General features: G+C 37.9%; 5 protein-coding genes across 5 annotated transcripts; 3 read left to right on the forward strand and 2 right to left on the reverse strand.

The window, feature by feature from the left end:
• The first annotated feature begins 4,329 nt into the window (after positions 1–4,329).
• LOC132118418 (tubulin alpha-1A chain) lies at positions 4,330–7,092 on the forward strand. Its single transcript, XM_059528248.1, has 4 exons — positions 4,330–4,484; positions 5,481–5,703; positions 5,787–5,935; positions 6,021–7,092. Exons 1-4 carry the CDS (start codon positions 4,482–4,484, stop codon positions 6,999–7,001), a joined length of 1,356 nt encoding a protein of 451 aa, XP_059384231.1. The 5' UTR covers positions 4,330–4,481; the 3' UTR covers positions 7,002–7,092.
• A 1,649-nt stretch (positions 7,093–8,741) lies between these two features.
• LOC132118419 (tubulin alpha-1C chain) lies at positions 8,742–12,825 on the forward strand. Its single transcript, XM_059528250.1, has 4 exons — positions 8,742–8,881; positions 11,129–11,351; positions 11,444–11,592; positions 11,704–12,825. The coding sequence occupies exons 1-4, from the start codon at positions 8,879–8,881 to the stop codon at positions 12,676–12,678; spliced, it is 1,350 nt and encodes a 449-aa protein (XP_059384233.1). The 5' UTR covers positions 8,742–8,878; the 3' UTR covers positions 12,679–12,825.
• Positions 12,826–14,646: 1,821 nt separating this feature from the next.
• Positions 14,647–34,491, reverse strand: LOC132118420 (junctophilin-2-like). Its single transcript, XM_059528251.1, has 6 exons — positions 33,766–34,491; positions 30,693–31,512; positions 21,591–21,709; positions 19,352–20,313; positions 18,054–18,150; positions 14,647–15,045 (listed from the first exon to the last, which is right to left on the reverse strand). Exons 1-5 carry the CDS (start codon positions 34,142–34,144, stop codon positions 18,070–18,072), a joined length of 2,361 nt encoding a protein of 786 aa, XP_059384234.1. The 5' UTR covers positions 34,145–34,491; the 3' UTR covers positions 14,647–15,045; positions 18,054–18,069.
• A 1,659-nt stretch (positions 34,492–36,150) lies between these two features.
• LOC132118421 (ganglioside-induced differentiation-associated protein 1-like 1) lies at positions 36,151–45,072 on the forward strand. The gene is made up of 6 exons (XM_059528252.1): positions 36,151–36,385; positions 39,546–39,738; positions 42,716–42,889; positions 43,454–43,548; positions 43,697–43,811; positions 44,652–45,072. Exons 1-6 carry the CDS (start codon positions 36,206–36,208, stop codon positions 44,993–44,995), a joined length of 1,101 nt encoding a protein of 366 aa, XP_059384235.1. The 5' UTR covers positions 36,151–36,205; the 3' UTR covers positions 44,996–45,072.
• A 10,181-nt stretch (positions 45,073–55,253) lies between these two features.
• LOC132118422 (nuclear receptor subfamily 1 group D member 1-like) lies at positions 55,254–70,316 on the reverse strand. The gene is made up of 8 exons (XM_059528253.1): positions 69,763–70,316; positions 63,273–63,554; positions 63,040–63,128; positions 62,798–62,942; positions 59,038–59,612; positions 57,673–57,858; positions 57,138–57,348; positions 55,254–56,592 (listed from the first exon to the last, which is right to left on the reverse strand). The coding sequence occupies exons 1-8, from the start codon at positions 69,776–69,778 to the stop codon at positions 56,396–56,398; spliced, it is 1,701 nt and encodes a 566-aa protein (XP_059384236.1). The 5' UTR covers positions 69,779–70,316; the 3' UTR covers positions 55,254–56,395.
• Positions 70,317–72,089: the final 1,773 nt, after the last annotated feature.

Below are 72,089 nucleotides of genomic sequence, written 5' to 3' on the forward strand. Positions count from 1 at the left end.
TGTGAATGGTAAAACCCGCCTACTTTGATTTGATTGGCCAGCTCAATCACTGTGACATTGACAAGCACTGTAGTCCACTGAGCAGACTGACAGTAATGTAACTTTTAAACCTTATTGTCATCATAAAAATAGAGCACTGTGTAGTGCAGCGGATCAGTGCTACAGTTTCAAATATGGGGGTTGACAGATTTGCCATTTTTTATTATTAGGGGGGACTTTTGTCATTATCAAAGCTCGTGCAGCCAGAAACCGCGACAACCGTAACCCTCGTCAGCTAGCGAATCGCTCTCGCGGTAGTCTATGGCATAGCCTAGCTTCAAGTCAGACGCTGATTGATCTGTGCAAATCGAACACAACTGTATGCGCTCTGCAGGCGGTCCTTCTCCTCCAATGAATTATCCATTAACGGTTTAAATAGACTAAATAAGTTCGTTAAGAAAATGAACTTATTTATTCAAAGCGCCGGGCCAAGGAGGAGGGGCCCGTGCCTAAATGTCACTTCAGAAGCGCTTCTGCACCGACTTTGCAGAGTAAATTAAGCATTATAAATGCTGAATGATAAAAAAAACTATAGGAAACACTTATGTATTTCCTAAAAACTGCATTCATTTAAACTTTCATTTCTCTCCAATTTACTTAACCTGTAATCAATGATTATATGAAAATGTCATGAGGTTTTCTGTAGTTTACTGATATATTGAAATTATATGATAGAATTGAGTATGATGATACACAGTAGTGCCATCCTCTAGGCTACTGAACAGCATAGCCTCTGACTCTGACCAAACAGAATTACATGAAGCTCGGTCATTAGCTGAGGTCAAATCTGTGACTAATAATTAATAATTGTAGCTGGTTTGAGACACCAGCACAAATCAGCTAAGATCAGGTTTTTGTCATCAGCATAAAGCACACTTTTAGGTTAGGCCTACTTGACTTCTTTTTTTTTTTACAGTGTTGAGTTTGTGAACACTGCGCTTTAAAGTATACACAATATCTGAATGGAGACTATCACACATGCTATCAGACTGTGCCTGATAGCTCCTCCCACCATCCTCCTTGCTATCTCTCTCCTGCCTCTGTGTCCTAGATTTTGTTGAAATGATGTCATCATGTTTGTCACGTGGACGACTTGACTCTTTTTTCCTGCTCTGTCAGTGTGAGTGAGCTGTTCACATCTGTAACCAGGTTTCTACATGTGTGTTGACTGCACATTCCTAATTGCAGGGTCTGAGCACAATGATTGGATTGAGATTCCTACTTACTTCCCCAAGTCAGCTATCTCTGGAATTTTTAGGCAGTTTCAGACTCCTGTTTCCTTAGCTTACATGTTTAAATAAATATGACAGTATAACCCTTAACTAATAAAACCAGACTTTCAAATAATCACATATTGTTTATCCAATCACAAGTGTGCTTATTTACAAGTTGGCAAAAATCGCAAATGATTCAGCATTCTATCTGAAGTGTCTGTTGGGAATACTGTTGGGAATTTTCACAGCTGCTGTATGAGAATAGGATGGGAGGGACGGGTCTGTGTGCAGTTGCCAGTGGTGAGCAAACTTTAAACATAAACCACACAACCTTTTTGGTATTCTGCCACTGAGTGTACTTAATGTCAGTCTGTAACCCATATTAAATGAGTAATGGACTTTTTACATGAACTATATGCTTGCAGTACTTTACAAATATATATAGCATTGCTCATTAAAAAAAAAATATATATAATATTTTAATATTTAAAATAACAAGTATTGCTCCTTTTTATTATTATTATTTATTTTATTTCTATTTATCTGTCTAATGCATTTATTTAAACTTTATTGTTCAGATGTCAAAATGTCTCCAGTGTAAATAGTAGATAACATCTGGACGTAGTTAAGGCTGAAGGGAAGTTCTGAATCTAAATGATAAAATAATCCTATCATGTCCTTTAGTCTTTACATATCACTTTGCATATCAGTATTTGTTATATCTTGTTCTCTTCCTGTTGTAACCACTTTGGCCCTGCAGGATAGCTGAAGTCTGTTTTAGGCCTGCGCCACTGACAATATTGATTTTGGGGCCTTGTCTTAATGGGTTGTGGACTGCAGTGAGCAGAATCAGAGATTATGCTGAAAAAGCTACAGGGATGTAATCTGTTTTAGAGCAGTTGATTGATCTGGCTTTAAGACTTGCATACAAAATTGCAAAGGGCTAAAGATGCAAGGATGTTCATTGCTCACACACACACACACACACACACACACATATATATATACAGAAAAGTTAATCAAATATATGCATAACATTATATATTATGAATATAAATTGTTTATATAATGTAAGACTACAGTGAATTCCTAAGTTATATGTAAGCGTTATTATTCTAAACATGTCCAAGGAGCTATATGAGACCTGTATGATTATTGTATTCACTGCTGAACTGTTGTTAGCAACCAGACTATAAACATTAAAATGAAAGCTCCTGCATGAAAACCAGGTAAGGGAAGAGAAATAGAGAGAAGAAGGGGAAAGGACATTTAGGAATGAACTGGTTTTAACCAAACTGTAACAGGCTAAAGTAAGATTTTTACTTTCATATATATATATATATATATATATATATATATATTATGAAAAATGACTATTTATTGCAGCAGATTCAAAGCAGAGTAACCTTGACAGAGTACAAACATTATGTTTCGAGACAATCCTCACCTTTCAAAGGCCTATGACTTTGAGTAGCTCTAAAAAATATTGATGGAAAACAATCTTTTTGGGCTGACATAAAATTTCTAGAGGAAATGTACCTTTATCCTTATAATATTGCGGGGATTTTTTGTTTATACTGACAGGACTCTCGGTTTCATTGTCTCCTGCGATTTATCACATAGATAAATAGATAGATAGATAGATAGATAGATAGATAGATAGATAGATAGATAGATAGATGGATGGATGGATGGATGGATGGATGGATGGATGGATGGATGGATGGATGGATGGATGGATGGATGGATGGATGGATGGATAGATAGATAGATAGATAGATGGATAGATAGATAGATAGATAGATAGATAGATAGATAGATAGATAGATAGATAGATAGATAGATAGATAGATAGATAGATAGATAGATAGATAGATAGATAGATGCTCTGTTGATGATGACAGAATCAGAATGTAGAATTGGGGTAACTATAGGGCCAGATGGAAGAGATGGTGTTAAAAAGGATGGTCCTTCCCCACACTCCCTGCTGGGCCAGCTGCATCCTCCCCCTGAGTGCTGCTATTCAGACTCGGGGTCATGTGATCTATACATATTGGTCATTAATGTAGGCTTGTGTATTATCTCCAGGATACTAGTCACTATCTAAGCATCTCCATTATTCATCTCTTAGCAACGGCTGGAGCCTGGGAATGGGGGGTTGGGTGCCTTAGTCCCTGGCCTATATTCCCCCGATGTCTATGCAGGGTCATTTCACCCCATACATTTATGACACAACATTTTAAGCATTTCAGTAATCATTGAATTCATATTCATATGCATTTTAGTGAAGAATAGGGAAAAGATGCCAATTAATGGCTGCTGATTGTCATAAGCTATTATTTCTTGAGTTATAGAGTATATTGTACAACATCATCTATAACCGAGTCTTAGAATAACATCTGTCACCTCAGAAGATCTTGTAGGCCTATGATAGTAATTTCATCCCAGTAGCTCATTTGAAATTGGTTTTAGTGCAACTTGGTTAAACTATATATACCTTTTTTAGTTTTTTTTAGCACAAAAGTAATAGTTGAAAGAAAGGGAAAAGAAAATGTGACAGCTAACTCCAAAATGTACCTCAGGCAAAGCTCTTAAAAGGGGCAGAAGGTATCAAAGAGAACAGATGGAGAGTAGGTTGATCAAGTTACACAAAGATGCTAGTACATAAAGGTTCAAATGTTATACAATAAAAAAAAACATTTAAAAAAACTTGATTTATATTACTTGATATATATGGTTATATCAATGCAACCAATTTTGAGTCATAAATTCATAAAAGCATAAAAGAATATTGATGGAGAACAACCAAACATAGCCTACATCAAATTACATTTTTCCCCTTTCTCCTTTCTAGCAGCTGACTAAAGTAACATTCTTAAGATTTGATAGTTGATTATGATCAAATTATTTGATTCCGAAACAATTAAGTCTAGAAATAAAATGTTTTTCAGTATGATTCAGTGTTTCAGATCTATTGGGTGAGGTTCTGGGAGGTGTCTAACTAAATTAATGTTCTTGACAACCAATACAAATTCGTCTAGCCCTCCGAACTGGGCAGATTTCATCGCGTCTGACCAATCAAAAGAAACGTAGTCAACACTCATATATAAAGTGAGGTCAGTCCGTTATAACGTTATTCTTCTTACATCGACCCCCTTAGTTGTCGAACTGTAAGATCTCTCCGTCAAGAATCTTTTTGCACCGGGCCAAGCAACATTAACAGGAACAATGGTGAGCACGACTTCAAATAACGTTACTTAATATTGATTATTTATAGTAAAAAAATGTATTCGGCTTATTGCCTGCCTTTTAATGTATCTAACGTTAATTGCGTATTTAAACAATGTTTGTGGTAGGTCTATATAAAAATACCTTTATGGAAAACACACCTTTTAAAGAAATGATTTAATAATAATAATAAAAAACCCACTCAAAAACGCTTTGGTTTTGTAAATGATGTGTCTAGAATCCTTTTTTATTTTTCTTCATTTATTTTAAATTAATTTATGTATTTAAATGTATGTACATTCATAATATAGTCATGGATGTGTTAATACACTAAGAAAGCATATGGGAAAATAAGAGGATTTGGAAATATGGAGCACGCTAGAACGAGACAACAAAGAGAATGTAGCCGCATAAATAATCTGGGTGTAGCCGGCTCCATGCTGTCCAGTACGGTGTCATATTGATTCAATGGACCAAAAGAGAGAGAGAGAGAGAGAGAGAGAGAGAGAGAGAGAGAGAGAGAGAGAGAGAGAGAGATGCAGCGCCTGCCAAAAGGATTTGGACATTTATTTTTAAAATCTTTTTTTTTTATCAAAAGTAGACTACTATTAAGAATATTTTAAAGAGCAGTTTATTCGAGGGACGACAGCTGCGATTAAATTTATTTGTAGAAATCGTATCGCATTTCAGGGCTGTTGGTGAAGCTGTTAAATATTCATGATGATTTAGGCAGCATCACTGATGCAGCTGATGGACATTATCGGTAAACCAGCAGTTGATGGTGTTATATGATCACTTCCTCTGACATGATATCTCACTAGGATAATTGATATACAAGATACAAGAAACAAGATATACAGGCTGTTAGTGTAGCCTTAGAATTTCCAATGTTGGGTGAAATACAGTTTGACATGCTAAAGCTTTACAAGTGAGTGACATTTATATAGTGCAGTGATATTTGTTTAGTCTGACTTTCAACTTTTGCCATTTGCTTTACAGCGTGAGTGCATCTCTATCCACGTTGGCCAAGCTGGAGTCCAGATCGGCAATGCCTGCTGGGAACTCTATTGTCTTGAGCATGGCATCCAGCCGGATGGACAGATGCCCAGCGACAAGACCATTGGAGGAGGTGATGACTCCTTCAACACCTTCTTCAGTGAGACCGGAGCTGGAAAGCACGTCCCCAGGGCTGTGTTTGTAGACCTGGAGCCCACTGTCATCGGTAAGAGGATGGGACTTGATTTAAGTGATGATGATTGTGTATGTCATAGTGCTCCGGTCACTAAACATTGAACATCTTTCCAGATGAGGTGCGCACTGGTACATACCGTCAGCTGTTCCACCCTGAGCAGCTCATCACTGGAAAGGAAGATGCTGCCAATAACTACGCCCGTGGTCACTACACTATTGGAAAGGAAATCATAGACCTGGTGCTGGACAGGATTCGCAAACTGGTAGGTAGTTATAAATAAATACATACATAAAATGATTTATATATTATGTTGGGTCAGTTTCCAAACTATTTTTTTTTATTTTCAGGCTGACCAGTGCACAGGTCTCCAGGGTTTCTTGGTGTTCCACAGCTTTGGTGGTGGAACCGGTTCAGGCTTTACCTCTCTGCTGATGGAGCGTCTCTCTGTGGACTATGGCAAGAAGTCCAAGTTGGAGTTCTCCATCTACCCCGCTCCTCAGGTCTCCACCGCTGTGGTAGAGCCTTACAACTCCATCCTGACCACCCACACCACCCTAGAGCACTCTGACTGCGCCTTCATGGTAGACAATGAGGCCATTTACGATATCTGCCGTAGGAATCTTGACATTGAGCGTCCTACTTACACCAACCTTAACAGGCTCATTGGCCAGATTGTGTCCTCCATCACAGCCTCCCTCAGGTTTGATGGTGCCCTCAATGTCGATCTTACAGAATTCCAGACTAACTTGGTGCCATATCCTCGTATCCACTTCCCATTGGCTACCTATGCCCCAGTGATCTCCGCAGAAAAGGCTTACCATGAGCAGCTCTCTGTGTCTGAAATCACTAATGCTTGCTTCGAGCCAGCCAATCAGATGGTGAAATGTGACCCACGTCACGGCAAGTACATGGCTTGCTGTCTGCTGTACCGTGGTGACGTGGTGCCCAAAGATGTGAATGCTGCAATTGCCACCATCAAGACCAAGCGCACAATCCAGTTTGTGGACTGGTGTCCAACTGGTTTCAAGGTTGGCATCAACTACCAGCCTCCCACTGTGGTTCCAGGTGGTGATCTGGCTAAAGTGCAGAGGGCCGTGTGCATGCTGAGCAACACCACAGCTATTGCTGAGGCCTGGGCTCGTCTCGATCATAAGTTCGATCTGATGTACGCCAAGCGTGCTTTTGTGCACTGGTATGTGGGTGAGGGTATGGAGGAGGGTGAGTTCTCAGAGGCCAGAGAGGACATGGCTGCCCTTGAGAAAGATTACGAGGAGGTCGGTGTTGATTCTGTTGAGGGTGAGGGAGAAGAGGAGGGTGAGGAGTATTAAATAACAGAATGAAGAGCAACATGCAAGAAACATGACATGGAAAATTCAAGCAGTGAAAAATAAACCTTACCACCAATGAAAAAGATGTTACAATTCTGATTCTTATTCTGGACAACTGAAATAAAGCTCCTTTTCAAAGAAATTAATGTCTTCTGTTAAATTTTTTGTATATTTAAGTAGGCTATAACAGGTATAAGCAATGATAGTGTTTTTAAAGGGTTAGTTCACCCAGATAGCAAATTTGAGAGAGCTCTCAGTCCGTTCATTGAAGCTGTGTACACGGTATACTGTCCATGTCCAGAAAGGTAAGAAAAACATCATCAAAGTAGTCCATGTGACATCAGAGGGTCGGTTAGAATTTTTTGAAGCATCGAAAATACATTTTGGTCCAAAAATAGCAAAAACGGCTCGGCTCGGTGTTCATCTTCAGTTCTCTCTTCACAGTAGTTCAGTCAGTGTACTGTTTGAGTGCATGCATTACTCCGGGATATTGGTTTGTTTGAACTCAGAGGGAGTGTCAGCCACATTAAAAAAGTTAACAGCTTAAGTCATTTGTGGATTAATGCATATTAGAGATGCGAACCGTTTAAAACGATTCAGTTCGATTTGGTGAACTGAATGATTCGTTCGCGAACCGGATATCCAGACTGCTTTGATTTAATAAAGTCGTCGTTTTTGCTATTTTTGGACCAAAATGTATTTTCGATGCTCCAAAAAATTCTAACTGACCCTCTGATGTCACATGGACTACTTTGATGATGTTTTTCTTACCTTTCTGGACATGGACAGTATACCGTACACAAAGCTTCAATGGAGGGACTGAGAGCTCTCGGACTAAATCTAAAATATCTTAAACTGTGTTCCAAAGATAAAAGGAGGTCTTACGGGTTTGAAACAACATGAGGGTAAGTTATTAATTACATAAATTTGCTATCTGGGTGAACTAACCCTTTAAGATAAGTAGTAGAACACTTGACATATAATTATTAAAGTTTCTAAAACTAAAAAGTGGAAATGCTCAAGTTCAACCATCTTTCAACAAAACACTTTTGTTGCACACCAATACTGAGGAAAATGTACATACTTATGCTAGAAGGAATACATCAGGGTCTATGAATGACACAGTAATGACTGTACAAGTAAAAAGCTGTTTCATTAGCATTAACAAATTTTATTATGATTATTTTTATTATTTATGATCCAGTTTAAAAAATTTAGATTTTTCTACCAAGCAACATTTTCATAAGAACAATTCAGTCTAAGTTTTGGCCAGCGCAGATATACCATTACATTTCATAAATTGAGATAAACTTGTATTTATGTCTTACCCCTAAATGGCAGGTAATTATAAGCAAAGAATGAACAATATGTACATTGTAAATTACTTAATTAGGAGGCTAACACGAAATAAATGTATTTAAATAGAACAACAGCCATTTCTATGCCCATAATTAAGTACAGTGCAACACGCCCAATTTATACAAAAACATCAAAGACAAAACGGGTTAATTTTCTTCTATTTTAATAAATGTTAATTTTTCATGTGACTAACATCCATTATTGCTCAAGTTCGTCACGCCTCGTACAGCATTTTCCTGTCACAGACGTTATTGTTCAAAGATTAGAATCAGCCAATGGGGTGCCACTGACCCTCAGACTAACCAATGGGGATGTGACAGGAATCGAAACGTCACCTCGCGCGCGCTCCGCCTTGGTGACGGTTGACAGAAAAGTATAAATGTTCCCACCCGCCTTTTTTTCAGGCATTATATTCTCACCAGACTCATAAAAGTCCACTTGTGAGAGCGGTCATAACAGAAATCCTACGATTTCCATATCCTCATTTTCTTTTTTCTTTTTTTACAAAAGGTTTGAAAATGGTGAGTATACAATTTTTATTTAACTTATAAAGTGGTGTCATTATCCTTAAAGATTGGATGTTTTACATCGTCTGTGATAACGGTTTTTCACAGCATTTAAAATTAAGGTGATGTACTATAATCCTGTGAATTTAAACATTGAGCTGACGAAGTTATTTTTGGTAACGTTAGGTATTTGAACTTACGAATTATTAACGGTTAAATATTGTTTTATTTTATTTATTTATTTTATTAAACGTTAATACTTTTTGGGGGGTAAGGTTTTACAGAGTAAATGTCAAGAAAAAAATAAAAACGTGTATTTTATAAAAATGTAAAGTCTAAGAGACGTTGCGTAATTTGACGCACCATTCATATAAAGTAAAAACCTGCCGTTTATTTCCCTGGTATAAAATGACCGGTATTAAAAAAATAAATAAAAATTAATACAAATCTGATTACCAAGATTGTGAGGAGAATATGCTGAAGTGTGTAGTAAAATATCTTCCTTTGTTCTGATGACTATTCGAAGTCACTTCTCTAAAGCAGTGTTCTAAATTTAAAGGCATAGGAAGAGAGACAGGAGGACCACGTGCGTTCTGGTGAAACATGATGAATACCAGTGCTCTTGTGTCAAGAGGTTTAAAGCTTAGTAAGTTCCTCATAATAAGCTTAAGTGGTTAATGAGCATAACCAGCCTAAACCCGAGAAGTGTTTTACTCATTTCGGATTTGTCTGAGTTAAAATTTTGTAATGATATACTAGGCTTGGATACTCTTACTTACTAAAATGAATGTCATCACTTAATGTTATTTTACAATGTACATGAGTAGTTTTAGATTTTTGTAGTTCTTTTATGTTTGGAAAGTTGATGTCATTTTTAAGAAATGTAGTTTCATTGTAATGAAACAATAAAGCCCCCCCTTTTTTAGTTGGAAACGGTGAGACAAAGGCAGATCTGTTTCGTCAGCTGTTTGTGTGGTCAGGAATTTGTGCAATAATAGCAGTTTCTGATCTGCAGTGTTGGTCATCCTACTTTAAAAAAAGTAATTAGTTACAGTTACAAATTACTTCTCCCAAAATGTAATTGAGTTAGTTACTCAGTTACCACATTGTAAAAGTAATTAGTTACTCAGCAAAGTAACTGTGACATTATTTTTTTATGTTCTATAACGCTATTACGTCCTTTAACATCTTTAATATATAAGATGTTTATATTAACTGATTGAAGAATAAAAACACTATGTATTTTAAAAAATGCTGTATTTATTTGAATTCAATAGATTGCAGTCTGCCATATGACATGCATAGAAATAAAAACATATAAAAAATAAATATTGGAAATAAAATTCAAGTGCAAAATTAAGACAAACAAATTTAAACTTGGGTTAAAAGAAACAAAGGGAAACCTGGCCATTAGTGAAAATCTCTGTAACTGTATATTAGGCCTAAGTTACTGCACAATAAACAGAACACTATCCAACTCTTAAATATTCAGTACAGTAGCATGTTAGCATGTGTTGATGCGAGGTGGTTCATAAGATTTGAGTTGCTTGAGGCAGACGTGGATAAAGTCTTTTTTGCATGTTACAGAAACATTCTTGCCTTTAATTTCAATTAAGCAGAAGTAGTGCCAGTACTTCCAGTTCGAGAACGCCATTATCGCTGACGCTGTCTTGTGTTTAGTGGTTGTGGGAGCGTGCAGTAATGATGTCCGATTCGCGAACGAATCATTCGATTTAACCGGGTTTTCTCAGTGAATCGGTTGAACCAGTTCACCAAATTGGATTTGCAACGGCGTCATCATCCCCACTCCTGCACTCTCAAGGCAGCTGATGTGTAGCCAAAAGCATGACACCTCGCGCTTTATTCAACCAAATTGTAGTAACGCGACACTTTACATTCTCAGTAAAGATAACGGCGTTGCAAAGATGGGAAAAGTAATTAATTAGATTACTCCGTTACTGAAAATTAAACTCCGTTAGTAACGGCATTATACTTAAACGCCATTACTCCCAACACTGCTGAGCTGCAGTAGAGGCATATTTCATCAGTGCTTCTTGAATGCATAAATAATAATAAAAATGTGTGTTTCACAAACTTTATATTAACATGCCCATAAAAAAAATAATTTTTTTGGATTTATGAAAGTGTTTATTTTGTGAGCATGGATGATTGAATGGCTAAATCATTATTTGCAGTTATAGAATGTTCACCTAAGGTGCGTTATGTCTTCAAATCTTATAAATCACTCTTGTCTCTTCACAGCGTGAGTGTATCTCTATCCACGTTGGTCAAGCTGGAGTCCAGATCGGCAATGCCTGCTGGGAACTCTATTGTCTTGAGCACGGCATCCAGCCGGATGGGCAGATGCCCAGCGACAAGACCATTGGAGGAGGTGATGACTCCTTCAACACCTTCTTCAGTGAGACCGGAGCTGGAAAGCACGTCCCCAGGGCTGTGTTTGTAGACCTTGAGCCCACTGTAATTGGTAAGAGAATGGGATTTAATTTTAGTTATGATAATCATGTATTTCAAAGTGCTCTGTTCTCTAAACGTTTTTTTAATGACCCATCTGTGTAGATGAGGTGCGCACTGGTACATACCGTCAGCTGTTCCACCCTGAGCAGCTCATCACTGGAAAGGAAGATGCTGCCAATAACTACGCCCGTGGTCACTACACTATTGGCAAAGAACTCATTGACCTTGTTTTGGACAGAATTCGCAAACTGGTTAGTCATTAATTTAATTACAACTCCTTTAGTGTTAAGTAGCGTTAAATTATGACTAATTAAAACATAAAAAAACTTGATTGCCTTTTTAACATGAATCATGTCTTTCAGGCTGACCAGTGCACAGGTCTCCAGGGTTTCCTGGTGTTCCACAGCTTTGGTGGTGGAACCGGTTCTGGCTTCACCTCTCTGCTGATGGAGCGTCTCTCTGTGGACTATGGCAAGAAGTCCAAGTTGGAGTTCTCCATCTACCCCGCTCCTCAGGTTTCCACCGCTGTGGTAGAGCCTTACAACGCCATCCTGACCACCCACACCACCCTAGAGCACTCTGACTGTGCCTTCATGGTAGACAATGAGGCCATTTACGATATCTGCCGTAGGAATCTTGACATTGAGCGTCCTACTTACACCAACCTCAACAGGCTGATCAGTCAGATTGTGTCCTCCATCACAGCCTCCCTCAGGTTTGATGGTGCCCTCAATGTCGATCTTACAGAATTCCAGACTAACTTGGTGCCATATCCTCGTATCCACTTCCCATTGGCTACCTATGCCCCAGTGATCTCCGCAGAAAAGGCTTACCATGAGCAGCTCTCTGTGTCTGAAATCACTAATGCTTGCTTCGAGCCAGCCAATCAGATGGTGAAATGTGACCCACGTCACGGCAAGTACATGGCTTGCTGTCTGCTGTACCGTGGTGACGTGGTGCCCAAAGATGTGAATGCTGCAATTGCCACCATCAAGACCAAGCGCACAATCCAGTTTGTGGACTGGTGTCCAACTGGTTTCAAGGTTGGCATCAACTACCAGCCTCCCACTGTGGTTCCAGGTGGTGATCTGGCTAAAGTGCAGAGGGCCGTGTGCATGCTGAGCAACACCACAGCTATTGCTGAGGCCTGGGCTCGTCTCGATCATAAGTTCGATCTGATGTACGCCAAGCGTGCTTTTGTGCACTGGTATGTGGGTGAGGGTATGGAGGAGGGTGAGTTCTCAGAGGCCAGAGAGGACATGGCTGCCCTGGAGAAAGATTACGAGGAGGTTGGGGCTGAGAGTGTGGAAGGAGAAGATGAGGGTGAAGAATATTAGAAATGCTGTTCACTTCCACTGCCTTTTCATTTTCCTGTCTATTGTCATTTTTGTGTGTTTCTTTTCCTCGCTTTCCAGTTGTCATCTGGTTAAAAGGTCAATCTTATATTCTATGCTCTTGAAAGAAATAAAATGTCGTGATATTTACATGTTCTCTTGTTTTCCGTCTTTTAATACAAATGAAGGCAGTAATTTAATTATTTAGGTTTATTAGTTTTTAATGCAGATTTGAACATGAATCCTTGGAGATCCACATGGATTTTAGAATTATTCCGTGTAAATATAGGTTGCTTTACCTGTTAATTAGATCAAGTTTTAATTGGAGTTCTTTCAGAATTTCCTCAAACTCTTGCACTGCAGTGATATTTTGAATGTGAGCTCTCTGTGTTGAATGCAGAGGGCAGTATTGCTTTACAAATGGCTGTTCTAGTCTCAGTGGTGCTCGATCTGGCTGATGTGGAACACTGCAGCAGGGCGATTAAATGTTAATTGATATCTTTCTTGTAGGCTTTCTGTTTGCCTAAGCTAATGTATAAGTGTTGATGAATTGCCACTTTATCTGAGTGAAATATTCTTCCCATGTTTCAGAGTAAATGGTGTTAGAAAAGGCCTATGTACCACCCTAATCTAAAATTGGGCCTGGCATTCAGACCTTGTCAGGAGAATATGTCAAGCTGTTGGACAGGTGGAGTTTAAATATATATTCTTTGTTCCCCCTTAGTCTGCCTCTTCTTAGACAAGAGAATATACAGTGCAAATAGACATTTAGTGGTTCTGGGCTGTAAATTGAAGTTTAAACCGCAGATAAAGGTGAATGTGTAATGCATGTTTTAACACTAAAAGTAAAGAGAATGACAGTTGTGCAGTTGAAAACATTTATTAAAATTGTGTGGTGCATTTTCTTTTATTGTAATGACTCCATTCATGATTTTGAGTGCTGAAACACAAGAAACTTAACAGTCATGTGAAAAGAGGGAAATTTGCAGGAAAATCTGAAGTAATGCAATGCATCAACCATGCTGAATGCTATGTGTTTATTAGCTAAATGTAACACATTTGAAAGTCATATCGCTGATACTAATAGATGAAGAACATGTTTAAACATTTAATGTTGCAAAGTAGTGAAAATAGCACTTGCATGTCTAGTGATTTCAAAGCCATAAGAAACTAGTGGCTAATATCTGCTTTTTAGGTGAAATAGGACTTGTAAACACCTAATCAGAATCAACTTAATTTGTTATTCTAGATAAAATGTTAAAACCCCTTTGTTTATTCAATAAATAACATTTTGGACAGTTAACAATATTTTCTATAAGACCTTTTCAAATTTGAGGTAATAGACTACTGTATGAGGGTTAAATTAGCTAAAACCATGAATTGCTTTGATAAAGTTAATAAATTAGAAGTTTACAAAAACATTCTAATGTGCACACATGCATAAAATTATGGGACATGTACATTTGCACAATCTAGTTTGAACATTCTCAAATCTCTTGCATACTGTTTTATGTCTAGTACAGGCAGAAAAATGCTGAAGAACCCTCACAAATTCACAGTACAACAGTTAGTAAGCCACAACATACTTTTCTTTTTCCATTCAAAAATAGTGGTATGTTTAGATTCGTTTAAAAACTCTCACACTAATTTGTGGAGACCATCTCTATAGGGATGCTTCAGCTTAAAAAAATCAAGCATGTTACATCTTCATAGACCTCATTTTCTAATTTCAAGTTTTTGTTGCAAGTATTCCACTATATTGTAGAACTTCCGTTATGGAAAATACTATAAGTTTTTTTTAGCAACTACATATTTTAATTGTTCATCCATGTTGCTATTTGTCATGCAGGCGAGACTTTAAGACATTTTGCATACAGCATCTGAGATTATGAAGCATGACACTACCTGGTGCAATGGTGGATTTTATGTTTGTTCTAGCCATTGAAAAGAAAAAAAAACTGTACGGACCCATTTCATAATGTCATAACTATTTGTTTATTCTCCAAAGATGAATGTTACACGCCAAGTGACATGTTCTGCTCTATAGGATATGTGACGTGATTGTGAATGTACATAACAATTAGCCCTTATAGATGATTCAGTTTCACCTGCATTAGACTTTAGCAGAACTGTTAAATGCAGCATATCTTCCACAAACAAAGCAAATGTGCACAAATGCTTTATAATGTTCAGGTACTGAGACACACTGATCATTTGGGAGCACTCGGTCCAATTACAGATGGTAACCAACTTTAGAGTAGCTCAGGAGGGCTGGTCTGAAACTGGATAATGCAACAACAGAGCCGTTAATGGAGTGCAGTGCATCCTCACAGCTCCCCACGGTAGTTTATTTCACCTGGATGGTTTTGGCTAGAAAACGATGTGTGAAATAATACCCACAGTGATTTTACAAGGAAAAAAGTAAGTATTAAGTTGCACATAAAGGGTTAGTTCACCCAGCAATGAAAATTAGCTTGTGTTTTACTCTCCCTCGAGTCATCCTATGACTTTCTTCTTTCAGACAAATGCAATCTGAGTTATATTAAAAACTGTCATGGATACTTCTAAGCTCTATCACTGTAGTGAGCGGGTGTTTCTGTTCAACAGTCCAAAACATGTTAAATAAGGTGTGCGCATCCATAATAAAATGTGCCTCATACGGCTCTGGGGCATGAACAGGGGCATGTCTAGAGCATTTTCAGTGGGGGGGGGGGGGGTCATGCTGGGGCACTGCCTCCAAATGAGGTGGCCGCCAGTGACCAAAAAAATGCTAAAATCTACAGTATATTACGTAAATCCTATTGATTTTATTATGTTTTTTTATTTGAATAAAGTTACTTGTAAACAAATGCAGTAATAAAGCACATTTTTGATTAATTTAGTTTTTTGTCATCCCTGTATATATCCATTAAGTTAAATTTGAGAATAAATTATTTTTTTATTTGAGGAAACTCCCTATATCTTTACTTCTTTTCATGGCTTGGCACTGCTCTCTTCCCTGCCTTCAAAAGAAACACTTATGTGTGTCTGTTATTATCAATCTCAAATAAAAAATTTCAAATTGTGAATGAAATCTACAGAATGGATCCATGTCATTTCACGTGTAAATGACTAAGTTAGGCCTGACAATTTAACTGACTAACATATCTAACTGACTTACTCTCATGCATTAACAAGTAACGTGTCACCAGACAATTATTATTATTATTATTATGGAACATTCTGTGCATATTGTCATTTGCTGCAATCTTGCTATGTGGTCACTGTCACAAAATAAACTGATACAAAATATGCAAATCACTATGACAGTGTTTATTGTTTGATAGCGCCCAGCGTATTTTACTTTTATTGTGTTTTATTAAACGTTGACTGAACATTCGATTAAAATCAACCACCACCAACGCGAGCAGAGCCTGACGGGGTAAAAACATTGATCTGAGAAAACCATACAAACATATTAAACCATACATAAAGGTTTCCTACCAGCTCTTTGTTTGGTGTCTTGTGATGTGTCGTTCTTGAACGATTCTTCACAGTAACAGTAATGTCAGTAACAAAAACACAGTAACAGAAATGTCAGAAATAGCGCATGGATCTGTCACGTGATTAAGGAATGATTTGAACCCGAAGACTTGTCAGACAAGAGGTGAGTTAATTACAGACTGAAGACCCAGGTAAAGAATTAATGAATCTTTTCTGTATCTTTATAGCATTTTAGTTTTGTATTGTTTGTAGTATGATCAACGTTTGCGTAAGTACTAGATGTGTTGGGGAAGTAACACGTAACATTTTAATTACATTTTGCTAAAATGAACGAAATGACTTGAAAAAAGATTCGTTCTTTTGCTGAACGCGACTCAAAAGTCAGAGTCGGTATGATGATCCGAGTTTCCCATCACTAGTGTCTCGACTTCCCACACTTCATAAAGTAGAAGTCCACGTCTGCGACGAGCGTTGTTTCTCTGACGTTGCTGCACTTCACGAACTTCAATAGAGACTATAAACTGATTGGCCATAAAATGAACCAATCACAAGACATCTTATAGGGGGGGCACCTGGGGTGGCCAGTCGAATTTCCTGGCCACCACGTAGACCCGCCCCTGGGCATGAATAAAGGCCTCCTGTAGCGAATCCATTCGTTTTTGTAAGAAAAATATCCATATTTCAAACATAATAAACACTTTTCTCTCACTTCTGCTGACTGTCGTATGCAGAAGCATTCCCGCAGATAATGATAATAATTAATAATTTGTTACATTTATATAGCAATTTTCTGGGTACTCAAAATGCTTTACATGGAACGGGGGAATCTCCTCAACCACCAGTGTGCAGCATCTACCTGGATTATGCGACGACAGCCATATTGCACTAGAACACACACCACACACCTTCTCATTGTTGGAGAGGAGAAGGAGTGAAGAAGCCAATCAGTGTATGGGGATGATTAGGAAGCCATGTTGGTCAGAGGCCAATGGGCAAATTTGGCCAGAATGCCGGGGTTACACCCCAACTCTTTTTCGAACGGCATCCTGGGATTTTTTGTGACCACAGAGAGTCCAGACCTCGGTTTAATGTCTCATCCGAAGGATGTTGCTTTTTACAGTATAGGATGACATAGGATGTATGTGTTAATCCAGACATAAATTCAGATTTACAGTACAGCAACATTCATCACAGAGCAGTCTATGTGCTGTTACTGTCTTCAGCCCTTAAAGCGCACATGTAAACATCTCTGAGTGTCTGAAACGGGATTAGATTGCTAGGAACCATGTTCCTGTGTCTGTCCATCTGAAGGGCATGGCGTGCGCCTCTGACATATACTCTTTTAAGTATATGAGTTTAAGGAAGCAAAGTTTTCTTACTTTAGAAAAGGAAAAACTGTTTCCTCTTGGCTTATATCAAAATCCGCCAACATTTTTCTTCACAAATCCTTGTTTTGTGCTTATAATTAATTCTAATTAATTTCTCCACATTCGTCACTAATCACGCTTCCTCATATTACAGATAGCGGAAGTGATAGCAAAGTGTTTATTACATTTGAAATATGGATATTTTTCTGTCTAAAATGCATGGATTCACTACAGGAGGCCTTCATTAACCCCCCGTGTGAGGCATGTTTTAATACGGATGAGCGCCCTTTATTTAATTTTTTTTTGGACCGTTGAACAGAAACACCCCCCCCACTACAATGATAGAGCTTAGAAGTGCCAGGACAATTTTAATATAACTCAGACTGAAGTTGTCTGAAAGAAGAAAGTCATATACACCTAAGATGGCTTGAGGGTGAGTAAAGCATAGGCTAATTTTCATTTTGGGTGAACTAACCCTTAAATGAAATTCACTCAAGAAAAAATGCAGGATATAGGGTGGCAGCTTACCTTAGGCTTTGTCGTCTCAAGATAGGATGTTAACGAAAAGAATTGCCAAACCAATGTTCAGGAATATAACCATGCAGATCATAATCGTGTTTGGCCTCTAAGAGAAAAAAAGTGTTCACAGCTGTTAGTGTCTATTGTCCAAAGTAAAATATTTAAATGATGGTGCTCTAGGTGGTATTTACATGTGCAATTGCTCAAAGGCCACTTACATCAGAGTCAACTCCAACCCTTACACCAGGCTCAGCACATTAAGTCCTTAGGCCTACTGGAAACATCCAGGCAGGTGTGCTGGAGCCAAACTCGGTAAGAAGGTGGCCCTTCAGGAGTGGGACTGAACATTGCTGCCAGTGTGTCCAGTCCTTCTCCTGGAAGGCCACTATCCTGCAGAGTTTAATTCCTAATTAAACACACCTGCACCAACTACTCAAGTTTCTTGATGCTAGGATTTTTAATGCTAGGAATTTTGTGTTTTGGTAGGTTGGAGCTTATCTCTGCAGGAGATTGGCCCTTCAGGAGCAGGACTGAATACCCCTGCTTTAGAGGAACCATAGAAATAAAATGCCTGTTTTTTCAATTGCAAGAGGTAGTGCTGCTATGCATTGCAAATAATTTTTCTTCCATGCCATAATCAGTGAGCCACGGGATGCTGCTTTGATGCAACGTGATACTGGGTATCTGATGGACTGCAAGGGCTCTCTGAAGGTGAGAAGTTGTAATTTTGATGGTTCAGCCTTGTATAGATATGCTTGATTGTGAAAAATGTGGTGAGAGAACCAGGGCAGTATGTCAAGGAACACAATCTGCTGGTATTCCAGAGCAGTGTGTTCCAGTCCACTCAAAAACTTAGAAGAATGAGCTTTTTTAATAACTTGGGCCATTGGGAGGACATCTGAAGCTAAGATAGAAGGGGCACTGTACTGTACAATAAATTGAGATTAATTTATTAATGCAAGATAACGGGGCTCTGATTATTCAAAATATACGAATCTAAGGACAAATAGAAGCTGTTCCAACAGGTTTAGAAAGGGTTTTGAGGTAGGACTGAGTGAAACAAAAAAGATAAGGAATGAATTGTTTCTTTTTTCCTTAGGAAATCTAACAAGACTTATAGTTACATACATGCAGAAAAGGTTGTAAAAAGTGATTTTGATTCATTTTTGTTATGCTACGCAAATCTGAAATGTGTGTCTGCTGACTGCAGTCTTTGGGATGTTTCATGTGATTCAAAAATCAATTGAAATGACCAATTGAGATGTTACCTGTAATCAGATTAATAAGGTTTGGTTTGTTATCCTTACCTCATCTAGCTCCAGAGGCTCTTGTCTCGTTTCACTAGGGGCTTTCACAATAGACCTCTGCCTCATCTCAGTTTTGGCCTCGACCTTGGCAATGGGTTTAGCAACCGGCTTTACCACAGGTTTAGGTTCTGGATTAGGCACTGACTTGGGCTCAGGCTTTGATGCAGCTTTTGGGGCAGGGCTTGGTTCTCTTTTCAGTGAAGTTTTAGGCTCAATTCTGTTAGTTAATTTCTTCTCCTCCCTGACTTCTGTCCTAGACTCAGGCTTGCTTTCTGTCATCGAAGCTGGACGCTCATTTACAGGCTCCCTTGTTTCAGCTCTGTGTTTGACTTCAGCTCCCTTTGGCTCTGGTGTGACTGCTTTGAAGGATAGCTTGGGGGCAGGACGGGGAGGTGGTTCATCTTCGTCTGTGGTAAGGACGAGGTTGGTTCTTACTGGCGTAGCAGCAGGGGCAGGTTCTGCTGCTCTTGACTCTGAGTCCATTTTCTGCAGGGCTTTGATTTCCAGGTCCGATCCCTGCTCAGCTTTGGCACTCTGGCGGCTAGGGGTACGGGCTGGGACCTTGCTGCTGGGAGCAGAATGCTCCTCCGGAGCGGCATCTGAAGCAGGAGCAATGGCAGGAGTGAAAGAAGGGGTGGTGGGTCGACTGCTTGGCCTACTTCCTGCTCGACTGCTACCTCTGCTACCACTGCCCCGACTGGCCTTATGTCCATTCCAGCTGCCAGTGCTCAAGAGGTTTGTATCTTCCTTGCTGGGTGCGTGAGGGACGATGACTGGGGTGGGTGAAGGGGTGCGTGCAGAGGTGGATCTTGGTCTTAGACTTTTCATCTCATCCATGAATGGGCGCTCCAGGGGTGTTGGTAGGGAATCCTCAGCTAACAAGGGCTCGTGCATCCCTGTGTCTGCATTCTCATTGCTCTCAGCAACCTCCTGCAAGGCTCGTTTTTTCATATACTCGGGACCTGAGGGACATCATGTAATGCATGCTTTATTAGAAATGACTTTAGGTTCTGTAGACAAGACTGATACTCTCTGATTATGATTTAACACTGAAATATATACAAATACAATGATTTTTGATAGTTTCAAAGGTGCACTAATTACACTGCAGTGTTCCTAAACAACCAATATAACTGCATGAGGCTCTCTGCTGATTTTTTTTTACATTGTGTTATTATTCTTGTGTAGAATAAAACACCTTTTTCTAGTCACTGATATGACTGAAGTGCTTATGTGACTTTAAGTGTAATCACTTTTATATTTACAATGGCCAAAAGAACAAGTAATCTCTTGGTGGGTTTTTTGTGTGGTTTGTTATTTTTATTTGTGTTATTCAGATTGATTTTTTTTATTTTTTTAACATTTAAAATCTTTATCTTTTTGCCTGTTTTTGCTGTGTCTCAGATTCATGCTCAAATATATTATCAGTGTGGATGATAGAATTGGCTGTACAATGATTAAAATGTATTAAAATACTTACAAGTGCTGACAGTTATGAGGTAATTGTGTATGCATTCATATATTTGAGTGTCTATATTTAAATTTGTTGTCTCACTGTCTGTCTATCTCTGACACATCATCACATTTCTTTTCACAAAAGAGCAAAGAACCCTGTGCTGTATATTTATCACTAAAATGCAAGACTAGGGTGTTGAATAACTTGTTCAGTTTCACTTTATGGCTAGCTGTAAGAGGCCAAGAATGCAACCACTCAGGGACAAAATAATAATGCTATACTTCAAGATGAAAGATGAAATTTAATAGCCTCGTCAAAAACAAATGCAGCCTACCATCCCATGTATTATTATTATTAAAATAAGCAATGAACTATAATAACACGTTTTGTTATGCTCGTCTACAGTTTAATCTAAGATTTTGGAGACAGAATGTGCCAAAATAAAACCGTCAAGAGCTTAGCAGTGCCCTTCAGATGGACAGACACAGGAACATGGTATGGGATCCTAGCAATCTAATCCCGTTTCAGACACTCAGAGATGTTTACATGTGCGCTTTAAGGGCTGAAGACATCAACAGCACATAGATTGCTCTGTGATGAATGTTGCTGTACTGTAAATCTGAATTTATGTCTGGATTAACAAGCATTCCTGCTGCATTTACTTCTCTGAGCTACAACCTCCACTAAAACAGACGCTCACTGGACCGGGAGGATCTTAACCAGCCCCTGTTCCTTTGGCCTCTGTTGATATATATTCAGCAAACAATGAAGTCTTCTACCTACCTGGTTGATGGAAGGAGGGAGAGAGCTCTCTGGCAACCACACGGGCGATACTAGACTCATTGTTAGCGGCTATGGAGGCCTGGTCTGCGGCGTCTCCTTTGCTTTTGGCATGAGCTGTTCTGTGAAGAGGGAAAAGCCATGTAGTCAGAGGCTTTAAATCAAATACTGGGAAATAAGTGGTCAGAAATGGATGTGATTTCAGATTCAGAGCATCAAAAGGTGTGAAAACATATTTTCTACTTTCAGTTCATGAGAGTGAATTTGAATTGAAGTTTCAACACCCAACTGGAAAATAAATTGGAATGTAGGAAGAAGAATTTACTGAATTGTTATTCATAGAAATTCAACACCGGTAATACAGTCTGGAAAATGAAGTGATCTTCCACCCCGGTCCATAAAAGTAAATGAAATCTATTTAATTTAAAAGTAAATCAAATAATATATTATATTTTGTGTGTTTAATATTTACATACAGTTGTTTACCTATTTCTTTAAATCAGAGTTATACCTTGTTGTCCCTGGGAACTGAACTCATGGTTTTGGATTTGTTAGTAATGTGCTACCAGTTGAGCCATAAGCACAGAGCATTTCTATAGTATCAATAAAACCAAAATAGAAATTCATAAGTACTTTACGTTACACCTGTCCACAACAGATGCATAAATTTAATATGTATGTTGTGGCAGTGTTTCGGGGGAGCACTATTAAAAGAAAGCTCTGTTTGTTTTTGAAATTAGATTAAATAGTTTACTGTTATAGTGTAGCAAACATACTGGCGGTTCTTGACTGTGAGAGAAAAAAACTTTTTTTTTTCATTTTTATTAAAAGCATATTTTTCCCATATCTTTCTTGTAGAACCAGAGCAACTCAAGACATCCCATCTCATCTTTATTTGGAGAGAGTGGTTAGCAGTTGTCTGCCCTATAAAAAGCAATGTTAACATCCCCTCAGCTCTTAAGAATCCCATGCAGTATCCATGCCAGACAGTGCAGGAACTCAGCAGAGCAACAACAATGCTGAAGAATGTTCCAGAGAGAAACCCCACTCGCCCTAGAGCTGCAAGAGTTTGGGTTGCTCGTAGTGTGTTTGACTTAAACACGGGAGGAAGAAGTGTGTTGGGGGTCGTATGGCAAGAGGTTATTTATAGCAGAAGAGGGTGTCCTCTTCGTCCATTGAGCTGGAATTAAAATAAATCACTCTTTTAACACCCTGCACCTCATAGTGAGAGATGAGAACTGCTGTGCTATGACGCCGCTTTAGAGAAGACCACACTTTATTCTCTACCGCATGCATTGATTAAATTCAGTCATGCAAAATTATTCATGGGCTAAATTATTCATGTGCTGTATTGTTGTTGGTCACATTAGGAATTACTGCTCTGCAAAATTACAGTGCAAGCCATAGAACCTTAGTTTCAGCTGCGTAACTTGATGACAAATACTTTTTACCTCATATGCATACTTTTTTGCATTTACAGTAAGCATAAGTGCTGTATCTTAATGTATGAAGTAAGCAAACTTTTTGTTTTCAGCTTTTTGTTTGTCAGTTAGATTAAAAAAAGCAATGTAGTATTTACTCTGTGATATTTTCCATCCTGTAATGTTATCCTGTGTTCAAAATAGCCCGAGACTGTACTGAAGCTGGCTGTCAGTGGAACGCTTAGAAAAGTTCAGACCCTCCCAGTGGTACTGTATTTCATAGATATACATTTACAGTAATGTCTGCATTAAGGAATTGGCAGGTGCTTTCATGAATACTTGCTGAAATGAATATCCATAATAGGAATATTTCTTAATATTGCTCTACAATAAAAAAAAAACAACTATAATAAATAGAAAATAATGTTTAAAAGCATGCTTTCGACTTCTAACCTGTTCAGTGCAGGAATGAATTGTTCTATTATTAGGTTGAATGTTTGTCAAATGGCATTTTCAGCATACATTCAGAGTGTGTTGTAGTGATGTTAAAATAATAAAACTCAATCACCAAATGAAAAGTACTACTAAAATATTCTGAGCTGTAGGTTTGCAAATCCCATTACAGATTTTGTTATTTTGCATGTTTTTGATATTTTGCATCATAAATCTAGAACATTTGCACATGTAGTTTTAGAAACTTTGATTAAACTTTGATCAAACAGCGTTTCTCATGTGAGAATTTACTTTGTATCCAGACTTGTTTGGATTGGATTGTGTTACAAATGAATGAAAGATAAATATTTCATCTTTTTGTGTGGTATTTATTTATTTATACTTACTTACTTGCTTATTTACATTGCATGATATGTCAGCCTTTTTTGTGATGGTGTTGTCCCCCATCATTTATCAGCTGACATAACATCTGGCCCTTTACATGACTTCTGATAGCCTTTAACATTAGAGAAATTAATGAATGACAGAATCATTCTTGCTCGAGAATGCAGATGAATAAGAGTTCACTATATGGAACAACAGTCTAATGTAGACATACTATCTGAACTAAATTCTCTTTCATTAGTTTTTTCTTCACTTACATAATAGTATGAGTGGCAAACATTATTCAGATGTACATTCATACACATACAGCAAAACAACCATATTACACTAAAAAAGCCTATAAGACTTCCTTAAGCATCGTGTCTAATCATGTAGTCTGATAGTCACTGATAAAATGATCTGCCATGTCTGAGCTCAGGAACATAGTAGTGTGTTGTACATCCGTATACCACCAGTCTCCTCACTCATTTGCAGGATAGGCAAAATGTATATCCCTGAACGATCCGATACCAATGTTGACGCATTTCAGTATGTGATACCATCAAGAGGCCTTTTGTACTGTTGTCCCAAATAGGAAAATAAGAGACATTGAGTTTCAGTATAATATACATATATAACAGATCATTATGTATATATTGGTAGATATGTGAGGGTTGTAGATTATGTCAGGTACGTCTGTGTGAGTGTCTGAAAGAAGCTGAGGACAGAAGAGGCTATCAGCTGTTGCATTCCCCTGTGATTGTGATATAGCAACAGTGCCTCTCCTTTTTTAGGCAGGCCTCCTTTTCTGACACCAGACCCATGTGCGTCATTTACACCCGGTGCCGCGGCCTCCGAGGAGTCTCGTCTTCCACACAAGACCCTCTGCTGTTCTGAATACACTATGATTAGAGCAAAGGGGCTAATTGCCACCTGTACCCCACTGAACAAACTCCACGGCCACTGTTTTTGAGTTTTTGTGTTTTTATCACTGGTGGAGGGCAAGGAAGTCCGTGTTAAGGTACAGATAGGACAGAGGAGTTGCAGATATAGGGCTTTGAATCACATGAGGTAAAAGTAGCCATTTTTACTTAATTTTATTTTAATTTAATTTAAAGTTGTTGCTTTTTTTTTTATAAAGGTATGTGTTATTTTATACTATTTTACCCTTTTTTTATTTTATGCCATTTGTATTTTACATAATTGTATTTTATACAGTTATTTTATTTTATTTATTTATTTATACTACTTTATTTTTATTTTATTTAAGATCATTTTTAACAAACCTATTGTGGGCCATGAATCTTGATTAAGAAATACCTTAACTAGCATTGCATGTTTCGCCAAATTTAGGTCAGCCATATTGTAAATAATACACACACTTCTCCCACTTTAGCATCTTTTAAAAAATAAAAATAAAATCAGCTAACATTACTGGTTCCATTTAGAAGCAGAATAAACGTGTTTCTGTGCTTATCCCCATTTTGACCAACTGAATGTCAACAGACAACTTACTGCCAAGCTCACTGTAGACAACTGTGTGTTGGTTTTGATTTCCAGTGTCTGTCTCTGATTGCTAACAATGATAAGATCCAATTTCTCCACTGCAAACAATGATCTGGCACTGGCTAAAACACTTGAATATTGGTGTTTAGTTGTTTAGTAGCAACAGGCTCCTTTTTTGTCTTTACTTGAATGTTACTCTGGCAGGTATAAATGTTTTGCTTATGTATAAGGAATGAGAACAATGAATTATTGTTTTTTGTTCCTGAAACATGTGCTTTGTTTCATTCGTTTTCCTGTGTGCAGTCTGGTTTCGGTCCGCTGTCAGTTTGTCGTCTTTAATAATGCTTGAAATCATTTTTATGGGATGAGCATCAACAAAAGCGAGCATCTGATGACTGAGAACCCAAGGCTGTTTGTCTTTGGATTGTGCATCTCCTTACAAGGAGGGAAGATTTTATCAAAGCCACTGCACCTGAAATTTGCCCGCTGTTTATAACCATAAGAATCACAATGATAAACTGCAGATGCTGTCAGGAGTGTGTGGAAATATAAACATTTTATCCTGGAGGGAAGCTGTATTATTAGTGTCAGTGTGTTAGACTCCTCTTTATCATGTCTAGAGCTCAGCCTAGCCTCCAAGACGCCATTAATAGGAAAGCAGCTTGTGAATGAACATGTGGCCTGCTTTGAGTCTGTTTTTGCATTTGGACAGACTGTCTGGAAACCAACACCAAAGTGGCATCAGGATGTTTTTTTTTGTTGTTCTTGTCGTGTAAAACCTACAAAACACATCCTCTGGCAGGCAACTCTCTGGAAGCATTGACCATAAACTAGTTATTTAGCAATTCATAAAAAAAGTTATATAACAAATCATAGAAAAATTTGGGGTGTATTCTGAAAATTAGAGGTAAATCTAGCTGAACCGATGTTTGTGGAGAGTATTAAGGTTAGTTCAGTCAAAAATGAAAATTAAGCCATAAATTACTCACCCTGAAGTCATCCTTGGTGTATATGACTTTCTCCTTTCAGACGAATTCAGTTGGAGTTATTTAAAAAATAGCCTTTGATCTTTCAAGCCATTTGATGCAAGTAAGCTGGTGTTGCACTCCATCGGTCCTTGAGAAGTTTAATAAAAGCTCATCCATTAAAAAAAAGTGTCTCACATGGGTCCGGGGGGTGAACAAAGGCCTCCTGTAGCGAATCGATGCATGTTTGTAAGAAAAATATCCATATTCAAAATGTAATAATCACTTTAATCTAGCTTGTAAAACAGAAGCAGTTCGGGCTGATGGCTTATGAGGTCAGTGTTGCGCATGCGGCGGTGATTCTTGTGAAAATCAACATTTGTTAACAGGAGCAAAGGAAGCAAAGTTTCCTTACTTTAGTAAAGGAAATCAAGTCTCCTCTTGGCTTATATCTAAATCCTCAGACACTCTTCTTTACAAATCCTCGTTTTGTACTTCTAATTAGTGGCCATTGTTTTGTTTTGATCCCTCTACTGCGTTTCCGCGTGCATCACTTCTAAGCAACGCATGTGCAAAGCTGACCTCATATGTCATTCCCCCGGAACTGCTTCATTTACAACTGTGACTATGACTACTAACTGTAACTTTGTTACAACCGATGCAGTGCAACACCCGCTGAATTGCATCAAACAGCTTGAAAGATCAAAAAAATTTTTTACAATAACTCCAACTGAAATTGTTTGAAAGAAGAAAGTCATATACACCTAGCATAACTTCAGGGTGAGTAATTTATGGCGTAATTTTCATTTTTCGATGAATTAACCCTTTATGCAGCATTTATTCATTCATTGAATAAGTAAAAAAAAATATTAGGGTTTCGGTTTTTGTTTTTTATAGCTGAAACCAGTTGTTGTTAGAGTTATTTTCGTATCATTAAGATACCATTAAAGTTTTTATAAATATTTTGATATTAATAAGATATTCATTTATACTTAATTTTTATATTTTAATATAAATATACAAATCCAGTATCTCAAAATATTAGAACATTTCTCTAGATCAATCAAAAAAAGGATTTGCAAAACAGAACAGTTCAAGTTCTTTAAAGTATGTTCATTTATGCACTCAATACTTGGTCGTGGCTCCTTAAGCACAAACTCTAGCATCAGTGAGGTGTGACATTGAAGAGACCAGCCTGTGGCACTGCTGAGGAACCATCTTTCTTTTGAAAATATCCCATAGATTCCATATGGGTTTCAGGTCAGGCATGTTGGCTGGCCAATCAAGCACAGTATATCATAGTAAGCAAACCACTTGGAAGTGGTTTTGTCACTGTGGGCAGGTGCTAAGTCCTGCTGGCAAATGAAATCAGCATCTCCATAAAGCTTATCAGCAGATGGAAGCATAAAGTGCTCCAAAATCTCCTGGTAGATGCCTGCACTGACTTTGGACTTGATAAAACACAAGGACCAACAAAAGCAGACATCACAGTACCCCAAATCATCACAGACTTCCAAAACTACACTCTGGATTTCAAGCAGCTTGGATTATGTGCCTCTCCAGTCTTTAACCAGACTCCATACCTTGATTTCCAAATGAAATGCAAAATTTACCTTTATTTGAAAAGAGGACTTTGGACCACTGAGCAACAGTCCAATTCTTTTTCTCCTTAGCTATTCATTCATTTCATATTCATTCATATATTCATTTTTAAGCTGCACCTGTCTATATATATATATATATATATATATATATATATAAATATTAGTGGTGGGCCGTTATCGGCGTTAACGTGCTGCGTTAACGGGAGACTCTTATCGGGCGATAAAAAATATATCACCGTTAATCTATTCTCAAAGTTGGGTTGAGAGCTGGGTCTATACTAGGCGAGCTATGATGACTTTCACCTTGCTATTTTAGCGCGTATACCTAGCTGAATCTGTAGGGGGCGAGAATGAGTCTTTAAACCTGTGTGTATGCCTACTGTGAAATTACCACATCAAACATGGATGCAGCTGAAGCCACCAGGTTTGCTTCTGTTTCAGACATACTCCGTCTGCAGTGCATATGCAATCCGTGTGTGTTACGTATGTGGTGCTGAAGCAGCACGGTCTCATACTCATTGTGCTTTCACACAGGATGCGTTTGCAGTCCGATACTCGATCGCTGCACTGCTGCAGACGCACCGCTCCTGGAATGCACTGACGGACCGCAACCGCGTGAACGCTGAAATCCGCTAACATGGGTGCATAAAAAAATACGAAACACATACGCACTGCAGACGGAGTATGTGTGAAACATGCGTAAGGTTGTTTGCACCTTGTGCAATGTGGAATTAGTTTACAGCTTTCTCAAGCACTTTGTGATGCATTTTGGAAACAGGTCAGGAGATGAGTCCCTGGTCTAATGCACCACCTGGCTTGAGAAACCCGTTCTAAAAGACTTAGGCCGGGCATACACTGTGCGATTTTCATCCAATTTTGAGCCGAATTCTGACTCGTGCGACTCTTTTTCGGGTCAGGACGATTTTCAGCATTTTCGTGCGTCGTTTGTCGTGCAGTGTTCGTGCAGTGTACAAGGGGAAACAAGAGTCCCCCGACCAGCAATCAGTTGGTCGGATGGATTTCTGACATGTCAGAAATTTTGGTTGCCTCTCGTGAGGTATCGCACAATTGAAGCAGGGCTACGAACCGATTGTCCGCGTTTCCCTCACTGCGCATGCGCGAAACCATAAATGAAACCATGGTGACACGGCGTGTAGTGTGGACTGAAGTGATGGAGGGAAAACTTGTGGAGTTATGGCAAAGAAAAAGAAAAATAAAAGAGGGAAGAAAACGCCTGCTTACCCCCAGTTTGCTTTGCAAAATGGATAAACCATATTGGCCACGTCTTCCGAGCCACCTGCCCCTCCAGATACGCTTATACGTTTCAGCGCACAGAATTGCGCATATCACCAAAGCAGAGTGTTTATATTAGTGCTGTCAAACGATTAATCTCAATTAATCGCATCCAAAATAAATAAATAAATAATTTTTTTATATTCGTCATTTTTAAAAGATTCAGATCATCAAACAAATTTTAATATTACATAAAGATAATGCAAGTAAATACAAAATGCAGTTTTAAATTATGATTTCATTTATTAAGCCTCACGGTTTTGATCCAAAATATCTTAAATTGTGTTCCGAAGACGAACAACGCTTTTACAGGTTTGGATTGAGATGGGGGTAAGTGATTAATGACAAAATTGTCATTATGGGGTGGAGTATCCCTTTAAAGAGCAACACATCATGCCCCGATCTAAAGAAATTCAAGAACAGATGAGCAACAACAGTTAACATTTCTATGACTTTGGGACTCCAGCAAACCACGGTCAGAGCCATTATCCACAAATGGAGAAAACTTGGAACAGTGGTGAACCTTCCCAGGAGTGGCCTGCCTACCAAAATTACTTCAAGAGTGCAACGACGACTCATCCAGGAGGTCATAAAAGAACCTAGAACAACATCTAAAGAACTGCAGGGCCCATTTGCCTCAATTAAGGTCAATGTTCTAATTCAACAATAAGAAAGAGATAGGGCAAAAACAGCATCCATGGGAGAGTTCTGAGACAAAAGCCACTGCTGACCAAAAAGAACACAAATGCTTTTCTCATATGCTTGATTGCAGATGTTGCTGCAAAGGGTGGCACAACCAATTATTAGATTTATAGGGCAATTACTTTTACACGTAGGGCCAGGCAGGTTTGGACAGCTTTTTCTCTTAATAAATTAAATCATTATTTCAAATACTGCAATTTGTTTGATGATCTGAATCATTCAAATGTGATAAAGATGAAAAAAAAAGGAAAGGGGGAAAAACTTTTTCACACCACTGTATATGTAATATAAATTATATATATATATATATATATATGTGTGTGTGTGTGTGTGTGTGTGTGTGTGTGTGTGTGTGTGTGTGTGTGTGTGTGTGTGTGTGTGTGTAAATACATGTCAATATTTTCAAAATATATACTGTATGTTTATATATTTGTATTTATATATGCATAATAAATATACATACACATATATTATGTAAACAAAAACATTTAATTTGGATGCAATTAATTACGACAGTACTATTTTTTATATTTGAACATTTTTATATTATCTTTTTTTCTCTCTTTTTGGTCTTATTATATATATTTTTATATTCTCAAATTGACACTTAATGGCATATTTTATTTAAGTGTTTTGCCATGTAGGTGGAATAATGTATAAAGTAATAGCAGCAGGATAAACCCCCTACTTCCAGATGATACAAGATCAGTCCCAACCTCTGTCTGGGTTAATCTTGCAATAACAGTCGACCATATCCAACACAAGCTGTTGTGAGCAGTTAAATGATTTACTCCATACCTTGAGTTGGCGATTTCAGCCTTCTGTTTGGCTATGGCAGCTGCCCTCTGGGCTCCTTCCACACTGCGCTCCACTTTCTGCTTGATCTTAGTGCCCTTCAGCTGAATCATCCTCTTCTTTACAGACTTCACCAGCATGTTGTTAACGTATTTGCCTTCTTCTTTGCCACCTTCTGCAAAAGTGGTGCATCCATAACCGTGCCGTTGGTTGTTCAGCCATTCGCCTTCATATTTAAGCCCACTAGAACGTTCACTGATCCCATAACCTGAGCGTTTGTCGTTTTTCCACTCTCCCATGTAGATTTCAGTAGTGGTGGCGTCAATGTCTGACTCCACTGGGGGAAACTCATGACCTTCACCTTCCCCTTCACTCTCACCCAGGCTGATGGTTGAGTTGGCATCGCTGGCGGCGGAGCTGAGAGCTGAATCACTCCGTAAAAAGCTGATCTTGCTCTTATTGCTGGAGAGGGACGTGTGGGAATCGGACTTCTTCAGCATACCAAGAAGCGAGCCACGCCGGAAGAGGCCTTTCTTTTTGGGCTTGACCGCATCCGGGTCCACTTGCAGGGTGAGGGCGAAGCCGCCACGAGATGGGCCCAAAGGCATGGGCAGGGTGACCAGAGTCTCTTGGCCGGCCGCATTGGTGGCGGTGATGACCGGGATGTCCTGCTGCAGGAGTGTCCCGTTGCTGTGTTCACTGCGCAGGGAGCTCAGAGAGTTCCTCAGAGGAGAACGCACCACTGCTGCCATGCCGTAAGGAACACTCTGGCGTACTCCATAGCCGTGTCGCATGCCGCCAGTGAACTGACCCTGGAAGGTACCTATATTGCCAAAGACATCAGTCAGGGAATGGTAAAGGGATAGTTCACCCATAAATACACATTTTTTCACCACTAATTTAAAAGAATAGGTCACAAAAATAGCTGTAAATGGGTGCCTCTGGAATTAGAAATCAAACAGCTGATTGTCACAATAATCCACAAGTAATCCACATGTCTCCGGTCCATCAGTTTACTTCTTTTGAAGTGAAACAAGTAAATAAAGGCATTTTAACTTTAACTGGGGTAATAAAAAAACGTGCAGTTATTTATGTCATGGGGGCTTTTGGGTCCGGTTTGGTCATGCAACACATGTCTGAGATCCATCAGTCCTCAGGAACGGGCAGGGCATCCGTTATTGTGCCTGTATCCACACAGTGATGCACTAACTCTTAGTGATGACTCAGCTTCCAGCTCAATAGATGCAGTATATAGGAAGACACCTGTATGATCATTTGTGTAATTTCATCCTACTCTATCAAAAAACAGTGAACCCAAAATGTATTTGGACACTAAAGGCCTGGTCACACCCAGAATGATAAATCCAATGATAAAGATTTTGCATAATTCGTAATTCGAAATATATGAATTTAATCACAATAAATGACAATAAATGAAACCAATTTCAACTAAAATTAAACCACAGTTTGAGCCGTATTTGCAAATATTATAATATTGTATAATCATATATTGTGTCATCTAACATACTTTGTTACTTTGAGGTCATTGTGCACATGCAAAATGTAAATCTATAAATCTAAATCTATAATGACAAGAATGCTGTTACTATGCTGATTAAAAAAAAATACTATGTAGTAGACAGAACTGGTGATTTAGGAATAAAATTGAAATAATTAAGATAAAGGAAAGTCAGTAAGCTGTTTTATATGTGGACATAACAGCCTAATGTGACACAACAAAAGAAAAATGACTTGGCCAACAGTGAGCCTTTTTATTTGTACTCACACCACACGTCCAGAAAGAACAGGATTCGTGACACTAATTTGTAACCACCCTCCATTCTTCACTGGCAAATGTTTCTTAGCAATAGGCATTTACCCAAAAGGCCATCTGTGGCAACACCAGGGTTCCATGATTGTAGGGCTCATATTTATACTACTAACAAGAATGAATGTTCATTAAATTTAATTATTATTTTTATTATTATTATAATATTTTTAACAGAGTATTCGTGGGAATCGTTTAGCCATGTAAGGATATCTGTGTACTGTTTATATAGAGTTGGATCCTATTTTTAGATTGTTGTACAGTATGCACAGGATGTGAATTTTTTTCTGCATACAACCCTAAATGATATGATTCTTTTTAAAAATCTATTTTTATTCATTATTTAAATCAAAAGTTAATTATTAATTTATTAAAATGCAAAACCACTTTTTATGTTCACGATATATTTATATATATAACTATATTATGTTCAAGACGTCTGAATATCTCTACTGCAGAATTAAACATGTCGCCTAGAGTAGCCTACAACTGTGAAATGCTTATTATGGTATAATATCCAAAGATTCGCTTACTATAAAAATGGCAGATATTTTGCAGTGTATACTGTGTAGGAAATTATAATCAAGGAATCCATTCCAAACACAGTCACACAGCACCTGTGTTCTGACTATTTGTGCTATCCTGTCAGATTACCCCAACCCTAAACCTACAGTTAAAGCAATAAAATACAGTGTTGCTTGATAGATAACATTATTTGTTAGAAGAATAACTGAACAAACGCTACTCATGAATCAAATCCGCTTATGAGTCATTCTGAGAGATTACTGAATAAATTTTACTCACTTTTCATTCAGTCAGTGTTTTAATGAATCAAATATCTTACCATGTTGTATTATGCTACTATTTTTGTTTATATATATATATATATATATATATATATATATATATATATATATATATATATATATATATATATATAGTTTTTTTTTTTGCACTAGGCCTACAGTTTCTGATATCTAGGCTAATATATCCCATGTGTTTTTGATATCCAGAATCTTTCTAATTTTTCTAATCTAGCAACAGTGTGAGGACTAAGAGCAGCCTAAATGCAAATACAGAAGTGTACTTTTCCTTTTAGTAGCTTATTTCAGACTCGATAAGATGAATCGGAAACGTAAACGGAATCTTTGAACTCCACCAACTATTCTCAGTTTTAGGTCTTCTTGCGTTGCATACTAACCCCTGGCTTAAAATGTCAGCTCACAAAAGTTCATTCTCCGACCTTACCCCCATCCGCGTAGGTCTCCGTCCCGTAACCATCCTGGAGCCCGTTATTCCAAGTGCCCTCGTACTTGGCACCGCTGGCCTGACTGATGCGCGTCCCGTATCTGCCTTTGAATCCGTGCGTCCACTCTCCCTTGTAAATCCATTGTCCCTTGGTCTCTACACCTAGACCGTGACGCTTTCCTTGGGACCAATACCCCTCGTAAGTGTTTCCACTCGGCCAAGTATAGACTCCCACCACCTCGAACCCGTAATTCCAGGAACCGGAGAACTCTCCTTGTCCTTTAGGTCCGGTACAGATCCCGTGTCCGTGCGCTTTACCTCCCTCCCAGCCTCCACAATAAGCCCCGCCATCATCGAACTCAAAGCGACCTCCGCTCATCGCACTTAAAGCAATTACCACTAACTTTGACTTTAAAAATCAACAATAATGAACGGCTCAATCTCTGTTAAATCCATCTGTCAAACTCCAACGGAGCCAGGAGAGCCTTTCCTTGCGTTAAACTTCTAGAATAGTCGTGCACGCGCATAATTCCTTAAATATGTTGAACTGAAACAAGCGTGCTAAAGTTTGAATTTGGCTTGGGAGAGGGAGGATTGTTTGGTTTTTTAGTTACATGATATTGTTTCAGTTTACAATGATCTATTTAATCGAATTGTCGAGCCAGTGGTCTTTCATGGCTTTCACCCCTCTCCCCTCTCCCTGCCTCCCCTCTTTGCACTTGGAGCTCCTGGATATGTTTTAGCAGTCCCAACAAGGCTACCAGATCCCAACACTGTTCCAAAAATACAGGCCAATCGCCCCTCAGCACCCAGGCACCTTTAAAAGCGTTGCCAGATCACTTGCAGAACAGGGTTTGGGCTCAGTGTCCATATCAGTCCGTGTCTGTTATTTTAACCGTGTACTTTCAAACTTAAAGATACTAAACATTGTTGATGCAGTTGCATCCCTGTTATTATTATCCCTGTATTATTTTTATAGTTACTGCTTATGACAAATTATAGCCTTTATGTTAACATGCCAATTAAAGCTTTGTTGCCTCTCACTCTAAATAAATAAATAGGCAAAAGTCTAGACACTCAAAATATTTCGAGCTGAAGTGAAATTAGCAGTTTCCCAAAGAATCTATTTTCTCTCTGGTAAAATGATCCTGTCTTGGTTTTAGTTGAGTGAATGTTGAACAGAGGCTAGTTTGCACTCACTGGCTCTTTATCCATGCTGATGATAATGCTGACAGAGAGAGCTGTTTTAGCTCTGCTTGATCTCACAGCAGAGAAATGTGCGAGGAAAGAGACAGAGCCATCTGCTGGCTCTTATGTGATGACTGTTCATCTTACTAAACCATTATTATTAAATAGAACAAACCACATCGTTTGAAACCAGTGTTTCATAGTCGGTTTATTTTAAATCTTTAATGCATTTATTGTGTCTTATTATTAATGTTTAGTAGAGTAAATTAAAAAGCCCCTCATACAGACAATTAATGGAATAGGCAACACCTATTCTGTGATGGGTATGTCTATATGATGTAACCATCCATAATTATAGAAATATTACTATTATATTAAATATTTTATATATATATATATATATATATATATAAATGCATAAATATGTTTTCATTAAAATGTTTTCATTAAATTGGGATATCTATCTATCTATCTATCTATCTATCTATCTATCTATCTATATAGATATATTGCTTTAAGTATATATATACATATATATATATATATATATATATATATATATATATATATATATATATATATATATATATATATATATATATATATATATATATATATATATATATATATATATATATATATATATGGTGTAAGCATCCAAAAATTATATAAATTATATTGTAATAAACTTGTAAGTGTGTTAAAAAAAACAAAAACAAAGCTATCCATGCAGACAATTACTTGAATACACCTCTTCTGTGAAGGGCAGGTTTCAGGTTTTTTGTAATATTCGTATAATATGTTTATTTATTTATCTTTAAAAATATTTATCGTGTATTCAGAGGGTAAGGAAAATGTTTTACTAGTTTTTACTTTGTCTTATACATTTTGGAGCCAGTAAATAAACACTATTTGTAGAAAATGCGAAACTAAATGCTAAAATGCTAAATGTAAAAATGCTATATTTTTTCTCTCTTCAAAAATGTATAAAACCAAAATGATAAAAAAAAATATGACAATTATGCATTTTTAAACAGTACTTCTTTCCATCTTCTCTGGAATCCGTATTTTGCACGAACCCTATAGATTTATCGTGGAGTAACAGAGAGTAAAGCAGCGGCTCGAAAATGTTGATGATGCCCCTGTTCGTGGTGCTGAACCCCGCGCCCTCCCTCCCTCCCTCACCCCCCCCCCCCCCCCCCCTCTCTCTCTCTCTCTCTGCTCCTCTCTCACACGCACAGAATCCTCTGTCATGGCGTCTTCCAACAATGTTACTCCCACCAACTGTAGCTGGTGGCCCATATCAGCCATGGACGAAGATGGCAAAATCACAGACGGAGAGGAGTGTCACGAGCCCACGATAGAACACAAGCCATTCTCCAAAGACAGGCTCGTTCTGTACCACTGGACTCAGTCCTTCAGCTCTCAAAAGGTAAGAAAAACACAGCATGAAAATGGTGTGTGATTCTATACTATGCAGTGGGACAAATAATGTCAGTCAGATAATATTGCGCTGTCTCGGGGTGGATGCGTGTTTTATTGGCCTAACGTTACCTGTCTGTTCTGTTGCGTCCTTTATGAAGACATTACGAAACCTCAGCAGAAGATGGAACATTTTGACTTGACTAGCTTCAAGTCCACTGCATCCCAACATCATCGATCAGATGGATTTGAGAGCAGTAACTGTTTATAACGGGGTTAAGGCTGTCTTTGTAGAGTTGTGTGTCGCTTTGCTCTGGAGGACGATGGCACTCTAAATTATTCATTAAAATGAGGGAGCTTTGTGAAAAACAAACGGTGATTTCGTATTCTGCTCTCAGCGCTTCGTGCATATTTTTAGCCAGTGTTATAAATATAAATATTTCAAAATTATATATACACTAAAATAGATTTTAATGATTAGTAAACAGATACAGTGTTGACAAACAGAAACACTAGTGATGATGCTTTTAATTAGCTTTTTTTTTCAAATTAAATAAAATGTTTATTTGTTTATTTTATGATCATGTGTGTGTGTGTGTATTTAAATATAAGATGTATGACAAACATTTCACACATTTACACAAACACACACTATTATATATATAGAGGGGGGGGCATATAAACGTGCATATATACAAAATATTTGAATGCATTCAAAAATTACATTAACACAAAAATGTATTTGAATGTTTATTAAATATATATAGTGTTGAAGAAAACTGCTGGTGATGATTCTTTTATTTACATTTTTCTAACTGAATACAATTTTCTTTATAATGGATTACTGAATATGTGCATACATTCAATAAGTGTGCAGTTTAATATAATATTTATGACAAATAAATACATAATTTCAAAGATTTCCACACACACACATACATACAGTATATTATAATATTATGCATTAAACTCTCTGTTTTGTCTAAACTGTCTAGCATTCTTATATTATGTGTTAAATAGGAATTATGCGTTCTAGGAAACACGTTGTAGTGTCATGACCTTGAGTGCAAGGCTAGTAATGGCTAAACGGCTAAATATGACGGTCAACCCTTTTTTTTTTATTCCAATGTATAGTAAAATGTTTAATGTAGTGTGAGATGGCATAATGCACTTTAGTAAAACTTAGCCATTCTTTGTCTGATAAAATGTTTATTGTAATATGAAACTTCTTATTAAAATCACTGATTCACAATGGAAAAGGCCTCATTATTTGGTGGAATGTCCCTCCTGGCCTCAGCCTCATGTTTGTTGTGCAAGAGACGATTATTCTCTCTACAGTCAGTCTGCTGCTGGTTTTTACATGATTTGTATGAATGTCACGTGTTACCTAAGCTAAACCTGATTCCTCACAACAATATTAAATTGACCAAAAACATTGGTAAGGCCCAGATCACAAAGTGATTCGTTTTGCTGATTACAGTAGTTATAGACTTCCATGGAAAGCTGAGCAAAAAATGACCTGCCAAAATTCATCTCGTATTTATTTACCAGCAGACTGAGAAATACAGATCGACATCATTGAGTGTGTTTTCCTTCGAAGGCAGCTGAGAAATTAGTTTTTGACTGATTTTTATAGAAATATCAATTGGCGAACATTTACTGAGCATCAAAACAATCATGTCATCCCAGAAAAGAGATTGGTGCTGACCTTTCAATATCCTTGTCTTGTGCCTTTGTTTTATATTATACTTAATCAATGCATTATCTTGATGAAGTTGTAAAAAGTTAAGCTGTAATGCTGGCTGAGTCTTCTTCTGTTGATTATTATGTGTCTGGTCGAATCCAGACATCACACCGTTGTTGTAAAGTGCCTTATCAAATGTGTCTATTGGTTTTGCAACACCTCAGCACAGTCAAAGCTGAACACAGCCTGACATTCATTAGGCTTTGTTCAAGCTGCTGGCTGATGCTCTTGTCACTCATCGGTCAGAGCTTCGTTTTATCTTGATCGATCAATCTGGATTTGTAGTATCAGGCAGGATTGTATCTTTAATGATACTTGTAACCAAAACTTTACTAGCTGCGTTCCTCTTATCCATCAAAACATGAATCAAACAGATATTCTTTTTAAGTGACTATTTGAAACACATTGTGTTGTTAATGCCAAAGTGTCAAGAGCTCAGCATATGTTGTATTTATAGTTGCTTCATACTGTATATGTATAGTTGCTATAGTTACAGCGGTAGACCTTAGATAGCGAGTATGTATACAAACAGGCATTTTAAGAGAAAAAATATTGAGACGTTGGAGAAAAAAAGGTTATTACTGCTTAGAGCCATAGGATGAATAAGAAGAAGATTGGACCTGCAAGCAATAAAATGGTTTATTTAATTACATTTCTAACAGATGGCCAGCCAGACATTTAATTAAAACTAGAATGCTTTCAAAACTCACATTAACACTGAAATAATTTTTTATGATTAATAAATAGATACAGTGTTAACAAAAACAGAAAAGAACATCTATTTACTTGTATGGGACGTACGTTAATAAAAAAACTGGGGTACATCATCAGGGATGTGTCAGAACACTAGAGATGATTCGCTCTTATTTTCTTTGCATTTTTATTTTGCATTTTTCTAGTTGAATACTATATATATATTATTGAAAACTGAAAGCTGAACTGCTAAATTAAGAATTCCCTAGTACCTATTTTATATTTTATTTTAATGACATTTTCTCAGTCCACATAGTTTTATTTTAGTATCATTCATTCATACGATTTGAGTTTTAGTTAGGTTTTAGTAATTTTGCAGTTTGTTTTTGTCATTTTAGTAGTTTATATATATATATATATATATATATATATATATATATATATATATATATATTTCTTATTATTTTTCAATTCAGTTATAGTTAATTTAGTACATCAAGTTAAGCTAAATTAAAATGAGAAAAAAAGCTGAAATATAGTTTTTTATATGTCATGTTATTTCAGTTCAAATGTATTTTATTTCAAGTAACAAAAATGTTTATTATTATAAATTTTTATGGTTTTAGTTTAATTAACTATAATAACCCTTGTCCAAAATCCTAAAGCTCTCAGAGTCTTGAGGTCGTATGATGTCATGATGATGGTGTGTGTGTGTGTGTGTGTTTTGTGGCAGGTGCGTCTAGTGATCAATGAGAAGGGGTTGCTGTGTGAAGAACGGGATGTGAGTCTGCCTCTCACTGAGCACAAGGAGCCTTGGTTCATGAGGCTCAATCTAGGGGAGGAAGTACCGGTTTTCATCCACGGAGACACGATCGTCAGTGACTACAACCAAATCATTGATTATATAGAGACCAACTTTACTGGAGGTATGACTACAGAAAAGATGCTTGTCACTCTACCAGCTGGTATGCATTATAAATATATATATATATATATATATATATATATATATATATATATATATATATATATATATATATATATATATATATATATATATATATATATATCTAGATATAGATATATAGTATTTATTTTTCGTTCAAATAGTTCCATTAATAAGTAACTAGTGCTAAATGGCAAATCTGTACGGAGAATATGACAAACACTAATTTAAGAACATATCAGTTTCTTCTCTGATTAAATTTATGTGAGAACTTGTGAAATATACTTTTGAAAATTTTATAATCCCAAATCGAGCAATCATTAAACTCCGTTGAAAGCAGTCAATTATGTACTCTTCTTCTCTGGTTTTCTGTACAGTATTACTTTGCTTATAAAAAAATATATAAAAAACATACATCATAATTATTATTAAAAACTACTTGACATATATAAGTAATATTATTAAAAACTATAACAGTATCTCAGTGATAGCAAAATAACACTGGCCATCTAGAGTATTAAAGATAACTGCATTTGCCCTGTGCAAGTAATACAAATGCTAAATCACAATCAGTGTAGTGCACTATATTTTCTCTCACATGCTGCATGGCTGGGTGTCATTCTGAATGTCTTCACAGTTTGAGTGTGGGGGTGTTTTCACCGAAGCTCGTCTCTGATCCAAGATCACTCACTCATTTAAGTGATAAGAGCTGAGCGTGATCACTCAAGCTCAATGAAAGAGATCGAAGCAGATATTTGGCATTTTAGAGTGTCCAAACACACATGTATCAGTAATTTATGAAGGTGTGCATCTGATGCATCAATTTGATTTGAAACTCAATGTGCTTTTTTGAGCACTGACTATTCTTCCATGTAAGTTTTTTAGATTTAGATTTTGAAACTTAAACTGAAACTAAAATAAAGCCTAATTCATTCAGATAATGTGTTTACAATGTAAAAATAGGATTGTCAGATTTAATGTATGATTTTCATTTGCATTGTGGATGGTGTTAATGAGTTTATGTCCTAAATAACAAACTGTGAAATGAGGCCTGGTAGAGTGGACAAGGGAGGTGTTCGTGATGTTTGTGCTATGGTGTTGTGGCATATTTCAGCTGTTTGTGTGCCAGGGTAACAGAGATGTTAGATCCTGTATTTATCGGCTGAATTGATCTTAGAGAGCTGCAGGTCAGCATGCTGGAGGTGCAGAGCAGTGTAGAATGGGATAGCCCTTTGTACCATTCTCTATCTGCCCCAGTGCAGTAACATTATAGGCTTATTTTTATCAGATATATCAGCTTTTCTTGGTTGTTGACACCAAATGTTTCACTAAATCTGACTTCAGTCCATAATATCTGAAAAAGCTGCTGTTAGCATTTCTATTCATCTTAAAGCCAGACACATTAAATAATAGTAATAAAAAGTATTATTATTATTTAAAAAAATAGAATAGTTTATAGCACTTATATATATATAGTACAGAACAAAAGTTTGGAAACATTACTATTTTTAATGTTTTTGAAAAAAGGTTCTTCTGCTCATCAAGCCTGCATTTATTTGATCAAAAATACAGAAAAAAAATGTAATATTGTGATATATTATTACAATGTAAAATAATTGTTTTTAAATTTATTATACTTTAAATTATCACTTATTTCTGTGATGCAAAGCTGAATTTTTAGGATCATTATCACATGATCCTTTAGAAATTATTCTGATATGATGATTCATTATCAAAGTTGGAAACAGTTCTGCTGCTTAATATTTTTTCAGAAAAAAAAAAAGAAAAAAAAAGAGACGCTATGTTTTTAAAATATAAATATTTTGTAATAACAATATACACTACTGGTCAGTAATTTGGGGTCAGTCATTTTTTCTTTCTTTCTTTTATTTAATTATTATATATATATATATTTAAAAATTGCATATGCTTTTTTATATATTTAATACATCAGTCTTCTATAGTTGCTTATATATATATATATATATATATATATATATATATATATATATATATATATATATATATATATATATATATATATATATATATATATATATGGCAAACAAAAATGAAGATGAAATTCTGAAAGCTTGTTTAAAATAAATCAGTGAGACTTTTATAACCGCATAATAAACATAAAATGCATATAAATATTATTTGTCAATCTATATCTCCCAATAATGATATTAAAAATGATATTTTATAAAGATGATATTTAAATGCTTAGATATATGATCAAAGCTTTATAGTTTTAACTGCGGTAGAAAAACATATAATGCAATGCAATACAGTTATGATAGAGAGATGAATAAATAAACATTCATCAAAAACCTGATGTATCATATTTGAAATTCCTATTTTAATGAGATTTTTCAAAAACTAAATTATGTATGGATAATACATAAGTAAATCTAAGTTCCTTCAGTCCAGTAAGAGATCAATTTAAAAGTTTTTCGTAGGTCTGCTTTATAAAAATCTGTGAAGATTTTACAATAAAAAGTGTAACATGACCTGAATATTATGAAAGGAAAAGTAAAACATTTTACTTTTTATAGTAAAACATATATCGATCAGGCACGTAGTAGATTGTGTGAATATGTTTTTTTCAGCAGCAAGTTTTGATCAAATTGATAATTTTGAGGCCTTAGAAATGTGAAATGTTACTTGCAACATAAACAAAAAAACAAACAAAAAAACACATTTTTTTTAATGTGAAAATAAGAAGCAGGTTAATTATATGACCAGATCAGAAGAGTCATGGCTATATTTATGTATATTAAAAAATGACAAAGAGCAGGCAAAAGCATGCACATCGATCTCAACATACAAAAACAAAACTGCAGCATAGCGTGTGTGACGTTTTGAGCACGCAGTCTCAAATACATTTTTGATACTTTTGGAGCTTTGGTGTTGCCGACTGTATATTTAAAAATATATCTTTTTTTTTCTTTCAGACACAGTAGCCCAGCTGATTCCAGATGAAGGAACTCCTATGTATGCAAGGGTACAGCAGTACCGAGAGCTGCTGGATGGGCTGCCCATGGATGCTTACACACATGGATGCATCCTGCACCCAGAACTCACAACCGACTCCATGATCCCAAAGTACGCCACTGCTGAAATACGTAGTAAGTGATGTTGCAGTTCAATGCACCATTAATCTTTTCTTTGTGAAATGCATTGAAAGCAAAGCATCTAACTTGCAAAGCCTGCTTAGTCTGGGAATCATTTTATTTCTCCGATTTCACATTTTTGAAGCAAATTGCTGTCTCAAATGTTGACTGTAAACTAAAGATGTTCTAATGCTGGCCTATTTATACAGAGTTCATCGATATTGGATGGACAGTACAATGCAAATAAAGCCAAAGCGTTGATCCAGCCATTGGATTGCAGCAAAATAAATAATGTCACGAAAACCCAGCATAATTGCAAATAAATCTCTTTTATAGTTCATAACTTGGAGGGAGTTCATATGATAGGTGTTGTTTATCACAGTCACTGCTGGGATTTTATGCATTAAATTCCTTAATTAGTTGTCAGGAACATGAAAAATCAGCAGAAAATAGTGCCAGTTCACAATGTGCTGCCCGACAATGAATAACTCATCGTGAAGGAAATACAAAATCTTCTCAGATTTGGGGTCTATGAAAAATCTTTTACTGAACTACACAATTTGGTCTGATTTCTCTCAGGACATTTGGCCAATGCAGCATCTGAACTGATGAAGTTGGACCATGAGGAACCCCAGCTGACAGAACCATACCTCTCCAAGCAGAAAAAGCTCATGGTAAGTCAGCGGTTTCACTGCATCCATGATGTGTAGCACATTTTGGATGGATACTATATTTTGTCCTAGCTGAAATAAGAAATTAAACTGCAGTCATATCAGTCATAGATCAGTCCTGGTCTTGAATACTTAAAACTATATTTTGTAGGCAAAGATCTTGGACCATGACAATGTGAACTACTTGAAAAAAATTCTTGGTGAGTTGGCTATGGTGCTAGACCAAGTAGAGGCAGAGCTGGAAAAAAGAAACCTGGAATATCAAGGTATGTTTTCTGTTTACTTAACATTTAACAATTAAAATAAAATCTTAAAATAACCTTAATAATTTTTTTATTATATATCCTTATATAATAAGCATAAGAAATGTTATTTAAAAAATAAATAAATAAATAAAATAGTCAATAAAGTAAAAATACAATAACCTTATTTAATAACCTTATTTTATATAGTTTTATTAAATTACACTAGGGTAAAATAAAATATATTAAAATAAGGTTGTTGCATTTTATTATTAGATTTTAATAATAAAATAATAAAATTGTATTATTAATGTACTTTTTTAAAATAACATTTAGCTTTTTTAAATACATTTTCTTTTTTTAATAGGTGCATTGTCATATAATTCTTGTAAATAATAAGAATTCACATTTGTTAATCTGCAGGTATGTATTTACATTATAAATATTAGATTTAAATGTTACTTAGAATGTATTTAGTATGTATGTTAGTATATTTGAGATACTGTTATAATTTTTATCAATATATTTTATAACTTTAATAATATTTTCATATTTTCTGTTTTTATTTGTAATTTTAGGTATAGTTTTAGTAATTTTGTTTTATTTGTGTCAAGTTTCCATTTCTTTTTTAATTGTCTTTTTTTCCTTTTTTTTTTTTGATTTTAGTAAATTAAGTTAAAATGAGAATTGCTGCTTTGGCAACTAGCTGCAACTATATATATATACATATTTTTTTTTTTTCCATTTTATTTTCAGTTAAAGTTGTAAATTTTATTCCATGTAAATGGTTTTAGTTAACTGTAATAACCCTGCTTTGTGAACTGTTGTTTTTGATCTTACAAGTCATCTTGCATTTCTACACAGGTCAAAAGTGTGAATTATGGCTTTGTGGACCTACTTTTACACTAGCTGATATTTGTCTTGGAGCCACATTGCACAGGCTCAAGTTCTTGGGACTCTCAAGGAAATACTGGGAGGACGGGAGCCGGCCGAACCTGCAGTCATTTTTTGAGCGGGTGCAGAAGCGCTTCGCTTTCCGCAAGGTGTTGGGGGACATCCACACGACCCTGCTCTCTGCAGTTCTACCCAATGCATTCCGAATGGTCAAAAAGAAGCCCCCGTCCTTCTTTGGTGCGTCCTTCTTAATGGGCTCTCTCGGGGGGATGGGCTATTTTGCATATTGGTTTTTAAAAAAGAAATACATGTAGTGAATGTGCTCTTAGTGTTTTGTGTCTGTGTATCTGTATGACTTTCAAACTTTTCGGTAACACTGTTTTACGATAGCAGGAAACTTACCTGGGTGAATAATTCAATAAATATCTAATGAGAACATTCCAAGACTAGGAATTCTTCTTAACAGCACCTTCTCTGGTAATGAACCTATTTTTGTTTTTATGATTTACTGGTTTATTTTATTCATATTATGCTTGCATACAGCATAATTATTTTGTGTTGTTCTGTCCAGATTATAAACACTACGCATTCTTGCCATTTAGGACACCTGTGGTTTGATTTGGTTATATGGTACAGCACAACGGTATATTATAAACATAAAGTCCAAAATAATGTTTATTAATCTACCCTGAATTCTTAAGCATTCATAATCTGTAGGGGTTTCCGAACACTTTGCACTTCTAATTTTAAGAACCTCAAAATTATCAGTCTTTAGTCGTTCACTTTTTAGTGCAGATCACAGCTGAAACACTGTTTATCAGCAGAATGCAACACGTCGCTGTTAGCATGACAATTTTCTGGTCTGAATCGGTTTGCTTCTGCATTTGGTGAGAGGAATCAGTGCCAGCAAACATATTAAATGCCTACATTTTCAGAATATTACACTTTACCAAGAATGCAAAAACCAAGAACACTGAAGAGAACAGAATGTTCCTCAGAGGACTGCCAATTTTAGCATTTCTTTCCAATTTAATTGTATTTTTTTTTTTTATTTGATCACTAGCAAGTCGTCAAAAGTATACTGAGTCACATGATGAGTGACGTTCTTGAAATAGAGGTGGTATAGAAATGTGAATGTCAAGTTCCAGTTCTGAGCGTAAAAGAAAACACACCTTGATGTTTAATCAAAAAATTTGACTTATAATAAAAATCAAATGGTCTTTTAAATTAGTGTATCCATTTTAAAAAAAATGCCACTGTTTAATTTACGGGTTTTTCTTTCATTGTATTTTTCCAGTAATGTTCACTTAGACATTTAAACTCTGCTTGACTTAGAAAAAACTGAGAGGCCATTAAATGTTTGTTAAGCATACGCAAGAAATGACATACATAGTATGAGAGTTCTATACCACCTCACACACAAGCCATATACAACTGTGAAGATGCATTAATAATCTATGATTTAATTTTATGTACTGCTGTTAGTCATTTTCAATACTATAACTACAACAAATGTACAGTACAATGTCTGAGATGAATTTCTCAGCACTTCAAAACTCACAGAAATGTACTTGATCTGGAGTGATTGTTGTGAATTCAGATAAGTGGAGATCCCTACTCTAAACCGGAATGACTGGAAGTTAAATTATTACATGAGAAATATATTGATGTCTGTGGTCACTAGACTTCACAATAGATTTTTTTATTTTGTAATTTTTATTTTTATATCTTTAAAATATGCATTTATTTACAGTGCTTTCTAAGATGTTTGTTCATGAGCCTTAATTTGTTCAGTTGCCATCGATTTCAATAAATGAAAATGCTTACCTTAACTTCTTTGTATGGTCTGTGTGCAGCTCAAGTCATAGATAATTGTGTTTTTTTTTAATATTTTTTTAAATAAGAAATACAGTGCATGCTGAGCATTTCTAGGGCTTTTCGCACTGTGCTTAAACCAAGTCCATCGTCATTCCAAACCACACTTTTGCTGTGTTCTGGTCATTTTAACTTCGAAAGGAAATTATTTTTCTCTAAAAATGCTAATGTTATCGGCAATAATGCGATAATCGCATTGGGCAAAAACTCACAAAGGGTAAAACAACTCGCAACCAAAAATTTTAACATAATTTGTACCTTTAAAAAAGTTTTTTCATTTTTACATTATTGGTAAAAAACATGATCTGGCTACAAAATATTGCTTGTATATCTTTCATTATGTTATTAACAAATTACGGATTTGATATCTTACTCTTAACATTCTCCTTAAGAGTTTGAAAAGTCTCCGCTGATTTTGGGAGATAAATTCCCTTTTCTATGCCATGGTTTCAGAAGATTTTATGGCATAAATGCTTTCAATATTAGCCTATCTGCTCTACAACATCCGTGTGTTTTTCCGGGTTCGTCTTCTTCTTGCTTAATAGCGATTGACTCCTTAGGAGCATTATCGCCAACTACTGTACGGAATGTCAAGTAAACTTACATAGTTGATGAGTCTGAAATTTAAGATGGGGAAGGACTGAGAATTTGTTTTTGTTTTTTACTAAATAAATGAAAGATTTGGTGACTGTTTCATATTCTCTCCAATCTATGGCACGCTCAGATTACATACGAAGGACGCCTGCGCTTATCTAATGAATATTAATCAAGTATCACTGCGTTCACAGAGTACCGCTATCTGATTGGTCACTAAGCAGGCTGACATTATAAATATTAACTAGGGTATGTATCCAATGTTTAATTCAGGTCTAGTTATAAAAAAAAATTGAATTTAAGTATTGAACTGCGAAGTTTTATACTAAAACTTTCCTGGAACTTTTCGCCACGACTTCATCTTTTATTCAGTAGCTTATTATAAGTTTTATATTTTGCTTTTCCCTGAATTTTCCATCCTAAAAACACAGCCAACATTTCATTGTAAAATAATAATATTTATTGACGAGGTTTTTTCCCCCTTTTTTTCCAAAATGGACTTATGAAGTATATGATGAAATTAATGAAGAAAACTAAATTTAAGGTATGCATAAGCCTACGGTTTAAAAAAAAAAGTATTTGGACAAAATATTCAAAAAGTGTGTGAACTTTTTAAATTTTGTGTAAGGTACGCCTATTTCGGATGCATATATGCTAGCTATAAATTTAGAATTAGCAATTGAAACGTTAAAATTGTCATCCACCACCACGATGTCCACCATCAAACACAATAATTTCAGATATAGTGACATGGTGTAGCAAATTACGTTTCAGGAAAGAATAGACAGATTAAAATCTGTTTTTGAGGAGTGTGTTTTTCTAAAACAAACGTGCCCCGCATTAATGACACATATATAAATAAAAAGTAAGCATGACTAAATTAACAGTCATAGGTTTTATCGACAGACTGTGGTTTTATCTCATAGCTTGTGATTTTTAAATGCACTACCTCGGGATTCCACGCGATGTCACTATAACACTGTTAACTATGTAACGCGCTTCTCTTGTGTCTCTTAGATTAAAGCGCATTAGTGTTGTACAAAGGGTTGCCACCCGTCCCTTAAAATACGGAATAATCCCGTATTTGAGAATAAAATAGCGCGTCCCGTTTTGAATCAATAAAATCAATCAATCTATCAAAATCCCGTATTTTCGGAGTTGTCTTCAATGCAGCATCTCATGCATATCATCCCACCGGCATTCTGTGAAGACTCGTCCTATTCTGCCCCTGATTGGGTAATACTCGCAGCCATCGTTAGATTGATTGGTTTATTTCAGGTTCACGGCCAATCAGAATCAGAGGAGGGCGGGTCTCTTGGCAGAGAGTCGATTTGAAAGAATGGCGGAGGTTGATCCCATAGACAGTAAAAGAAATGATCCAGATATCCCCCGCGTCCAGCGCTGAAACGAAAGCGGATGCAAAAGTACTGACGAGAGTGGGAGGAATCAAATACTTGGCTGGAGAGTGTCAGTGCAAATGAGTATCAAGCCAATTGCACATTTTGTCGGCGAGTGTTCTCTGTTGCGCACGGTGGCTTGTCGGATGTGCGACAGCATGCCTCGGGAGAACAACATTCATACACTTTACAAAAAGGTTCATTTATTAAACATTAGTGTATTAACTAACATGAACTAACAATGAGTAAGTAATACATTTGTTACAGTGTTTATTAATCTTTGTTAATGTTAGTTAATAGAAATAAAGCTGTTCATTGTTTGTTCATGTTAGTTCATAGTGCATTAACTAATATTAACAAGATTTTAATAAAGTATTATTAAATGTGGAAATTAACATGAACAAAGATGAACAATTGCTGTATAAGTGCAGTTCATTATTAGTTAATGTTAATTAATGTAGTTAACTAATGAACCTTATTTTAAGGTGTTACCGATTTGTTTATTACGGTTCAGGTGTACAGTCAGACACATAAGCATTATTTTTATGAGATAAGAAAGCTATATTTTATTATAAATATATAGTGCCTATGTGAAACAAATAAACAACTTAACTAATTTAAATGATTGCATTACTCAATAGGCTACTGTAGAATTAAAAATAGACTATATAAAATAAATTAATTTACCAATAATAATTAAAAAACAAATTGTGTGTTTTACATGAATTTAGAAATGTTTGTAGATTGATTATTTATTATGTGGTTTCACTTATTACAAACACGCCAGGTTCCACCTCCACTCATTCACAACGCACGCCCTCACCTGAGTACTGAGCACTTCCACCTGACCCTCATCATTACCCAATCACATCGGCACCATAAATACCACACACACGCACTCAATCAGCGTCCGGTCTCGTTCGCGACAAGGTCTTACCTGTATGCTAACTCAAAGGACTAACTCTTCCTCTACTTACCTCTCTCCAGCGATTCTCCGAAGATCAAGATCCCCAGTGTGTGTGGTTCACCTCCTTCCTCTGACGTCTTCACCCAGCTCTCATGGATCCATTCATCACTCTACCCAACACTACCTGCTCCTCTGCTTGTGTCTTTTAATAAACCCTTCTGTCTGTTACTCCTCAGCCTCCCGAGTGGTCTGTAACAGAAGACCGGACCAACACCGATAGCATGAGCCTCACGGACCCCTTTCAAGATCTGGTCGATGCACTCCAAAGAACACTCACGGCTACACCTGCATCCCCAACACCAGCGAGCACTTCCGTCAACGATGCCAGCACTTCCTCACCTTCCGTTCACGCCAGTCCCATGGCCCGGCCGGCGCCCTACTCTGGTTCGGCGAAGGAGTGCAGCGGTTTCCTTCTACAATGCCCGCTGGTCCTGGAGATGCAACCGCACCGAATGTACCCCACCGAGAGATCCAAGGTAGCCTTTGTAATTTCTCAACTGCAAGGTAAAGCACTACTGTGGGCAGATTCAATATGCCCTCAAAATAACCCAGTTATCCAGTCTTATTCCAGCTTCATCAACCATTTCCGAGAAGTTTTTGGCAGACCAGCTTGGGACTCTTCCATTGGTGAGAAGCTGTATAATCTCAAACAGGGAAAAATGTCTGTCAATGAATATGCCCTTCAGTTTATGACTCTAGCGGCCTCCAATGGATGGAACGAACAGGCTTTACTGACTACCTACCGTCAGGGATTGGAACCTCGAGTGCGGTTGCATCTCGCTGCATATGAGGACACCATCGGGCTTGAACGATTCATCCAGCTGTCCATCCGCTTCGCCACCCGTATGCAGTCGTGCTTAGAAGAGCACCAGGGCCAGGCGTATTCCTCTACGCCACTCTGCCGACCAGAGACCGTCAGCTCCCCAGAACCAGCCAGCGAACCCATGCTAGTGGACCCATATCGTCTCTCTATGGCTGAAAGACAAAGACGGCTGGCCCAGAATCTGTGCCTCTACTCTACTGTTTCATTTGGTATCTTGAAGGGAGAATGGCACTCACCATGGGACGAGGAGGATGGACGGGGCATACAGCGATGGCATGCCCCGTCCATCCTCCTCGTCCCATGGTGAGTGCCATTCTCCCTTCAAGATACCAAATGAAACCACTCACCACTGTTGTGACACTTACTGCCGCTGACATATCTCTTCCAGTTTCCGCCCTCCTTGATTCTGGGTCACCCGGCAACTTCATCTCCGGCGCCCTCTGCCGTCAGCTCAAGCTCGCTACCACTGCAACGCCGTCAGCCTACCAAGTCCACACTATCACCGGCAAACCATTAAGTAGAAGATGCGTGCGTTATAGTGTGGGTCTCATTTCCCTCCAAACCGGACTACTCCATCATGAGGAAATCCATCTGCTGGTTCTGGAGGAATATACCGCTGACGTGATTTAAGATGCCCGTGGTTAGAGCAGCACAATCCCTTAATTTCCTGGAAGACGGGCGAAGTCCTGAAGTGGGGCGACTCCTGTTTCACGAGCTGCATCTCAGGTTGTCCAGTTCCGGCCACATCTTCCCCTGAACCTCTTCCAGTTTGTTTCACTTCAATAGAGAGCCCAGTGGAGAACCAATCCATCGCCATCCCTACCTGCTACGCCCCCATCAGTGACGTCTTCTGCCCCAAACGGGCTTCCAAGCTGCCTCCACACCGGCCGTAGGACTGTGCCATCGATCTGCTGCCGGGTGAACCAGTGCCTAAAGGAAGGATATACCCCCTATCCATTCCGGAGGGGAAGGCCATGGAGGAATACATCAAGGAGGCGCTGGCCCAGGGTTATATTCGTCCATCTACCTCCCCTGCTGCTTCGGGTTTCTTCTTTGTGGAGAAAAAGGACGGAGGTTTAAGACCATGCATTGATTATCGTGCTCTCAACAATATCACTGTCAAGTTCAGGTACCCACTTCCCCTCGTCCCAGCTGCCATGGAACATCTCCGTGGTGCCACTGTTTTCGCCAAGTTGGACCTCCGCAGCGCCTATAACCTCATCCGGATACGAGAGGGGGACAAGTGGAAAACAGCCTTCATAACCCCTACTGGCCACTATGAATACTGCGTGATGCCGTGTGGACTTGTTAATGCCCCCTCCGTCTTCCAGGACTTCATCCATGAGGTGCTCCGGGAGTTCCTCCACAAGTTCGTCCTGGTCTACATAGATGATATCCTCATATACTCCCGGAGCCTGGCAGAACATCAACGCCACGTTGCGGAGGTCCTGCAACGCCTGAGGGCCTTTCAACTCTATCTCAAGGCCGAAAAGTGCTCTTTCCATCAGCCCTCAGTGCAGTTCCTTGGATACAATATCAGCAGCAGTGGCATCCGGATGGACGAGGGGAAGGTAAATGCCGTCAGAGATTGGCCCACTCTTACCACCATTAAAGAGTTACAACGGTTCCTTGGCTTTGCCAACTTCTATAGACGGTTTATCCAAAACTTCAGTACCATCACCAGCCCTCTCACCAGTCTCCTCCGTAACAAACCCAAATCTCTCCCCTGGACTCCTGCCGCCACAGAGGCCTTCCACACCCTCAAAGAGGCCTTTACGACCACCCTTCGTCATGGAAGTCGACGCCTCAACCACCGGAGTGGGAGCGGTCCTTTCTCAGCAGTAGGGGAATCCCAGTCGCCTCCACCCATGCGCCGCCTTCTCCCGGAATCTCAACTCGGCGGAGGTCAACTATGATATCGGCAACCGGATAGTTGTTGGCCTTAGAAGAATAGAGGCATTGGTTGGAGGGAGCCAAACACCCCTTTCTGGTCCTCACAGATCACAAAAACCTGGAGTATCTTCGAGTGGCCAAAAGATTAAATCCAAGACAAGCCCGCTGGGCGATATTCTTCACCCGCTTCCACTTTACCATCTCATATCGCCCAGGGGTGAAAAACGTAAAGGCTGACGCCCTGTCCCGGTGTCACGCCCCAAAGAGAATCTCGAAGAACCAGAAACCATTCTTCCAGAAAAGGTCATCTTCTCTCCTATTACCTGGTCCGCAGAGACCCTTCCTCCTACCGATCCTACTACGAACACCCCGCCGGGTTGCCCACCGGGACATCAGTATATTCCCAGGACACTGCGCACTCCACTCATTCACTCCGCTCACACATCTCTTGGCACTGGTCACCAGGGGGGCAATGAAACCCTCTCGTTGCTTAAGGAACGCTTCTGGTGGCACAACAGGGCCTCGGATGTCAGGAGGTACGTGAACGTATGCACAAGCTGCGCCATATCCAAGAGCCCTCGCCATCTTCCATCAGGTAAGCTCCATCCTCTGCCCGTTCCCAATCGCCCGTGATAACACCTAGGGGTGGATTTCATCACCGATCTTCCTCCTTCAGATAATAATACCTGCATTCTTGTCATAGTGGATAGATTTTCTAAATCCCAGAGGATATCGTCTCGGACTGAGGTCCCCAGCTCATCTCCCGGGTATGGAAGGCTTTCCACTCACTCCTAGGTGTGGCCATCAGCCTGTCCTCCAGATACCATCCCCAGTCGAAAGGGGAAACGGAGAGGAAGGTCCAGGAGATTGGACGCTTCCTCCGTACCTTCTGTCACAGCCACCAGAACTCCTGGAACCAGTTCCCTGGGTGTGCCAAGTACACACAAAACTCCCTTCATCAACCTACCACCGGACTCACTCAATTCCAGTGCGTACTCTGCTACCAACCTCCACTCTTCCTCTGGTCAGGTGAACCCTCGGATGTCCCCGCCATCGACTACTGGTTCCGGGAGAGCGAGAGGGTCTGGGACGCGGCACACCACCAACTCCAGCGGGCCTTACGCAGAACGACAGCTGACCTTCGCCGATCTGAGGCCCCAACGTAGCAACCCGGTCAGAAGGTCTGGCTGTCCACCCGGGACATCCGCCTGCACCTGCCCTGCCGCAAGCTAAGTCCCAGATTCATTGGCCCATCCTCCAGCAGATCAATCCGGTCACTTACAAACTCCAATTACCCCCTGAGTACCGGATTCACCCCACCTTCCATGTGTCTCTCCTTAAACCTCACCATCATTCTGTCTCTCCCTCCACAGAACCTGGCAAAACCGAGGCCCCCACTCCACTCCTCCTAGACGACGGCGCGGCCTATGAAGTTAGTGACATCCTGGACTCCCAGCGGCGTGGTGGACAACTGGAATATCTAGTGGACTGGGAAGGATATGGTCCAGAGGAACGTTCCTGGGTCCCACACAATGATATCCTGGATCCTAACTTACTCGACACCTTCCACTCCAATCATCCTGACCGACCCGCTCCCAGGGGAAGAGGACGTCCACCACGTCGTCGGGGTCCTTGGCCCACCGGAGCGGGGGGGGGGGGGGGATACTGTTACAAACACACCAGGTTCCACCTCCACTCATTCACAACGCACGCCCTCACCTGAGTACTGAGCACTTCCACCTGACCCTCATCATTACCCAATCACCTCGGCACCATAAATACCACACACACGCACTAAATCAGCATCCGGTCTCGTTTGCGACAAGGTCTTACCTGTATGCTAACTCAAAGGACTAACTCTTCCTCTACTTACCTCTCTCCAGCGATTCTCCGAAGATCAAGATCCCCAGTGTGTGTGGTTCACCTACCTCCTCTGACGTCTTCACCCAGCTCTCACGGATCCATTCATCAGTCTACCCAACACTACCTGCTCCTCTGCTTGTGTCTATTAATAAACCCTTCTGTCTGTTACTCCCTAGCCTCCCGAGTGGTCTGTAACATCACTGTTTGGATGGTGTTACTGTCTGCAAACAATGACAAATATTTTATCCAAAATCTGTGTTCACGCCACCTTATACTAAACTAAAGTTCACTAGCAATTAATATTTTTATGAAAACATGTTTTAAGTTGTAATTTACCAACACTGGCACGTCATTGGACCTGTGGTCATCGTGGCCCTGAGGGGTGTCCCCCCCAGGCGTCCCTTATTTTTCTGTATTGAAGGTGGCAACCCTAGTTGTACAACAATACCACGAAAATATGATAGGTCCTACAAATACGTTTTTAAAGCATGCATAGATTAATCTGGCTGCATGCATAAGTTTAAAACCGATTCTGCATAGTAGCCTATCCTTTGCCATTTCCCTGAATTAAAGTGGATTAACTGAGACTGTTTGACAACCAAGACTTGAATGACAGTTTCAGGCCATGTACAATTATTCTGAAAAGCTCCTGATATAAAGTCTAGTGAGGAAATGCATGACAATCTACATGGTTTGTCTACTTAGTTTATCTTTAGAAAGCATTCATTGGTGTTACAATATAGGCCTACCATAAATAATTTTTCATTATTTTGGGAATTTAGTCAGCAAGCAATATATACACTACCGATCATAAGTTTAAAATAATTCACATTATATAAATATGTTTATTGCGCAACAAGGTGCATTTATTTAATAAAATAAGCCAAAAAAGCTATATTAGAATAATTTCTGAAGTATCTGAAGATTGGACTAATGGCTGCTTAAAATGTATCTTTGCCATCATTTAAATATATTCAAATAGAACAATTATTTTAAATTGTAAAACTATTTCACAAATATATAATGACATTTAAATTTATTTTACTATTTTACAAAAAAATCTAATCTTGGTGAGCAAAAGAGACTTTTTCCAAAAACATGTTTGTTACAAAATGTTATAAATGTTATGTATAATGTTACAAAAACCCACAAGACATCAGAATAGATAATTTCATATTTATATTGGTTCTAAAGAAGAAAACAATTTACAAAATATACATTACCATATGATTGATGACCATATAATTTACCAGCCATAATAACAATTGACTCAGCTGATCAAATCAACCACAAATTCCTTTTTGACATGCTTTGTGATCTTAGTAAAGGCTGTAAAGATACTGTGCTGGTGCCAGAAGTTCAGGGGCTCTTTCTAAAGACACACAGATGAACAGTCCATTCTTACAAGGCACCAAACGCCCCATCTCAGTCAAACACACCAACCTCTGTCTCTGAACAGGCCGTTAAATCAGTGAAAATGTGCAATATTTACAGTAAGAAAACAACAGAAAACTACAAAACATAACATGCGTAGGAGAGAATGCTGGTTTTGTGTCCCTAGATTCAGATATATTCATAAAGGAGAATGTGTGGTAATCTGACATACTGCATTCAGCTTGACAATGATAATAAAAAAGTGAACAAATATGACAGTTTCATCTATTATCTATCAAGTGAAATGACATTTAAAATCAAAGTTAAATGGTAACTAGAGTTGTTGCCAATCCAGTAAATCTTGTGTAATTAAATGTTTCACACTTACAAATGTATTATTCTTGTCTCAAACTGATGTTTTAATGTGACGTAACTGTATAAGTGATATCTATGGCTTATGTACATTTCTTTCCCTTTCTCAAACACACAGGCACATACACTCACACAATTGCCTTTAAATGGTCCTTAAAATTACCTTTCTACTGTATACTACTGTGTGTTTCAATGTGCAGGCAGTACAGAGGAATGTTCAAAAGGTATGTGTAAGCTTATTTATGATGATATGACGGGTGCAACATTCCCTCTGATAAATATAATCAACAATGTTCTCGATGCCAGCTGAACAGAAGGGCAATGCATGTATGAAAATGATTTGCGGAAGCTTAAATGGAGATATAAGCTTGTTTAGAGCTTGCTGAAAGCCATCTGTTCATTGTGTTTCTCATTAACACACATAATAACGAATGGTTCAAATGGAAACATGGAATCTCTTCTTCTAAATGAGCAGTCTTTCTCTTAACCAGGACAGGTGTTCTCTGATTGGCTGGTGGTGTCCGTTGGTTGAGTTCCAGGTGCAGCGAGTGATAGCTCAGGGATCGATGTGGAAAGCCAGCAGCTTGTCGGAGTGAAGGTTGTTGAGGGTGTGCAGGTCTGGCAGACGCAGGAGCAGTTTAGGGAAAAGAGAGCTGTCATCAGGGTGGCGACGGGTGACAAGGGTGCGAAGCGCTCGGATGAGTCCTTCCTGTAACTGTTCCACAGCTACTGTATCCAAAATGCCAGAGCAATCTGTGGATAAATGAAGAACAATTTATTACAAAAAAAAAAAAATGAAAAAAAATATTATGAGTAAATTATAAAGATGTATATATTTATATATATTTATTTATTTAAAATAAATTGATTGTTTTTTGAGTATTTAATGTTTGATTAAAAATAATTAAATGCTCAAATAAATTTAGTATATTCTTAGTTAATGTATGTTATTTAGTATATTTAGTCTACAATCATACAATGTTGTTTTGTACCCAAAAAACTGAAAGTCACTGTTTGTTTGTACTAACATGAAATTTGTGTTTAATCAGACTTCTGTTTGAGTTTAAAATTTATATAAACCATTTCTCTATTTATAAGTTATCTGCTAAAACATAAAAAAATAAGCAGTTTATCAGTATCAGAATTTTAATATTGCACTAATGAGCATCCCTTTTTTAAATAATTAACTCAGTGTTAGTGGATTTTTCACATCTCCAACACTAAGCATTAGCAATAATAACAGTGATACGTGCCTTGGCAAACAGAATTAATTCATTTGATTCCTGTGTTGTTCTCACCTGCAGAAACCAGCACTACCGCCATAAAGAGAGCCATCTCATCTGACTCCAGGCCCAGAGAGCTCAGCTTGGAGCTGAACTCGAACATGGCGTCCAGCAAGGAGCCCATGCCTAGACCCCTAAGGGTGAGGAGAGGATACGTCTGCCCATTCAGGAAAGTCACTGTTCTTTCCTTGTGGTTGAAAAGTGAGCAAAACCTCACCATGAGCACCTGTAAAAAGACAGCATGATCAGACGGAGGCAAAAAAAAAATTTACCCAGGTGATTTTTTTTTTTTCAATCTCAAAATATTTTCATAATTTGTAGGTTGATGTCCCTAAGGGTGTTAACTCTATGAAGTTATCTACACATTGCATTGTGTTTGTTTTGAGTGATCTGACTTGTCAAACTGTGGCTTAACAAATCGCGTGAGTTTGAGTTAGGCTAATTGGGAAATCTGTTTGATTTAGTTCTGCTAGTGGCCTAGAAATGACACACTTCACCTTTAATAGAACAGACGGGGAAGTAAACTTTAGTAGAAATGTGTAATCAGTACCTGGAAAGTGCCTGCTTTGAGCAACATGACTTGATCATGCTGGCAAAGCTCCTGGAAGCCCGGAATGCCCTTCGCGAACTCGACTACTTCACGTACGGCCGGCGTGAAGCACTGAGAGAAAGACTCCCACACCTGCTGGCTGGAGACGCCAGGTGCGGACACAGGGTATGCGTTCAGTGGACAGGCCTATGATAGAGATGGTATATATCATTTTAATGTTTTATTAGCATGTATGCTTAACTTTCATGTTGTGTTTCAGTTATCACATTGGATTAAAACCTACTGACTTCGCTCACAAAGGGTAAAACAACCTCCAAAATAAAATCTTTAATAAGAATTTTTGTACTTTTTCTGGGATATTTCTTTCCACTGTTACACTTGTGATACACTTGTGGCTTACAAAGAAAAATAACTTATAAATTCATTATGATATATTATTACCAAATATTGGGTTCAGTTTTTTTTGTCAACTTTTCTATCCATTAGCACACGTTTTGTATTTCTTTTTGTACTCACTGACCTTAGTTTTTGAGTGAATATTGCCAAACCTTTCCACAAATAATTGTTGTCATTGAGGCTTATGGCCAACCAGTTCCAAAAAAGGAAAACAAAACCCGTGTTGACTGACAGAAAACAAGTTTGCAAAGGATTCAATCCAAGACTTGGTGATAATACTGCACAGTAAATCTATGAGCAGTTTTTAAATGGCCAGTCCATTTTGGCAGAACACCAAAGTGCCCCTGTAATGGATTTTTGAAAATGACCTTTCATGCAGTTTGAAACACAGCTGTAAGTGAATTAAAACATCCTACAAATTTTGAAATCTGAAAGTGCACCGTGTATAAAGTTATTGTCTCTCAAAAGAAAGAGTCGACTCTGAATCATGGAAAAATGAATCGTTGAGCTAATCGTTTGGGAGGCGTTGAGCAAATAAGGTAAAAATAAATGCATATTATAAGACAATGAAAGTGGTTTTGACCTTGCATGGGTGTTAACCTGTTGTTGGGGACTCCCAAAACCAAAATATCAACCTTTCATAACCCATAATAGGGTTCTTAATTTATTCCTATACACATAATATTGGTGCTATAATGAAACAATAATATGACAAACTCGTAAAAATAAAGGTTTCAAAAAAAGGATTTCACAGCAATGCAACAGAAGAAACATTTTTGGGTTCCTAAAGAACCTTTCAGTGAACAAAACAACCTTTATTTTCTTATTGTAAAAACATTTGAATAATCTAACAAACCTTCTTTCACTATAAAGAAACGTTTGTACAATATAAAGTTCCATGGATGTTAAAAGTTCTTCATGGAACCAAAGATGGCAATAGAAAACGTATGTATATTGAACCATTCTTACCAGCACTTTGGAGCCAGCAGCCAACTTAAACGGACACGAGGCCTGGGTTTGGGACTCGCCAGTCACGTAGCTGTTGTAATCGACCTGAGTAGGTTGTGAGGATGAGTTAGCGCTCAACTGGAGGTGATTTTGGCAGAACGAAGGAGCGTAGCTGTACTGGTTACTGTCCACCAATGAAACTGAGCATTTACTCTCACTGGAAGCAACTGGGCAGCGAGGCGAGACTGAGAAGCATTCGTGAGCAGTCGCGTGATATACCACGAGAGGATTCACATGAGGGTAGCTGCTGTCCTGAGAAGGGTTGTTTTGAAAGGTGCTCGATCTGCTGCTGGTGTTTATGTTGCCCGCACGTTTGCTCAGGTGGTCCTGCGTGTTTGTGAAGATGTCCTGGTAGGCTCGTGATAAGGCACCAATGGCCTCTTTGGATTGGTTCTCGCTGGGGCTGGGAGGAAGTTCGCATGGTGGTGAGGTTTCCATGCCCATGGGGGACGATTCGTTGAGGCTGTTCATGTAGCTCTGCATCTCATCCAAAAGCCGCTGCTTCTCTCGTTTAGGGATGCGGCCGAAACGCACAGCTAGGGGTCAGAGAGAGCATGGACATGGACAAGACAACATAAAGCTGTAATTAGCTTTCTTAATAAATGTATTTGCTTTATCTGTACATTATTTTACAGACCAAAAAATTGTAATGTTTCATGTTTTTTCAAAATGCAGTAAAAAAACAACAACGTTTTTCCTTCTTTCTTGAAATTGAAAAAACTGCTTTTTGTCCATACAGCGAAGGTCAGTGGGATCCAAAACAATACTGAACACCACACTTTTTCTTTATATGGACAAAAACTCAAAATATTTTCAAAGTATCTTTGAATATCTCACAGAATAAAGTAAGTCAAGGTCAGTAAATAATGGGCGAAATTTCTCTTTAAATGTATGGCGAATTTTCATTTCATATTGGCTCTTAATATAAAATTTTAGATTTAAAAAAAATGCCTGGGATTTATCTGAAAAAAAGAAGTCTAAGGCAATGTTAAAAAATAAACAAGATGTTGCGAAACCAATGCATTTCTATGCGAATCAATGATAATAAAGATCCTGCCTGATCGGTAATCAAAATGCCCATGTCCCATTTATTTTATAATAAAGCACATGGCAGCATCAGAAATAGCCTAGTGTGACAAAAAAAAAGTGAAATATTGTCTGAAAATTGCTTTGGAAGTGAAAAAAAAACACTCAAAAATAGCAAAGCTGCAGTGTAGGAGACAACTTGCTATCTAGAATCTTTGGTCGCTGTGGTGTAGAATATTGATGATCATTAAATGTGTTAGTCATGTTTTTAATGCTTTCGCATCTTTCACAGGCCCCTCACTCTTTTCTCCATCACCACCCCCTCATCTAAGTAAATCTGTCAGCTGTTGAATCTAAAAATAGCACCAATGCTACCATATGTTCCTCCCCCCACTCTTCATCTCTCTCCGTCACTACCTCTTCCTCTCTTCATCCCTATGCTACTCTCAATCCTCTCTGAAGCCGTAAGTAGGGTAGTGGGTCAGGCAGAACGTGATGACAATGCCACGGGAATTGGGAGATAAACTACTGACCGTGGTAAGGAGAGGACAGGAAAAGGCAGGGGAGAAGAGAAGAGAAGAGAAGAGAAGAGAAGAGAAGAGAAGAGAAGAGAAGAGAAGAGAAGAGAAGAGAAGAGAAGAGAAGAGAAAAGAAGAGAAGAGAAGTAATTTGTCAGATTGAGGTGGCAGTAGATGTAAGGTATTATGGTACATCCTGGGTTGTAGGATGAGAGCAGAAGGAAGGCAAGTGGCAGAGATGTTCCATATATCATATATGTCTCACAACACCTGCATCTGAGAAAATTAGAGAAGCCAAAAAAAAAATTCCCACTCTTCTGTAACTAACATGCAATGGTTGCATGTGTTATCCTGCAGGATGATCAATATTTTGCATTGCTAAGTCCATAACTGACTTGCCACTTACCAATCAGGGTTGTGTGCCATTTAGAACTCAACTGAAGATGCCTTTTAAACTGCGATTCAGTCCCTGAATTTCAGCTCAATTTGTATTGTATTGTTTGGCAAACCGGATACAAAATTGTACTTAGATTTGAATGTAGGAAATCAGAATTAAATTACTGTAATTTTTAACTAGTAATGCAAAATAAACAATGCATTATTTTGTCAAAAATAGAAAAGTTAAAAATACAGTGTGTATGTTTATAGATAAATATTTTTTTTTGTTGAGATAAATCAGTTCTTCTTATTGTCATTCCAATTCAATTTCCTGAATTCAATCTCGGTCTTAATTGATGTAGCAAACAGGATGCAGAATTGCACTTTTAAAACTTAAACTGAAATAAAAATAAAAAAGTTAATATTACCAATTTTAACTAGAAGAACAGAGTTAAAACTCTGAATATTGTTTTAACAAAAGTTTACTTATTTCGTTTTATTTAAAAAAAAACTTTAACATAACAATTCATTTCCTAGAATGCATTGCCAGTGTTGAGTTTGTTTCAATGGCAATTCAGTAAATTCCTCTTCCTGTCATTTCAATTCAAATTCCACTTCTGGTGGGTTGTGGCCAATTCAAATTCCAATACACCAGTTCTGAATTTGACTTAAATCTGTTAAATTCAGTTCAAATTCTCAGAATGAATCTGAAGACTAGGGTGCTTCATCCTGTGCAAACAACTTGACACACATAGCTTAGGGCGCTGCACTGATTACTAACAAATGGCAAGTTCATAGCAGAAGTGAAACCATGCCACACCATCGTGTCAAACCAAACATCTGTTTGTACCACATAACCGAAATTAAACTAAAGACTGCTGTAAAGTGAAATGAAATCAGGGCGTCTACTTTATTGTGGTATTTGAGGCCGTTGCATGAGGTTTTCCTGTTTGTGCAAGAGAACCCGTCAGAGAAACAGGTTTCTAGGTTGTGGGCCCTAACAATTTCAGGAACTAGGGTAAAATGACTGTTTACCTCCCCCACTTTGTAACCAATAGACTCATTTCTGATAGTGCCCTCTTAGAATAATATCCAGTGCAATCTGCTATCATAGCCAAACCTAACTTTGAAGCACATCCGCTGGTAACCATGTGAAATTCTGCTGAGAACCTGACTAAATAGGTCACAATGTACAAGTATCAGTTTATTTTGCTAAATTTCCTCAAAAGTTAATTGGACAAGATTTATCATTCATTTCAGTGTTATTCGGGGTTAAATCTCCACCAAAGGCATTGTTCTTCTAAAGAGTTCAGATGCCTTGCTTTTTTCTGCATCCCTTGCTTAATTTTTGCTGCAGCACAACATTAATTGCTGAGGATGTTATAAGGCCACAAGTATGGTAATCAAGTCGCCCTTGTTCCAATTTCTCAAAATAATTCTTGTATTTGCTGCAGTTTTCCAGATGACAGATAGCTTCAGGGACTGCGTGACTCCATCCCTCATATATCATTGTCTCTAGGAGGGATTGGGAGGCAGAGCTTAGGGAACATGCGAGGGGGAAGGGTAAACCGATTGAGAGAAGGAGGCGAGAAAAAGAAGGGACCACAAAGGGCAAACGAGACAGAAACGAGTGCAAAACAACTCTCTTGAAAGTTACCAACGGTGCAAGACTAAAAGAGGAAAGTAGGTTGGGGGGGGGGGGGGGGGTTTGGGATGCTTGGCTTGAAGAATGCAATGAAAATACGACTTTTAACTATTTGTCATATGTCAGTGCCCTGATAACCTCTTAAAATTCTCACCGTCACGGGACATGCCAACAGACAGGCATTTTTTGAAGCGGCAGTGTTGGCAGCGATTGCGGTTCATGCGCATTATTAGACAGTTCTCGTTCTTCACACACATCTTGTAGTTAATGTTCTGCTGAATGCTGCGGCGGAAAAAGCCCTGCAAAGAACAAAAGACATTTGATATGATAAACCACAATAACATGACAGAAAAGACTCATGCATGTTTGATTTATCTGAGGCTTGTTCTCTCTCACCTTGCAGCCTTCGCATGCATGGACACCATAGTGGAACCCTGATGCGATATCTCCACACACTTTACAAAGGAGCACCATGCCTCCAGTCTCTGCTCAGATAAAGATAGAAACAGAGAGAGAATGGGGTCAGGACGTACAAGAACGCATGTCCTTAATATTGGGGACTCGTTATTCCTTTGTGAAAGAAGATGCTGACTTGTGTGATGTAGGTACTAAAAAGAGAACCCACTTACTGGTAAACGTGCCAGTGAATCCACAAGGCCTTTTGCCGGCGATGGGATGGGAGTAGCTGTGTGAACCTGCAGTGGCGTTGTTGTAGATTTCAGGGAACTGAAATACCAGTTTTGGAGAAGGTGCTTGCTGCTTGAGGGCCCCAATCTCGGTGAAGGTGACCTCCTCTGGGGAAGAGGGCTGGGAGTGAGAAGATGGAGATTGGGTTTGATAGCCACTAGAGGGGCTTCCTGGGCTTCTTGGACTGGCACTGCCATTGCTACCAGCGTAGAGTATCACACCCCCTGTAAAAATACCAGAGTATATGAAGCCTTTGAGTGGGAAAAAAGACATAAAAATGGAACTTTATTTTGTTAGTAAATTTCATTATGTTGCATTTTCACTAGTCTTTCAAACACCTTACGTTTTAACAACCCTAGTTAAAAGTTAGAGTTAGGGTTAATTTCATGTGCCCGAGCTAAATTTGTTGAACTGGCAAATTTGCAAAGTCTAATTTGCATTGGCATTAAACAATGCTAAATGCTAAATCTATCTATTTAGACTGAAAGCATTTTTAGATATTATAATGAAATGTTATTTATTTAAACCAGCATGTGAGATTGTTCATTTGCTGATATCTTGCTCAAGTCATAAATATATTTCCAGTATTCATTATTTCATGTTTGGCTATTTGAGTAACTTCCTTGTTGCTCTACCATCAAATTCCAGGTTCACAACAAATGCGCTTATCAGTTTATTAATTGGTTTTCGGATTTTCATGAATGTTCAACAAGAGACATTCATTAAGAAAGTCTACATCATTGTTCGTCCTGAAACAAAATTCCCATCAAATAGTCAGAGTTAAGGGATAAGTTCAAAGGAAAATCAGTTTTAGGTTCACAACCATGAATAGGTGTTTCTACACTCTTTTGTTACTCCGCTATCATCATGTCCCTCTGGTTGTAGGAATTAATCATAGTTGGGGTTAGGTTTAGGTGTTGGATCTATGTTTTTTGATTCAGGATCTACCAAAAATTTTGATCTAGGAAAATGTCTTACTTGGCAAAACCCCGCTGACCAATATTAGGCGAAGTATGCTAATATGCTGTTCTGAATTCAGCAAGTGTTTTTTTGACTCGAGAAATGCGCCGACTGATTTAGTCCGTTTTAGAGAATCGACCCTGACCGATCGATCAAAAAGATCCGGTTCAAAAAACTGCGGACAATACAACGGCGTATCTCTTTGTTCGCTATCTGTAAGGGGCTAGGGGCATTATGTGAGTGATATTTAACCGCTTGCAGCAGCTTTCAGAAGGGAGGTGATCTAATGATCTAAACGACTGGGAGTGAGTGAGGTTTCCTCCGTCAGAACAATCTCAAGCGTTAAAAATAATGACGGCTGTACAGCAGCATATTGCGACGATAACCATTTTTGTGCACTCAAGAGGTTTACGGTTTGGTGTTGTTACACGTTACTTTAAATGAAACCATCGGCTTGTTTTATTTCCATTCCCCCGCAGGTTTCTCTTTCTCCCTCTGGGTTTCTGCATCCTGTCGCATCCTCTCCGGTCATGCGCTCAGGATGAGCTGAGGCACGATCTCACGTGTTTGCGACGCGAGCTCTCCCGCCTCTGCTCTCCAATAATAGCCCTGGCATAGTGCCCCAGCCAAAACTGCACAACACCTGACCGCCGCCTCACATGGAATCCTGACACCGTTCCTACCCAAACCAAATCCGCAGTCTCGTGTAAACAGCTACAACAACCGTATCAAACGCTACATGCAGGGACTTTGCGATAATGTTACGGTTCCCACACAGATGCTCTCCTGTGAGAGAGAGGCAACGAGGACTCACGTTTTGGTAGAATGTGCACCGTGGCTTTCAGATTGACTTTTTAAACAACCCGAGAACACAGTCGGTCAAATCTGGGCCAAGAGAATGCGATTTAAAGCCGCAGTGTCCAAAACGTTTCTTGCACCATGGTGCTTTAACAATGTAATGCAGTGGTGGCTTTCAACAGGCAAAGTTATTAATGATATTTTTAATAAACAAAATGCTTCTTGCTTGTGCAAACAATGTTGTGGAAGCTGGCCTTGCCGTTTTCACACTATTTACGCCACTATTTAGGCCAGTATTTGAGTCAGTGTCTCCATATGTGACCCTGGACCACAAAACCAAACATTTATTCAACCTCATGACATTGCAAGTGCACATGAGTATCTTATGTAGATCACAAAAGAAAAAAATTCCTGAATGTTTTTAGTTTAACTTTGCCTTTAATACTGTGCAGTGCTTATGACAATAAGCTAATTATTTCCTTATTACTGTCTTTCAATCTGTGTTTTCCACATCAGTTGGAACCATTCTGTGGTAAACAAGTTCAAACTACCAGTAAATAATTGCCTTACTCCTTTGTGTGTTTTTCACATGCTGCACGCGGTATTTATTTAGCTCAAGTGTTTTTGTGATCCCTCTACTGGCACGTGCAATGGGACTTGTTGATATACTGCAGCGCAGGATTTTACAGCCTTGTGATAGTGAGTCCTACCTGAGTGTATTACTCAGTCCTGCCCAACTCACAAACCCCACCCACTTACACAGAAATACTCACACCTGGACACACGTGTGAGGCCACAGAGGTTAAACAGACAAATTACATTATAGATAACAGGACATGCCCGTTATTAAACCAAACCATAACAGCTGGGGCACAGTTGTTTTTGGCACCAGTTTCACATGATTGCAAACCAGTCTAAGGCTTGAATTAGATATTAATCTAAAATATGTAGGTGTGATATTATTTTTTCTTTTTTCCTGCCCTTTATGTAAATAACCAGTTTGAACATCAAGTGAAGATAATACAATTTCTAAAAGCTAAATAAGGAGCCGTGCACATGTCATTGCAAGCCGGTACAAATTAGGGTCAGTGGAAACACCAGCATTAGTTGAAGAATCAGCAGGTCTCTTTGTGAGCTTAGGCAACCCATGCAAACCCTAATCTGCTAGTGACCAAAGGCAGGCGTAGAAACGTGAGGACTTTGCAGGGACAATTATTCCCTCCTCCCTGGTCTCAAATACTGGCATGGTCTCTCTTCCTCCCTCCCCTGAGGAAAATAGCTGAACTCTGCCTTGCATGACCGCAATGTTTTCTAAATCTGCCTTGATATACGGCATCTTAACATTTCTGCATTTGTATGGGTTTGGGCGGGAATGCAAGAAAGTAATGTGAATGTAAAATTATCATGATAAAAGCACATACTTTCACTTTTTAAAACTTTTTTAGAACAAGCATGACATTTGCTTACTATTGAAGGAGATGTGCTCATATATAGATTAAATGGGTTATTACAGGATAGAAAAATTTCATAAAGTGGGTCAAAATCACACAAATATGAATACAATTTAAAGCCAAAAGTTTTCAAACTAGTTCTCAGACCCTCAGGACGTTTCATTACATTTTTTTAAAAAACATATTTGGTAAGAATATTATATTATTTTATATTATATTATATTATATTATATTATAACATTTAGTATTTAGTAAAAAAAAAATATATATATATATATATATTTATATATAAACATAAACTTGGATAGGTAATTTCGTCCATTGTAGAATGTTCACATTCTGTCATGAAGCTGTTTATGCGAACCGTTGCATGAGGCGGGAAAACGTGATGAGGCGCTACACTGACTGCATGAAATCGCTGACCCACTGACCAACCTCCCCTTCCTAACGTATAATCCGCATCAAAACATAATCACTGAAAGAAGCAGTGAGGGCGGGGGCGTGGAAATCACGCGCTGCACGCGGCTGAAAGAGCGCATGCACGTGAGGACGATTGTAGGCGCGAGGGATGCGTTCGGTGGCGGTGGGAAGATACGCGCGCTGCGCTCCCACAAGCAAAACTAAAAGCCTCGCGCCTCTCCTATAATCGAAAAGCACTATAAAATAGAGGCAAGCGGCTATATAAAATGGAGGGGGTGGGTGGATGGTCCGTTAGCTACACTGCATAAATCGCTTCTGGAACTTCTCACTCATCTCGTGAGCACAGAGCATAGACTTTATGTGTGATACGTATTTAAACCATTGGAACGTGTAACAGAGTTCCATAAACGTTTTACACCAATAATGATAATAAATGGAACATTATAAGCTAATGCAAATTATTTAAGGTCCCGTTGTTGTACAATAGACACATGGTCGCCGTGATTTTGCCAAGTAAGACATGTTCAACATCAACATCTTTTAATGATGCTGATTCAACATTATTGTCCAAAAATATAGACTTAACCCAATCACCTACCCCTAGACCTAACCTCACCCATAATTTATTCCTAAAATCAGCGTGAAATGATAGCTGATTAACAAGGGTGTAGAAGCACCTAACACTGATTGTAAACCTAAAACAGATATTTCCTGAAATGCTATAATTCAATTTCGATTGGTTGATTGTAATTTTGTTCCAGGATCAACAAGGATGCTGGTCCAGGAACATTTTGAACTTGGTGAAATCACACTCACCATAGTCACATATTCAACAGAGGTTTCATAAGTGGATTTGTAAAGCATCTGTCATCAGTAGGTTAGTAAACCAAACCAAATGTGCCATTTTTTGCATAAGGGACAAAAAGAAAAAACTAGAGTAGGCTACACAATTTAGTTCCTTTGAAAATGAAAATAAAAGATTCTGTTTTTCACCTTAAAAATACTTATTGTAGTTTGGTCATTTTTGGGGGGTCAGTTTGGGTAATACTGACTTTTTGAATGAAAGCAGTTTATTTAGATGTTACCACATGAAGCACATTAGGAAACCACACAGGTTTCAAAATGTTTAAGTTTGGTGTGAACTGTTTTTTTGTTAACCTGTATGTAATAGACTTATATAATATCAAACATCATATTGGTTATTGGACATGACATTAAGCAATTCTTTGTATCAGTCAAAATTGCAATATTGTTGCATCCCTAGAACTCCATGTGGGCTGGATCTAAAGTCACATGTTTGAGTTTATGTAGTGTGTTTACTTGTTAAATGTCACAGAAAATCTGCTTCCTTGTTTCCTTTTGTCTAACTCTTAAAAGGTCATGTGATCAAATGTTATTATTTCCCTGTCTTTAATGACTTTATGCAGCATGTTATTGTGCCTCATATTTGTTTTACTTGCTTTCAAGGCTTTCTGTCAAACAGAGGGTGAGTTGAGAGGGTGTGCCAGGCACGAGACAGTTTTTCTATCACCTGTTCTGGAACGTGACTGCAGCTTTAATGAATCAGCCATCAATTAACATTGAAGTGGACTTGGTTGACTGAGCCAGCATGTAAATGGCCCTTGGCTAACCTCAGTATTGAACCACAACTCAAATCAGCTTAACTGGTTAACCTCCTTGGATGAAGGCTGCATACTTGAGTAAAGTAAAATTATTGTAAGCTCTATAAAATAAAAGAAAAACGAATGCAGCTTTAGTGCATGACCACCCATGTACCCCAAGAGTTCACTAACTTTCCATAAGTGTTGGTGGGACAGTGAATAATGTCTCTTGACTCTTGCTTTTCTATTTATATTCCAGTTGCATGTTTTTTTTGAATATCTCGTGTGATTAATGGCCATACTATAGTTTACACTAGTAAAGTGTGCTGATGTGTCAGAGCCAAGTTTGACAGCGCTCTTGGACCATCTATACACGTGAGTTTGTTTTCATGGCTAGTACCAGGAAGTTGTTATAGCACACGTGTGGTTTCTAAATAGATTCCATGAAAGCAATCACACAGGGTTTATGACAGCAGTTACAGAAGTTACTCTAATATAGCAATGTTTATCACCATCATTTATGTGATTCACACATTGGATTAGACTGATGCTATATTTAGCTGCACTTTGTAGTCTTTATGCTGCACTGATGATGAGTCTAACCAGCGCAATCATAAAAGCATGCAGACGCCTTCATGACACCTGCCTAGGTTATTACTGCAAAACCAGTGTGTATCACATAATTCACTGCAGCACTGTAAAACGTCTTTGTTTTGAGTATAGTTCAAATGCAACTTGCAGATTTCAGAGTGAACACGCATGGAATATATTAAAGTTTTAGAACCATATGCATTGTGCATCTACATACAGTTTAATCAGTTAACACAAAACATGAAATGTATATTTAGTTAATTATGATGTATAAAATGCATAGTAATCATAATAATATTAAAACTCTAAAGCTTTTAGAATGAGCATGTCTACTATCCTCAGCACTTTTAATTTAATTGTGCATTTTAAAAAAAACATTTAATCAGAAAAAAAATGTATACAACCTTTAATGCACAGAATTATGAGTTCAGCATTTGTATTAAATGCCAGGTGGATTATAATAAACATATTAAGCCACATCATCGATAAAATGGCATTTTTATGAAAAATAATAATAAGCTATATTAGCAGTAATAATATTGCATTATAAAAATATTAATTGTAAATACAACAATAATAATAATAATAATAATAATAAATGTATTACTTACCAGGACTGCTGTCCATCCTTGATATGTTTTTCAAGATCCTCTGTCTTCAGAACTATTATCTTCGAGAAAGTCTGTGTGGGTCAGTGTGTTAAAGTCTGGTGAAAACAGGTATAAAAGTCACGAAATGCCTGTGCATACAGTGAGAATCCCGAGGAAGGCAGGCAGAATCTCGAGCACAGAGCATTTGGCAGCGGATACACAAACAGTCGGTAAAAATAGAGTCGGTCACAGGTGTGCAGATGCAGTTTCCGCGCGCGGCTACCTGTACCCTGCTCTTGATCTAGTGTGAAGGACGCGTTAGGTGTGCTGGGTTATGTCTCTCGTCTGTCCGTTCATTGTCATCAGCATCTCTGTGGGACTGTCAAACTCCTGGGCACGCACACGCCCTTCCACACCCACATCAATCACGTTTTAGGATGACTGGCAAATGTCACTGAGTTTAGGAGAGCCGTCAACCTCTGTTGTTGTCTTTGGCAGGGATTTATCTCACTCTGACGTGCCCCATGATCTCCTAGCTTTCCCTTTCCTCTTGATCCTAGCGTGCATTTTCATTGGCGGGAGTACGTGCTAGTAAAGCCACGCTGCATGCGCCCTCTGCATGTGCCGTGGAAGCGCTTGTCCTACTGACACACATTTTATGCAAAACACAGCGTGAGACTAGGCGACATGAGAGGCTTGCACATGGACTGCAGGAGGGGCTCTGCGTGACTGCTGCCGAGCGGGCCTTTTAAAATCTCTTTCAACATGTGAATGAGGCACAGAGGCATGGCATAAACAAGTGCATAAAAACACCTTATGTATGTAAGGTACAGTAATAAAGTATTTATCTTAAAAAAAAAAATAAGATAACACAATATCAAATAACTGTTTTGGACAGCTCATAATCATTATAATTTGAACTTATGAACTATCTGATTTCTTACTGTATAGTTGATTCTAGCCTGAATGTAGTTTTGTTGTGTTCTCTTGTTTGCCTAATAGCTATAGCAGAAAAAAAATTATTCGATTTAGGAATTTTAGATTGAAGAACAGAATTCAAAGAATGTATTTCCATAAAGAGGGTCTGAAGCCAGCATACAAAACTTCTACTAGAGAGAAGCAAGGGACAACACACACACACACACACACACACACACACACACACAATAAATAAATAATAATAATAATAATAATAAAACAGCTTTTATTCAAAATGGAAATCTTGATTCTTGTGTTACAATATACACTACCGTTCAAAGGTTTGGAGTCAGTAAGTTTTTATTTTATTTTATTTTTTCAAAAGTAATGAACACTTTTATTCAGCAATGATGTGTTAAATGGATAAAAAATGACATTAAAGACTCATATTGTTATGTAAGGTTTAGAAGTGGAGGTGTAAATAATTAACTGACTAAACATTGTAAATATACTTCTAGTATATTAACTCAAATATAAATCATATTAAATTCTAAGCATTACAACTTTCCAATATGAAATATGAACTCCACTTCTAAACCTTACATTTAGAAAAAAATGTAGATTTTAGTTTTAAATTTAAATAATAAATACAGTCTTGATGAGAACAAGAGACTACATTAAAAAAAAAAAACATGAATGGCATTGAATGGTATTGTATGTGTGTGTACCCTAGTATATATATATATATATTTTTTTTTTTCTTTTCTTTTTTTTTTTATGTAAATGCATAGTTAAGGCCACTTAATATAACGTGGGACCTACACACACAGAGAGAGATTTTTTATATCTTAATAGCTGGTTTTGTTTTAATGAAAGCATGTGCTTGTGCTGCTGGGGTTAAAATCAGATTTTGGGGGATAATGATTTGTAAACAATACCCCTTTTAAACTGAAAGAACAGCAAAACAGCGTCCTCTTGTGGTTAATAAACGCACACGGCTGTTTTTCTGCATTTTATGCTATTACAAGGGCGAAGCCAGAAATGTTTTAGTGGGTGGGCCTTCATAAAAAAAAGGGGTGGGCAAAATGTAGTGCATGAAAAACATCCATTAACAAAGGCAACTCTGACAAACAAATAATAAAATGCTCTTCCTATTTACCATTGTGCTATTGTGGCGGTTAATATTAATCTGAAAAAAAAAAATATTTATAGCTTTTTACATTTTTTTTATAGCAAAATTATGTTATGCTATAGTTTTATTTGCCATAAAATATAGGCTAATCATATATTTATTTAAATAGATGAAAAGCTTAAACCTTGTTCAGCGTCTTGCAAATGGAATATGTATTGTATTGCCCATGAACTTGGTATTTACTTGGCCAGTCCTTTATAATGAGTATCAATAACTCTTATACACTGTAAAGTTGTCT

Source organism: Carassius carassius, chromosome 37 (assembly GCF_963082965.1).
Source record: "Carassius carassius chromosome 37, fCarCar2.1, whole genome shotgun sequence".
NCBI classification, from domain to species: Eukaryota; Metazoa; Chordata; class Actinopteri; order Cypriniformes; family Cyprinidae; genus Carassius; species Carassius carassius.

What these genes read in the sequence shown, in the direction of transcription:
- LOC132118422 (XM_059528253.1), bottom strand. An exon ending in TGTTGGCATGTCCCGTGACG is followed by an intron (nt 59,613 to 62,797) that starts GTGAGAATTTTA and finishes TCTGACCCCTAG; the next exon opens with CTGTGCGTTTCGGCCGCATC. An exon ending in GGTAGTGCTGGTTTCTGCAG is followed by an intron (nt 56,593 to 57,137) that starts GTGAGAACAACA and finishes ATTTATCCACAG; the next exon opens with ATTGCTCTGGCATTTTGGAT.
- LOC132118421 (XM_059528252.1), top strand. Translation starts at nt 36,206, where the DNA reads ATGGCGTCTTCCAACAATGTTACTCCCACCAACTGTAGCTGGTGGCCC. An exon ending in CGCCACTGCTGAAATACGTA is followed by an intron (nt 42,890 to 43,453) that starts GTAAGTGATGTT and finishes GATTTCTCTCAG; the next exon opens with GACATTTGGCCAATGCAGCA. An exon ending in CCAAGCAGAAAAAGCTCATG is followed by an intron (nt 43,549 to 43,696) that starts GTAAGTCAGCGG and finishes TATATTTTGTAG; the next exon opens with GCAAAGATCTTGGACCATGA.
- LOC132118419 (XM_059528250.1), top strand. An exon ending in CCTTGAGCCCACTGTAATTG is followed by an intron (nt 11,352 to 11,443) that starts GTAAGAGAATGG and finishes CCATCTGTGTAG; the next exon opens with ATGAGGTGCGCACTGGTACA. An exon ending in TGGACAGAATTCGCAAACTG is followed by an intron (nt 11,593 to 11,703) that starts GTTAGTCATTAA and finishes CATGTCTTTCAG; the next exon opens with GCTGACCAGTGCACAGGTCT.
- LOC132118418 (XM_059528248.1), top strand. An exon ending in CCTGGAGCCCACTGTCATCG is followed by an intron (nt 5,704 to 5,786) that starts GTAAGAGGATGG and finishes ACATCTTTCCAG; the next exon opens with ATGAGGTGCGCACTGGTACA. An exon ending in TGGACAGGATTCGCAAACTG is followed by an intron (nt 5,936 to 6,020) that starts GTAGGTAGTTAT and finishes TTTTATTTTCAG; the next exon opens with GCTGACCAGTGCACAGGTCT.
- LOC132118420 (XM_059528251.1), bottom strand. Translation starts at nt 34,144, where the DNA reads ATGAGCGGAGGTCGCTTTGAGTTCGATGATGGCGGGGCTTATTGTGGA. An exon ending in GGAGACCTACGCGGATGGGG is followed by an intron (nt 31,513 to 33,765) that starts GTAAGGTCGGAG and finishes TTGGCAATATAG; the next exon opens with GTACCTTCCAGGGTCAGTTC. An exon ending in TCCCTCCTTCCATCAACCAG is followed by an intron (nt 20,314 to 21,590) that starts GTAGGTAGAAGA and finishes GATGTCCCTCAG; the next exon opens with GTCCCGAGTATATGAAAAAA.